The 60,948-nt window shown below is 39.1% G+C and overlaps 1 protein-coding gene across 2 annotated transcripts; it reads right to left on the bottom strand.

Moving 5' to 3' along the window:
• Positions 1,501–43,843, bottom strand: CLCA2 (chloride channel accessory 2). 2 transcript variants are annotated; one of them, XM_005678152.3, is made up of 14 exons: positions 43,494–43,842; positions 42,462–42,599; positions 38,537–38,687; positions 34,918–35,026; positions 33,504–33,663; positions 31,269–31,496; positions 27,894–28,124; positions 26,642–26,819; positions 25,715–25,821; positions 20,455–20,679; positions 17,697–17,967; positions 14,697–14,867; positions 10,569–10,802; positions 1,501–2,035 (listed from the first exon to the last, which is right to left on the bottom strand). In XM_005678152.3, exons 1-14 carry the CDS (start codon positions 43,677–43,679, stop codon positions 1,593–1,595), a joined length of 2,832 nt encoding a protein of 943 aa, XP_005678209.2. In that variant the 5' UTR covers positions 43,680–43,842; the 3' UTR covers positions 1,501–1,592. The 2 variants fall into 2 exon arrangements, with proteins under 2 accessions (XP_005678209.2, XP_017901181.1); XM_018045692.1 differs by lacking the exon at positions 14,697–14,867 and having other exon boundaries at positions 43,494–43,843.

Genomic DNA, 60,948 nt, shown 5'->3' with positions numbered 1-60,948 from the left:
TTTAGGCACCATGAGACTCAGCATGTGACAGGCCAGACCGGGGATGTCATACGAACTGCAAGGAGACAGCCTAGAGGTATTTGCTGGTCATTTTACTCCCCAGCACTGTTCTGGAGTCTCTTACTCAAGGTTTCATGCTCTTTGTCTCTTTGCATTCTTGGTCCAGCTCCTCATTATTCCCTCTCCACCTCCAAAGTGAAAGTGAAAGTGAAGTCGCTCAGTCGTGTCCTACTCTTTGAGACCCCATGGGCAGTAGCCTGCACCAGACTCCTCCGTCCATGGGATTTTCTACGCAAGAGTACTGGAGTGGGTTGCCATTTCCTTCTCCAGGGAATCTTCTCGACCCAGGGATCAAACCCAAGTCTCCCACATTGTAGACAGATGCTTTACCGTCTGAGCCACCAGGGAAGTCCATCTCTAAAACTCAATCTAACAGTCATTCTTAGTTGGTACTAGTAATGAAACAGTTCTATTCCACATTATTGTTTATATTTACCCAATAAAATTTTAAGTTCTATAATATGCAAAGCATGCAATTTTATTGCCCCATAATCTTAAAAAGATAAGAGTAAAATTAAATAAAAGATAACTTTTTATTTCCTTATGACCTGTGCTTGCCTCTCTATAGTCACCATCCACCCCTGTAGGTAAATACCTGTACGTAAATAATCTTTTATGGGGAAAAGATTCCTGAAGTCTTATTTAAACAGTAAAAAACAGAATTAGTCAATAATTTCCAAAGGTCAGTTTCTCCCCTGTGACTTCTTTGGTTGAAGTTGAATGAAATGATATAGCCTATATGTGTGTTAAAATAAGCTCAGAACTATGCACTTTTTTCTTTACTTAGTCTTATGAGAACTATAGCCATTTTCATTGAATAACACTCAAAGCAAATTACATGGAAAGCTTCTTTGATAAGAGTAGAACATTATAAGCAATACATTTAATATACCTCTGTTATAAAACCAGTGTCAGGGGACAAGGATAATACCTACATTTTAAGGTTAACTCTTACAGTGAACCAAATCTCTTTGAGCATTAGCAGTAGCATCTATCTGTAGTCTACTTAACCAAATGAAAGAAGAAAAGGACTTTACAATAGGTGCTTCATATATAAAATACAACTTGACCTTTAGTCATAAACAAACAACCTATTCTGAACAAATAAGGAGAAATGAAAAATTAATCATAGCAACTGAACAATTGCTCCATGTAGATAATTATACTGTATCATTCAGGCATAACTTCCTTCTCTTTACTTGAACCTAGTTTTCCTCTTCAACAGAGCAAGCTTTTGAATCTTTGATTCACTTTTGCTATTGCCTTTGCCTTTAAACATATTAACTTAGAGAATAAATTCCATTATTTTGTCTATAGCCAAAGCCTAAAGGTTTTCTAATTCCTCTCCCCCTCAATTAATGCTATAAAAAAGATTTTTTGTCTATTTACGGTGTAAAATTCTGATCTATATTGCATAGAAACTCAAGGCATTTTTAATAATTTGATTTTAATTTGACTTTATTAGTATGTTTTTGTAAAGTGAAAAAGCCATGGATCTTATATTTAAGAGGGAATGTACTCTGTACATTTGCTCATAGTAATTTTGTTTCATTCTCTTTCTTACCTGCTCTCTTTTTCCTGTTTAAAACACAGTGTGTTACAACTATAGTGAGGCAAATGATTCCTATAATACCTATCGCTGTCAGAACTCCTTTTAATATAAGATCATCTCTGTCAAGTACAGGAGAAGAATTTGGGAGAATCAACAGAGATGCCTGGGCAATGTTAGAGACAGCAGACTTTAAGGAGTTTCTGTCTACTGCTCGTATTGCCATATAAATTCTGTGGCTTTTTTGTGCTTCTCCATCAGGTTGATATTCAGGTCGGTTTGTGAAAAGCTCTGATGAGAATTTAAATATCTCCTTGGTGCCAGCTTGCTGAGGATTTAACTTCGATGTATTCACTAAAATGGCATTGTTAAAGTCATCTTGAATATTCTGCAGACTTTTACTCACTCTTATTTCATAGCTGTTAGCTGAAATTAAAAAAAAATACAGATGAGGAAGTTAAGTGATTTTGAATAAACTCTCTAGTTTATTAGAAATGGCTTAATGACAATAGCAACCAAAAATACCAAAATGCCTATGAATAAACAAGGAGAGAAATATGCATATGAACAAAACTTTTAAGACACTACATAAGAACTCATACTAAAACCTGAATAAGTGAAAAGTTTTATTATGTTTTCAATAGCAAGATTCAACACAATAAAAGATGTTGTTTTTTCCCTAAGTTGTTTTGTAAATTTTACATGATTTTATTAAAAGTACCTCTAGTTTCTGTTTTAAGAAGCTTATTGCAAGTTTAAACAGAAGCTAAATAATCAAAATTAACCATATAAATTTACAAAATAGCAAATTTATAGTGGAAGGACTGACTTTATCAGATGTAAAAACCCTGCAATGCTTCAATAGTTAAAAAACTGCAGTACAGGTGCATGAATAGATTCATATACAAAAATCAACCAAGACATATTCAGGAATTTAGTATATGATAAAGATAGAATCCAAGTTAATGGGGGAAGGTACAATTTCTTGATAATGATATTATAACAATTGGGCAAAAGCTGGAAAAAATATGATCCATACTGCAAACATGTTTTTCAGGATAAAAACTCCAAAGTAAATAAACAGTTTGATGTAAAAAAAAATTAAGTAGTAGGAAACAATGAATGAATTTCTTTATAAACTTGAAGTGGAAAAAGACCTTATAATTAGGACTCAAGATTCAGATGCCATAAACAAAAAATTCCATGAATTTATACACATAAAATAAAAATTTCTACATGGGATAAAGACTCCTAAGCAAAATATAAACATATATGCTAAGTGACAAAAATATTTGTAACTTAAATCAAAGATAAATGGTAATGGTTGAGTGGCTTCTATTGGACTAACTCACTAGCAGATAATAGATATAAATTCTGAAGAAAGAAAGGGGAAAGAAAAACTAGAATCCAATAAAAACAAATAAGAACCAAAGGAGTTACAACCTGTAAAAGAAGAAAACCAGATTGGGACTGATTTACATTTACACAACTTTTCCTTTGAAGGTACTTTCCACTTCAGTACAGATATCTAGAACTGATACACAAAGCTACTATCTTCTTGGTCTTAAAAATCAGAGGAGAAAGGGTGGGTTTGCCAGAGTGGTTGAAAATTAAGGGAGCTACAGAGGGATGAGCATCAAATCTGGGTATTAGCTTCTCTCACATCATTGGAAGACCTCTGAATTATACATGTGTGGGTGAAAAATCAAGGACTCAAGGGAAAAACCATAGCTAGATGGCTGATAAATGGAGTAGAGTCTTATGCCAGTGCCCATCACAGGGGAGATATAGAGTTTGGAGTGTGAGTCTTCTCACATTAAAGGAGCTTGGTAAATATCTTGACATGCCTAATAAAACACTATAAAAGCTGTGCCTTAGGAATAAAATTGTGTCCCAGGATTAAGGGATATGCTATACGATTAAGAGCAAAACTGAAATAGACAAACACTAGCCAAAAGTGAAACCAAGCATCCTAAAATTCCAAGTGATCCAAGGTATCTACTAGAAAATTTCAGAACTCTTCAGGGCAATACAATAAAGTCCAGGGTCTATAATTTACTACCATATGTCCAATATATAATAAAAATTACTAGATATGCAAAGAAAGAGAAAATGTGATATATAGTCAAGAAATATGTCAGCAAATCAAAGCAGTCACAAATGACAGATTTGAAATTAATAGATAAGAATCTTAAAATAACCATGGTGAATATGGTCTACACATAAGACAAGTTGGATATAGTGAATGAAGGCACAGGAAATTTGAAGAGAGATATGAAGACTTTAAAGAGGAAACAAATGGAAATTTTAGAAAAAAATACAGTGAAAAAAATCATTTGAGAGGAGTAGTAGCAGACTGGACACAATGGAAGAAAGAATTTGTAAGCTTGAAGACAGGTTCATTAAAGAAAAGGAACAAAAACTGAACAGAATCTCAGTGACCTTCAAGATCCACAGACATCCATTTAGTGCATATGAAAAGTTATGATATGATATATAATACCCACGAAGGAAAGAAGAGTAAATTAATGTAGATATTTTTTGAAGATTTATCAGCTGAAAAATATTCTAAATTTTATCAAAAGAGTGCTCCACAGACTTGGAGAGTTCAGTAATCCCCAACAGGGTGAGTGTAAGAAAACCACACTTGAGTCACATCATGGGCAATTTGCTAAACACCAAAGATAAAGGAAAATAATTTAAAGCTAACTTGTCAGAAAAAACTGGGGCCAGAAGATAATGAAACGATATATTTAAACTGCTGAAAGAAATACTTGTTGCCCTAGAATTCTACATCCTAGTGAAAAATGTCCTTTAAAAATTAAGGGACACATTTCAGAAAAGTTAATATGGAGAAAATTTGTTACTCAAAGACCTCAACTACAAAGGAAATTATAAAAATCTGATCTGCAGGAAGGAAAGAAGAAGACTAGAAATGGTGTTTATACTAGACAGGTAATTAAAAAGGATAAATTTTTTCTCTTTAAAATTTCTTTGAAAGATAATTGATTGTTTAAAACAAAAGCCATAATAATGCATTGTAGGGTTTATAACAAATGTAGAAGTAAAATCTATGACAGCAAGACCACAACAGATGACAGAGGGTAAACGGAAGTATACTTTTGAAAGATTCACACGTTACATATGTATGTGTATGTGTGTTAGTTGCTCAGTTGAATCTGACTTTACAAACCCATTGACTGTAGCCCACCAGGCTCTTTTGTCCATGGGATTCTCCACAAGAATATTGGAATTGGTTGTCATCTCTTTCTCCAAGGGATCTTCCCAACCCAGGGATCCAGCCCAGGTCTCCTGCATTGCAGGCAGATTCTTTACCATCTGAGCCACCCATGTCTCTTTCTATATGTGTAGTGGTATAATATTAATGCAAGGCAGATTCTGATAAATTAAGAAAAATGCAATTGATAGAACATAAAAATTTGAGTAAATGAGGGCAGAATTTTGTTTTGATTTTCCTCATATTGTTTTGACCTTTAAAACTGTGGTAAAATACCCATAACATAAACTTTACCATCTTTACCACTTTTTAAAGTGTATAGTTCAGCAATGTTAAGTACATTTATATTGTTATATTGCTATGACTTTCAAACTATATTCATGTATTATCAACTCAAAAACAAAATTATTGGTCAGAAATAATTGCAAAAGAAAGCCACCTGTAGTACTCACTCTAATATAGCATAATTCTTACCTAAAATGGTTAAAAATAGATTCAACAGTAAACAGAATTCAAGAAAGAACAATTTTATTCTCAGGAATAAAAACAACAGGACATTCTGAGTTTTAATTTAAAAAATAAAAATATTCTAGTGACTACGTTTTGAGCACTTTCTAAATCTATAATAACTTTTAATAATGAGACTATATATATTCCTGAGTTGTAATTAGAGTAAAGCACTGTTAAAGAAGGCTGGCAAAACAAAAATCACCTTCATATTCAAATTTATCAATCAGCCAATATTCTCTGAGTGAACCCACTTGAATTGCTTCCTACCGTGGATCAAACACAATTGTACAGATATGAATGAGAAACTAGGCTGACCATCGGATCTGCACTCACAATGGAACATGTTCATTTTTCCTATGCCCTTTGTTCTCTATGGAGAAAGCCCTCCCCATGCGGCTGTGCCAGAATCTTCTCTTAAATAATGAAACAAGTAATATTCCATAAGCCTTTGCATTTACATAGATTTTCCACATACCTAGCTCTCCCTGTGTGAAGTTGATCATCCCATTTTAAAATAAAAAAGACTGGGACTCAGAAGGTTAAATGTCATGCCTATAGTCAAGTTAGGGAGCTGTAGTATGGGAAATGAATTCATTTCTTCTAATTCCAAGCATCATATACTTTCAACAATGAGCAGCTATTAAAAATGATTCAGGACAACTGTGTAACTACAAAGGCTCAAAACTAATTCAGCTCATACATTCATAAAAGGTTTCTTTCTGTTTATAACAGTTGTCTCCGTGTGAGAAAGAAAATGGGTTGGTTCTGTATCTTTGACCTCTTAGGTGTATCTCTAGTTTTGGCCTCTACCTGTACATTCTCAAGTGACTTCCCTGGTGGCTCAGATGGTAAAGTGTCTGCCTACAGTGCGGGAGACCCGGGTTCAATCCCTAGGTCGGGAAGATCTCCTGGAGAAGGGAATGGCAACCCACTCTAGTATTCTTGCCTGGAAAATCCCATGGACAGAGGAGCCTGGTAAGCTACAGTCCATGGGGTTGCAAAGAGTCGGACATGACTGAGCAACTTCACTTTTTGTACATTCCCAGTATATATCAGCCTATGAAAGCAGCTCTCAAGGCCATGAGCAAGACACTTAACCTCTCAGGAACATTCCCTTGCATTTAAAACAAGGGGTCAGACTAGTTTATCTTTATGATCCTTTCAGGCTCCAAAATGTTATAACTGCTGCTATTTACTGAACATTTAGTATGGAGCAGACACTGTTTTGGGCTTCCCAGGTGGCACTAGTGGTAAAGAACCTGCCTGCCAAAGCAGGAGACATATGAGACACAGATTCAATCCCTGGGTTGGGAAGATCCTCTGGAGGAGGGCATGGCAACCAACTCCAGTATTATTGCCTGGATAATCCCCTGGATAGAGGAGCCTGGCAAGCTACAGTCCATGTGGTCACAAACAGTTGGACAAGACTGAAGCAACTTAGCGTGCGCACATGCACACACACACACACACACACACACACACACACACTGCTTTAATCCCTCTCTGTGCCTTTTCTCATTCAGTTCTCTCAACTAAGATGGGTACTCTTACTATCTGCTTTTTCATAGAAATCAAAAGTTTAGAGAAATCAAGTAACTTGCCTAAGGCTACACAGATAAAAGGTGGTCCGTCTGATTCCAGAGCTCAAAACCTTAACACTATGTTGTGCAACCTTCTGCTAGGCTACACTGTCCCCTATTACCTATTTCCCATTTCCCAATAAGCTACTTTTCCAGTTACCAAGGTTTACACTTTCATTAGCATCTTTGCCAATAAATTTTTAGTACATGGAGAATCAAAAACTTGACCCCATCTTCAGGGAGTTTACTCTTTGTCAGTGGGTACAGATCCCACTTCCTCTCTTCATTTGAATTCCAAACCATCCCTTAAGGATTACTTTATGTTTCTCCTACATTGGGCCTTCTTCCACCCAAGAAACGTAACTGAGGTTTGGGGGAAGTGGGAAAAAACCATTGTTACTGAAAAGCTTTTCAAAAGCAGCAAATTTTCAACAGTTTGTAAAGAGAATATATTCAATGACAGTTGTATAAGAACACAATGAAAAGATGTTAGAAGAAACAGTTTGAAAGTCAGGCTGTCAGACACATGGGAAGCTGCAAGGAAGGCAGTGCAAGTTTGGTGCTTTTGTGCTCTGTCACTACTCCAAAGACTCTGCTCAGGCCCCAGGCACTAGAAGCTGGCCTTTGATCTGCTTCCACTCACTCTACATCCTTTTAATACCTTTAGCTCCCAAAGCCTGAATTATACAAATGGCACCGTGTAATACATAAAATGGTTTCTTGACTATTTTATGTCTTTTCTCTCTTAACGTAGGATTATAAGTTCTTGGAGTGTAATACCATCTTAAATTACTTTTATATAATGTTTAGCCCTGTTTACAGGCTTCCCTGATAGCTCAGTTGGTAAAGAATCCACCTGCAATGCAGGAGACCCTGGTTCGATTCCTGGGTCAGGAAGATCTGCTGTAGAAGGGATAGGCTACCCACTCCAGTATCCTTGGGCTTTCCTTGTGGCTCAGCTGGTAAACAGTCTACCTGCAATGCGGGAGACCTGGGTTTGTTCCCTGGTTGAAAATATCCCCTGGAGAAGGAAAAGGCCACCCACTCCAGTATTCTGGCCTAGAGAATTCCATGGACTATGGGGTCGCAAAGAGTTGGACATGACTGAAAGACTTTCACTTTCACTTAGCACTGTACTGGGCACTTAATATTGCTTAGGTGGTGCTAGTGGTAATGAACCCACCTGCCAATGCAGGAGACATAAAATATGCAGGTTCAGTCCCTAGGTTGGGAAGATCCCCTGGAGAAGGGCAGGACAACCCACTCCAGTATTCTTGCCTGGAGAATCCCATGCACAGAGGAGCCTGGTGGGCTACAGTCTATGGGGTCACAAAGAATTGGACATACTGAAGCGACTTAGCACACAGTAAATAATAAAAACTCAGTTTTAACAGTTATTAACCCATACTCTTAATGAAGAGTTAAGGAAATAACCTATTTCCATAATACCTTGTCCACATATATTCCCATACATAATAACGATCTGATAATATTTTGCTTGTTTCATATACTTTGTCTTCTTTTTACAGTATATTGTATATGGTAAAGAGTTGGTACTGTATATACAGTGATATATATGAGTTGTTCATTTATTGCTAATAAGGTTGTTAAGAATAGTGAAATTTTTCATAATTGTAATGCCAGAGAAATACCCTGATTGTTTTTAACTCTGGTGATAGAAGTGAATATCACACCTTTCTAGACAACAATTTGTGAAAAAAAAAAAAGAGGGTGAAAGCACATGTTTATGAGTTAAACAGGCACCTACTTGTTAGTTGGTATACTCATCGCTAATTGAATTTTGCCATTGCTGGGTCATCAAATCAGTTATGACTGAGTGATCTCGGCAAGTCCATACACATCTAACCACTCCCTACGCCCCGATCTTCTGTGATCTGAGATTTCACATTGTAGCAGGGCTGATGTGCTTTAGTCACCCTGCTCTAGTCACCCTCCCCTTCCTGCAGGGCCATTTAAGTGAATGTGTGAAATCCTCTCTCCCTTTCTAAAGCCCTTTGTAATATCAGTTCTAAAGTCCCATTCAGTTGTGTTTCTTCTTTTCAAGCCATTCAAAATCACTGACACTGTACACCCATTTTCTTTGTGCTCTTAATTCAGTGGTATAGTTGAAACCACTGAGAACTGGGAACACAGTTACCAGTAGTCTGAGCTTGTCTCTTTTCACACTATTGTGCTTCTGAGGCAATGAGGAAAGAGGAAAAATACTAGATGGCTGGTATGACACTTACTTTTACATAAAGATGGGAGTGAGTGTGGGTGGCTACTTAATTCAAATAAGAAGCTACAGAACTCTAGCAACACAAATCAAGAGTCCAGGAAATTTACTGGGCCCTCATTCTCCTCCATTTTGTATTCTACATGTCACCTTAGTTCATATTTATAATACTTTGTGAAATAAATATTCTTAGTTCTATTTTTCACACATGCAACTGAGGCTAATAGAGTTTAAGCAAACTGCCAAAGATCCAACAGCTGGGCTTGTAGTCACAGTGGGGACTACTTTTTGGCTCTAATGTTAAGTTACAGCTGTTTCCATTATACAAGCGATACACCCATCCCACAGTTTCAATTAATTCATATTTCCAAACTTTAAATTAGGAGAATCCTTAAATTAGAATGTGAAATATTTCTCTTCTTTCTTCTCTAGCAAGAAGAGATAGACTGTGATAACAGATTTTTCAAGACAAAACTACAATATTGACTGTTTCTCAGCAGTGCAGAATTATTTGTAAGTAAGACACTTTCTGGAGAGAGTAGTAGAGAATTAGAAGCCAAAAAAAAAAAAAAAATCCAATTTGAAAGCAAGACTGGCAGAGGCCTAAGGTGGCCACTGTTATTCACTGATATTGACAAATTAGCTTTCAAGAGAGAAGGTTGGTTCCTACAGAAATCTCAATCAGAGGCTTTAGGAAATCAACTGTTTCATGTGTAACCAATGATAATCATGTTTTGGTAATGGCAAAGATGTTGGAACATTTATTCTTTCAGAAAATTTAGTCTGTTGAGTTGCTATCAAGAAATTGAGGTAGGTGGAAGCCTGGAGGCTGGCATAAAAGCATTAGAAAAGAGAGGGTAGAAGAGGGAACTCATCATGTCCAAGCAAGGGTTAGAAAGCCTCAAGTTGGAGAACAGGTCCGAGCCTCCCTAACAAAAAATGATGACCAGAAGTAGGAGAGGACAGTGTGCCAAGTACTTCATGACTTACAGGAATTATTCCCTTAAACCTGAATTGCAAATCCTTGAATTTACAACTTACCATTCAATCTTCAGAAGACTAATTGCCTCCAGTATTTAAAAGTCCATGCTCTGTCATGTAAAACCCATTTCTTTTGACTAGATCACTATTACATGTGATATTTATGTTTCCAACAGAGGTTTCTATATTAGTGTCATAAGTCTACCAGGACCTCTTCAATCCTGGGGGAGCTGATACATTCTCTTTCTGTACTCCAGGATACATGGCCTTATCAGCAACTCAAAACTTTTCATGACAACCATCTGCAACTTTGTCAGCTGTAAATCCCCAAAGCTATTTTTACCCAAGTGGCCCCTGGCAGTAACTGGAAATGCCGCTTTGTAGAAAAATAGATAATGAAAGCAAGAAACTTACCCTGGCCCTGGTCTAAGTCTTCTCCAGGTGCTGTCCAGGATAAAATCACCTCTTCTTCCTCTTTTACAGCTTCCAAGTCAATAATTTTGCATGGTGGAAACACATCAGGATGTGGGTCAGCCGGAACGCCCAGCACAGAAAAGGAGCCCCCTGAGCTTATTCGGCTAAAGCCCCACTTTTGCTCCTCCTCACTCCTGCCCACTGGTTTTCTTGGGGCATTCATCTGAATATTACCTGTGACATCAAAGAAAAGAATAGCCAAAACAACAAATTACAATCTCCCAGATAGCTTGTTTTTATAATTATTGACATTTTAAGACCTTATTTCCTTTGCTACATCTTTAGAATAAGTTTGTTTATTCAACAGTTCTTTCATTCATTCAACCATTCATTCATTCAATAAGTATTTTGAGGGCATATGCTGTGCCAGCAATCATAGACAAAACAGTGTCCTTCACAGAATTTATCACATGTTTTATAATTGTGGCAAATGTTGGAAGAAAAAAAAGGAAGGGTGCTTTGCCTGCCAATACAGGAGCCGCAAGTTCCGTCCCTGGGTCGGTAAGATGTCCTGGAGAAGGAAATGGCAGCCCACTCCAGTATTCCTGCCTGGGAAATCCCATGGACAGAGGAGCCAGGTGGGCTACAGTCCATGGGGTCATAAAGAATTAGACAGGACTTAGCAACTAAGCAACAACAAATAATTTAAAGTGGTATCAGGGAAGTAACATTTAAAGGTTTCCTATAGTATGAGTAGGAATCAGGGAGATAAAGAGTAGAGGTTAAGAACATTCCAGGCAGAGAGAACAAGCTGAGTAAAAACTCTTGAGGTATGGAAGAGTTTTGCACATTAGAAAAATTTAAATCTAGGAGGAAGATAGTTTGAGATGAGACAGGAGAGAGAAGTTCAGGCAGGACCTTGTGGGCCACTATAATAGTTTTATAGTTTAATCTTACATGCTGTGGGGAAGCAAAGCAGTGATGTGGTCACGTTGCTCTCTGACAGGTCACTCTGGCTGCTCTCAGTGGAGAATGGACTAGCATAGCGAGCAGTGAGGCTACTGCAACAGTCCAGATAGAAGAAGATGGTAGCTCGGGCTGGTAACAGCAGTGGAGGGGTGGCAGGCAGGCATTTTTAGATGTATTTTAGAGATAAAAATCAGCAAAATCTGGTTATGCATTTGAATATGGAATGGTAAAGGAGAGAAAGTTGAGGACCAAAAGAATAGCTCCCACTTTCCTAAAATGAGCAAATGGAAAGACAAACAGGCTAAGAGGAGAAGACAAATTTAAGTTTCAAGGTTTGTGGTCCCTGTAAATCACCTAACTGATGATGTCAAGGAGCCAGTTAGATTTTAAGTTCAAAGAAGAAGTTTTGCTACATTTAATAATTTTGAACCTCCAAATTTGGAAATGATCAGCATAAAGATGTTATTAAAGCCATATAGGTTAATGATATTGCCCAGTAAGAATTTCAGCTGTAAAAACAAATAGCATTTGCCAAGTGCTTGCTATATGTCAGGCACTTTTTAAAGTACCTTCCATGTAGCAACTATTTAACATTTTCAGCAATGCTATGAGGAGAGCACAATTACCCCCATGTTTTTAGATGATGAAGCTAAGTATACAGTCTAAGTGACTTGCCAAAAGTCACACAACTAGTAAATAGAGGAGCTAGATTTCAAACTCGGGCAGTGTGGCTCCAGATAGAAGACTGAGAAGGTTAAGACTAAGCTCTGATAATTGCCAACACTTAGAGGCTTAGAGGCTTGGTCAGAGAAGGCAATGGCAACCCACTCCAGTACTCTTGCTTGGAAAATCCCATGGACAGAGGAGCCTGGTAGGCTGCAGTCCATGAGGTCGCTAAGTGTCGGACACGACTGAGCATCTTTACTTTCACTTTTCACTTTCATGCATTGGAGAAGGAAATGGCAACCCACTCCAGTGTTCTTGCCTGGAGAATCTCAGGGATGAGGGAGCCTGGTGGGCTACCGTCTATGGGGTCACACAGAGTCGGACATGACTGAAGAGACTTAGCAGCAGCAGCAGCAGCAGCAGCAGAGGCTTGGTAGAAAAAGAGGAGGGGAAAAAGAGAATAAGATGTAATTCAGAGAGTGTGGTATCATAGAAACCAGGAAATGACAAAGGAGAAATCAATCACCTGTGTCAAGTAAAATGAGGACTGAAATGTGTCCTTTGGACTTAACAGCAGGTGGTCATTGGTAACTAGAACCAGAGCAGTTCCAGTGGAGTCATGGTCATGTGGCTGGAAGTCTGCTTGCAGTGAGCTGAATAGTAAACTGGGGGCAAGAAGGTCCAGACAGGTTTAATTTCAAGGAACTAGAGGACAGAGAGTAAAGAGGTGGATAGTAGCTTAAGGGGGACCAACAAAATTTCTTTTTAATATTCTTGAATGCTTTTCAGAGGGATCAGTAGTGTGGGAACATGCAAGGGAGAGCTCTCAAGCTCTGAATGAGCAGGCTGGGTGGGATCTACAGCAGATTCAGCAGAGGCCCTGGGGAGGAGAGGACGGGAGTAGTTGCTGCAGTGTCTGGAGATTTGGCTGTGTGAAAACAGAGCAGTTGTCATTTTGTACCATATTGTGCACGTTCAGGGTCATCACCTGAAAAAGCTAACAAATGTTATGTGAGCTAGGCATGCTTGCTGCTGCTGCTAAGTTGCTTCAGTCATGTCCAACTCTGTGTGACCCCATAGATGGCGGCCCACCAGGCTCCCCCGTCGCTAGAATCCTCCAGGCAAGAACACTGGAGTGGGTTGCCATTTCCTTCTCCAATGCATGGAAGTGAAAAGTGAAAGTGAAGTCGCTCAGTCGTGTTTGACTCCTAGCGACCCCATGGCCTGCAGCCTACCAGGCTCCTCCATCCATGGGATTTTCCAGGCAAGAGTACTGGAGTGGGGTAGGCATGCTTAGAGAAATCTGAATTTTTATTTCTGTGCTATCAAGGGCCTATATGAAGTACACAGATAGAAGCAGAGTTGAATATGACTCTTCTATTCTCAGTGTACTGTAGATACTGATATTTGAATCCTTTAAATTCACGGCTTTAGAAAAGATACCAGTCTGCAGTCTGCAAGCTCCTTGATAGGAATCAAGTCTTACTGATTTGATATCAATAAGTCCTGGTGTCCTAGGACTAAGCCTGTCACTTAGTAGGCTTTCAAAAATGTTGATGTTTAGTATAAAGGAGGAGATATCTATTTAGAAATGAAGTATTATATCTAGATACAAAATCACATCTTGGTAGTAAAGTTGAGTTACCTTGCGAATTGATTAATGTTGGTTTTGAAGTAATCCAGATTATTTTAAAGACAGGTGAGAGCAAGTTATATTCTAGCAACACAAAAAATATCAGGAGGTGCAAATCCACTGTAGCATCTTAATTGTTTTCTACTGAAAAGTACATATAGTAGAAAAATATAGAATCATGCTATTGTATAGTCCAAATGATCTGGTATAGCTGCTAAAATGCATATAAGTATTCTTAAAGATTCTGCTGTTTTGCAAATAAGAATGCTTCCAAACATTTTTTAAGATTATATTTAAAGACTACAGCATATTTCTGTTTGTTATCCTTTAACCACTGCTTCCTATCAGAAACTATTATAATAATGGTGTTTAAAAGAGATGTGTATCGTCCATATATTCGGCAATTTTATCTTGAAGGAAGGCAGAACATCTTCAGGAAGCCCTCACTTTCCCGTGATATCTACACTCATATTTTTCCAGGAACTCATTTCCTGTGTGGATTGTTTAGGCTGTTTGCTTCCTTCTTTAAACTGCTAACAACTTTTTGCTTCTTCCTTTTCCCTAAAGCTCTATAGAGAAACATAGGAGTTGGAACTGAGACAATTCAGTTAATCCCCTTGCCTGGTAGTAATTCTGATAAAACAGTCACAAAAAAAGGTCAAAATAATCCGTGGGAATTACCTACTGCCTTCCTGTTATCCACTACCTTAAATCACTAAGGATTGAAGAGATAATCAACAAATTATGCACTGACTTGCACGAGTTTTGAAATTCACCTCTAATACATTCACATACACACACTCACTAGAAATACACACACTAAATGATGTTATTCAAATCACAGTGTTTATGATTCTTACCATTTGTTATGTAACCTGGTGCGTACATAGCATGACTTCCTGGAATAGAGTGGGCTAGGGTGCGTTTGCTGGGAGAATGGTTGACATGCACTTTCAAGCTATATCTACCATTTACAGCAAAGGAGAAAAAATACCTTGAGTAAATTCCATCATTTTTTATAACATCGGCACCTGTTATATATATATAAAAAAAACTCAAGGTCAATACTTATTACAGTTGACTACTAACATTTAATTAAATCATTAAAATAAGATTTATTCTCCTTATTTTCCCAATTTTTAGCCTATGCTGGCATGCAAATAGCTACTTTTGACATTATCAAGTGGTTAAAAAATTTCATTGGCTCTGTAATTTCTCCTTGTGATTCATTAACCTCTGAAAATTTATTTTCTAAAGGTGAATGAGTTCTACCTGCTTTAGTGCTAGTAAAGCATTTAATCACCTTTAGAGTTCTCATTTCTATCACTGAAAATAGTACTAGGTTTTCACAGAAACCAAATACACTCTTAAGTTGCTTTATAGTCACAGACCCTTTTGAGGTAAAAGTTTTCTGACCCAGTGAGTAAATATATATGCACATAAACACACACTTTCATACAAATTCAAGATGTTTATGAATACCCCGAAGCCCTGATTAAAAAAAACAGCAACTTTGGTAGTTGATACAACAATGTGAAATTTTTAAATTTCCTCGCTAGAGGATACATGGAACTGTTGTTCTCAATTTGAAGAGGCTCACTGACTTGGAGTATGACAGGCTTTGGGATCTGCCTGCTTCAGGAGAATGTGCCTTATTTCTGGAGGCATTCTGAAAGCTTGCTATACTTTCTTCAATTTGTATTGCTCCTTAGCAGCTGCTGCTGCTGCTGCTAAGTCGCTTCAGTCGTGTCCAAGTCTGTGCGACCCCATAGACGGCAGCCCACCAAGCTCCAGAGCCATTCAATTCCAAATCAAGTATGTGACTGAATGGCAGCAAAGCCTGGAACCCAGGGCAGCCATAGAAGGTGTAGCTTAGGCCAGAGATCACATTCACTGTTCAAGTGCAGATGGTCACATGGGGCAAGCAGCTTGTCCTATTCTAGAGTCAGTTCGGTTCTCACACCACACACCCAAGCCCGGCACTGAAGGGCTCTAGAATCTCAACTAGGGAAGCAGGGCTGCTTCTTAACATGAGAAAAATGGGAGTATATTCTATTAAAACAAAAAACACTAAGCACTGTACGATCATAGTAGTTTTAGAAAACGTTTTTATGTACTGGAAAGAAGTCAGATCTTGATATTTATTGTTCTAATTATTTATAAAGGTCTATCTTTGTTGACAAATGATAAAGCCAAATCTCTTCCTGCCGTGGTTACCACTGTTACCTCTTTTAATTGCTGAGTCAGAAAGAAATGGGAAAGAACACTGACTTGGACCTCAAGGGACTTTTTTAAGGTCTGTATCTGCCACTTTGTAGCTGAGCCCTCTGAGCCTCAGTTTTCTCTCCTGTAAAATGGGCATAATATCTCATATGGTGATTGTGATGATTACTTGAGAGTATGCATAAGAAAGTACATTTTAAATTATGACATTTTATTAGTATAAATTTTATTATTGTTCATTTTATTAGCTGATAAATACTATTTCCATTATAAAAATAAGTATTAGAAAACTATATGCAAGTGTGTAAATACAGAGGGAAAATCAAAATTTACACTTTGATGTTTAAACAGCCTTTTCATTGTTGCTTTCATCTGGCTTAAATTTTGACATCAAATAAATAAAATGGTTCCAGGGAATAAATATAAATGGTTCCAGGGAAAAAATATAAAAGCCTATTGAGCATATTGAGCATAAGACAGCAGGATCTGTTCTTCAGGCCAGCCCAAGTGTTCTTTTGGACTATATACAAAAAGAGAAAGGTGTGGCCAGAGATAAGCATCAGAGTCTGAAAAGTTGTTTGGATCCATTCCAGTAGGCAAAACAAGAGAACTTCTCTAGTATTGTCTGAGGTGGACTTGAACTAAAATCCTTTAAATGAACGTTTGCTTCATAAATATCGAACAAGATTGCCATGGCAAGATACTAATGAGTTGTCAAACACGAGGCTCTTGAAAAAAATTTACCTTTGAAACAACAAAGGGAAGGAATATGATTTTACTGGTAGATCAAACACTGGGGCTGCCAACATAAACTTTGAGGTCTATTGTAATTCTGAAAATTTAGATTAGGAAAAGAACAGAACAGGAAAGATAAAACAATAAAGGAGTTTGTTTTTAAAAGTTAACACAAGTTAGTCAGAAAGAGCCCAGCTGCTGCTCTTTGCCCAGCTTGATACTGTGCTATGAGGTATGATGATGAAATTCTTAACTCTATGCAGAATGAGTGCTTTGAGGCAGAGTTTGGGTTTATTTGCTTTGCTTTTCCAGTGATGGAAAAATCTCTATCCTGATTCCTAGGCTTGCTGGCCTGGTCTTCTCATGACCAAATAACATGTAAAAGGCACTGGCTATTTTCTCTCGTCAACTGAGCTAGTTGACTAAAGAATAGTCTATGACATCTCATGACTCACAAGTTCAAGCATCTCCCTTTTGGGGTTTTCATTTACTATTTAATTGTCTAATCCAATTATTTCAGTGCATAGTAAAACTGGTGAATCCGAGAGGAATGTGGGCCTGCCTACTCCCAAGTGACCTTTCTGAATGTGCTCAGTGTCACAGGACAAGGGGAAGCCAAGACCCGAATGGTGGGAGACTTTCTCCCTCAATGCTGCTCACATACAGCCACGCTCAGGAGCCTCAAGGGGACTCTCTTTTCCCAAGTTCACTTTTTGCTTTTGCTGTGCAGATGGAAACCTGTCGCTACTTGGTATGCCAATGACTATGACAATTTGAGAATCTCATAAGATTAGGTGAGAAAAAATATAAATTTAGAGAATTTAAAAAATAACTTCATATTGATATTGCGGCATCAGAACAGCTCTTAAGAACGTGAAAAATGACATGGAATTCCTTGTTACCTGCTCCATCATCAAAAAGTTTCAACATAACTGGATCTGCAGTCTCTGGTTCAATTGTAGCAGTTACAGTGGCATTGAGAACGGGATAAAACCCTCTTCTCACAATTGCATAAATCATCAGAGGATGGGGAAAATGGGTGCTGTCTCTTTCCACAAAGGCTTCCACAGTGGCAGGGGGCATGGCTGAGCGGGAGGCACGAGAGGTCACTGTCACTTTCAAGGCTTGAGGAGAGTGGTGGGTATTGTTCAGTGTGTAAGTCCATAGCCCAGGCTGCAAAACAAAGACTTTGTTTGTCAAGAAGAAAATTAACCCTTATTTTAAAGTGCAAGCCTAACCTCCAAGGGTTTATTGTTCTTGTTTTGTTGATGCATATTCTAAAATAATACAAAAGAATGTCAGGAAGAGTAATACTGGTTAAGAGATAACTAAATTCAGTATTTACATGACTTTCACTGTACAACCCACTTTCTCTTTAGGGAATTAAACCCTGAATTTGTTTGTGGGGAAGGACACAATTTGATTCACATTTTTAGAGAATAATAATAAGTGTCCAGCTTCAAAGTACTTGGCAAACATTAATCTGAGCTCCTTCATCCAAAAGAAGGTTCAGTGTTTTCATTCCTTTTACATAATGGAAAAAATTATAGCAAATAAAGTGGACAATTATGATTTATGTGGATAACCTGGACTAAAAGGCAATAGTGTCCTTCCTTCCCTCTACTTCCTTCAATATTCCCAGACCCAGAAATCTCAAGCAACAAAATCCACATGCATTATAAGGGATCAAGAAAAGGAATACTATTTTTTAACAGATCAGGATTTTATAATGTCTATGTTCAATTATAGAAATATTGCTAGATGCCATTCTCTTCATCTGCCTGGGCTGCCTGAGGGAAACCTGCAAAAGAATATCTAGAAGAAAACACTTAAACTACAATGCGGCAGAAATTTGTTCTTTTGATAAAATTGTCCGTAAGTATTCCCTTTTTTCCTCATTCCTGCTGCTGCTCCTTCTTAAACCCTGGAAGTAGCAGAAGAAACCCTCGGTGAGAACGCCTTCTCTAGCGATCCGAGAGGGAGCCTTGGGGTACCGGACCCCCCAGCCGCCGCCCCTCCCGAGTGCAGCAGTGGCCACCGTGGCGAAGAGAGAACAATGGGTTAAGGTTTGACTATAACATTAAGATGCCCGAATGCCCTACCCAGGCCTCTTCATTGGGAAACAATGCTTTACCATTTTACAGTGAAGTCACAATTCAAGCAACAAGATTATCTTTTTTTTTTCTGGTTTTTTTTTTTTTTTTTGGCTTTTGTTCTCATAACATTAGTAACAGACACATGGTGGAAACTCCACATGGAAAACTTCTCTGTGGGCACAATCAGTGTTTTGATACAGGGCACCTAATCCAGACAAAGGGATCAGGCAAAAGCACCAAGAAGCAGGTAAAGTGTTCCGGTCCTTGTGTACAGGTGTGAAAAGAACATGATGAGTGTGGAGACAAGTAGGGACAGAGCATAAGGTATTTGAGAGAAAGATTAAGAGATAAGCCTGGGGTTGGGGAATGCGAGGTACAAATAGTATATAAGAGAGGCTCGGATATATTGTACAACCTGGGGAATATAGCCAATCTCTTGTAATAACTGTAAATGGAAAGTAGCCTTTAAAATTATATTAAAATTTTTAAATTAAAAAATAATTTTAAAAAAGAGATAAGTTTAGGCAGAAGCCAGAAAGTAATAGGCTTGGTATATAATAATAACCACATGTATTTTATTCTGAGACCATCAAAGAGTTTTGAGTAGGACACAGATTTGATAAGATTTGTGCTTCAGAATGATCACTCTAATAAAGGTGCTTGAAAGGAAGGATGCTGGTGCAGAGGCTGGAAGACCTAGCAGAGGCTATCAACAGTCACGTGAAGGGGAGGTAAAGGCCAACAGACCTGAAGAGGGACTGTATTCAGGCAGTGCAAGAGTGGATCTAACCAATTTACCACCCTGCTTACAACCTTTAGTGGTTCCCTTTAACTGTTCCTCTTACTGACTCCTGTATATCCATCTGGCCCCATCACGCCCTCCTCTTCTTCCCATAAATCTCCACTTTCTATGTTATTCTGTATTTCATCCACATCAGACTAGTCCTTACAGTTCTATGAAAAGCCGTATTCTTTTTCTATAAGCCTTTCTATGCGCTGTTTCCTCTGCCGAGAATGTCATTTACACCTCTTGCTCCTTAGTCCTCCATATTTCCATTTCCATGTCTTCACTTTCAGGAAGCATTCTCCTTCCCCTGCTGCCTGCACATGCCTGCACAAGCACCCTGTTCTTATTCCTATTATGGCATTTTATTGTAAAGCACCTAGAACAAGACCCTGCACATAGGAGGTGTTCCAAAACATATGTATTGCATGTGTTTATATTATAAATTCTAGGTAGAGGGGTTTTTTCTAAGTGTACAGGTAAGTATTCTATGTAGACTTTGTAAAGAAGGAAGTAAGCGAAAACTTATTTGCACTACATAAATCCTAATTTTCACTGCTGAACTGAGAGAAGGCTTTGGTATCCATTTTAAAGTTTTGAACATACCTTAGTCGCTCCTCTTAAATTTTGAACATTCACAAAATCCCCTCATAAATTTACAGTAGAATTTGGGTATATCAGAATTGATTTCCTTTACACAATGCATTTAGTTTTGCGATTCATTCCAAAGTCATGTGCTTGACTAAACGTTGTCATTATGAACAAGCTTACAACACCTACCTTAGCTGTTCCTGGAATCCGGAGGTGAGCAGTCCGAAAAGCTAGATTGATGATAAAATCATCCATGTTGTATTTTCTTCCATTAGGATCAAATAATACAAGCTCAGGGGGACCACTGGTCTGCCACGTAACTAGAAAGGTCGTGTCATTGCCCACACTGTCATCCACAGGAACAGTGTTTTTCAGCTGATGCTGCGGTTTAACATTTTCACCTGTACTTTCAAGCTGTTCAAAAGAGTATATAAGTGACAATTTCCAGCATATGCATAATCATTCCATATTTTCTTTGTCTTTATGACAAAACTGAATTGGCAGAAATAAAAACCATTTAATTCTAACATGTCCTAAGTATATATTTTTCGTATAAAAATATTTACTTCAGCAAAGTATTATAAGCACAGCAAATATAAAATATTTTTGTAGCTAGTACACATGTCACTTCATTAATTTTTATCAAGAGATTTTAGGTGTTCTCATATTTGCCTCTTATCCAAATCAACATTAGCTTCAGAGTAGCAGTTAAAACAAGCTTCTTTTTACTTTTGTTTGTGACTATGCTCTAATTAATTTGTATATAATCTGTCCAGATACCATTATGTATTTGGATAAGAAATCAGACATGGGATTCAGCTGGGTTTTGTACATTAAAAAAAAATAATTTAGTCATGCTTTAAGCTGTATGCATTTAAACTGTGTGTGCAATTGTGACGTGTGTATGTGTGTAACCTATGTAGACTGCATACCAATGGCAGGCACTGTGCTAAATGCTTTACACGATCCTTATGAAAGTCCTCTATTGTTGCTGTTCAGTCGCTAGTCCTGTCCAACTCTTTGCGACTACATGGACTGCAGAACGCCAGGCTTCCCTGTCGTTCACCATCTCCTGGAGCAAACTACGTCCATTGAGTCAGTGATGCCATCCAACCATCTCATCCTCTGTCCTCCCCTTCTCTTCCTGCGTTCAATCTTTCCCAGCATCAGAGTCTTCTCCAGTGAGGTGGTTCTTCATATCAGGTGGCCAAAGTACTGGAGCTTCAGCTTCAGCATCAGTCCTTCAGTGAATATTCAGGGTTGATTTCCTTTAGGACTAACTGGTTTGATCTCCTTGCCATCCAAGGGACTCTCAAGAGTCTTCAACACAACAATTCAAAAGCATCAGTTCTTCAGGACTCAGCTTTCTTTATGAACCAACACTTACATCCATACATGACTACTGGAAAAACTAGAGCTTTGACTAGACAGATCTAGTCAATGTCTCTGCTTTTTAATATGCTTTCTAGGTTTGTCATAGCTTTTCTCCCAAGGAGCAAGCATCTTTTAATTTCATGGTTGCAGTCAGCACCTGCAGTGATTTTGGAGCCCAAGAAAATAAAGTCTCTCACTGTTTCCATTGTTTCCCCATCTATTTGCCATGAAGTGATGGTACCAGATGCCATGATCTTAGTTTTCTGAATGTTGAGTTTTAACCCAGGTTTTTCACTGTCCTCTTTCACCTTCATTAAGGCTCTTTACTTTCTATTCGTTTTCACCATAAGGGTGGTATCATTTGCATATCTGGGGTTATTTATATTTCTCCCTGAAACCTTGATTGCAGCTTGTGTTCCATCTAGCCCAGAATTTCGCATGATGTACTCTGCATGTAAATTAAATAAACAGGATGGCAATATACAGCCTTGATGTACTGCTTTCTCAATGTGGAAACAGCTTGTTGTTCCATGTCCAGTTCTAACTGTTGCTTCCTGACCTGCATACAGATTTCTTAGGAGGCAGGTCAGGTGGTCTGGTATTCCCATCTCTTGAAGAATTTTCCAGTTTGTTGTGATCCACACAGTCAAAGGCTCTCTTGAAGAATTTTCCAGTTTGTTGTGATCCACACAGTCAAAGGCTTTCACGTAGTCAATAAAGTAGATGTTTTTCTGGAACACTCTGTGTGTGTGTGTGTGTGTGTGTGTGTGTGTGTATGTGTTTTCTGTGATTCAACAGATGTTGACAGTTTGATCTCTGATTCCTCTGCCCTTTCTAAATCCAGCTTAAACATCTGGAACTTCTTGGTTCACATACTGTTGAAGCCTAGGCTGGAGAATTTTGAGCATCACTTTGCTAGCATGTGAGATGAGTGCAACTGTGCGGTAGTTTGAGCATTCTTCGGCATTGCCTTTCTTTGGGATTGGAATGAAAACTGACTGACCTTTTCCAGTCCTGTGGCCACTGTGGAGTTTTCCATATTTGCTGGCACATTGCGCACAGCACTTCCACAGCACCATCTTTCAGGATTTGAAATAGCTCAGCAGGAATTTCATCACCTCCACTAGCTTTGTTCATAGTGATGCTTCCTAAGGCCCACTTGACTTCACATTCCAGGATGTCTGGCTCTAGGTGAGTGATTACACCATCGTGGTTATCTGAGTCATTAAGACCTTTTTTGCGTAGTTCTTCTGTGTATTGTTGCCACCTCTCCTTAATATCTTCTGCTTCTGTTAGGTCCATACCATTTCTGTCCTTTATTGTGCTCATCTTTGCATGAAATGTTCCTTTGGTGTCTCTAATTTTCTTGAAGAGATCTTTGTCTTCCCATTCTACTGTTTTAGTCTTTTGTCTTAGTCTTTCCCATTCTGTTGTTTTCCTCTATTTCTTTGCATTGATCACTGAGGAAGGCTTTCTTATCTCTCCTTGCTATTCTTTGGAACTCTGCTTTCAGATGGTTATATCTTTCCTTTTCTCCTTTGCCTTTTGCTTCTCTTCTTTTCTCAGCTGTTTGTAAGGCTTCTTCAGACAACCATTTTGCCTTTTTTCATTTCTTTTTTTGGGGATGGTTTTGATCACCGCCTCCTGTACAATGTCATGAAACTCCTTCCCTAGTTCTTCAGGCACTCTGTTTATAAGATCTAGTCCCTTAAATCTATTTCTCACTTCTACTGTATAAATGTAAGGGATTTGATTTAGGTCATACCTGAATGGTCTAGGTGTTTTCCCTACTTTCTTCAACTTCAGTATGAATTTGGCAATAAGGAATTCATGATCTGAGCCACAGTCAGCTCCCGGTATTGTTTTGCTCACTGTATAGAGCTTCTCCATCTTTGGCTGCAAAGAATATAATCAATCTGATTTCGGTGTCAACCATCTGGTGATGTCTATGTGTAGAGTTGTCTCTTGTGTTGTTGGAAGAGGGTGTTTGCTATGACCAGTGCATTCTCTTGGCAATACTCTGTTAGCCTTTGCCCTGCTTCATTTTTTTATTCCAAAGCCGAACTTGCTAGTTACTCCAGGTATCTCTTGACTTCCTACTTTTCCCTTCCAGTCCCCTATGATGAAAGGACATCTTTTTGGTGTTAGTTCTATAAGGTCTTATAGGTCCTCATAGAACAATTCAACTTCAGTTACTTAGGCATTAGTGGTTGGGCATAGACTTGGATTATTGTGATTTTAAATAGTTTACCTTGGAAATGAACAGAAATCATTCTGTCATTTTTGAGATTGCATACAAGTGCTTCATTTTGGACTCTTTTGTTGACTATGACAGGTACTTCATTTTTCCTAAGGGATTCTTGCCCACAGTAGTAGGTATAATGGTCAGCTGAGTTAAATTTGCCCATTCTGGTCTGTTTTAGTTCACTGGTTACTAAAATGTCAATGTTCACTCTTACCGTATCCTGTTTGACCACTTCCAATTTACCTTTATTCATGGACTTAACCTTCCAGGTTCATATGCAATATTGCTCTTTACAGCATTGGACTTTACTTCCATCACCAGTCACATCCACAGCTGGGAGTTGTTTCCACTTTGGCTCAGCACCTTCATTCCTTCTGGAGCTATTTCTCCACACTTCTCCAGTAGCACATTGGGCACCTACTGACCTGAGGAGTTCATCTTTCAGTGTCCTATCTTTTTGCCTTTTCACACTATTCACGCTTAGGTGGTTTGCCATTCCCTTCTCCAATGGACCACGTTTTGTCAGAACTCTCCACTATGACCCGTCTGTCTTGGGTGGCCCTACATGGATGGCTTATAGTTGCATTGAGTTAGACAAGGCTGTGGTCCATGTGATCAGTTTGGTTAGTTTTCTGTGATTGTGGTTTTCATTCTGTCTGCCTCTGATGTAGGAGGATAAGAGGCTCATTCTGAAAAAAAAATCTTCCTACCTTTGATTTTCCTGAAAAAAAACTTCCTACCTTTGATTTTCTCTTTAATAACATGAAATTTTAAAAATGTTAAAAAAAGTAAATGCAAAAATTTGACAAAACATTGTCCATGTGTTCATATTGTTCACATTGTCCTCAGAGGGCATAACAAAGCCATCTGAGGTGAGTGCCCTGGTCACTCAGATTTCACAGATGAAATCGTTGAGACTTAGGGAACGAAGCTGCCGCACAGCAAGGAGGTGAAATGGGTGTAGAGCCCAGGCTAGCTGACACCAGATCCTCTTCATTTAATTGCTGTGCATTCACAAGGGATATAAATCTACACATAACTTTGAAAAATTATTTATTAAATAAATACATTAGCAACACTGTAAAGTTGCTCAGACTTGTAAAGAACATATAATTTTATTGGTGAATAACAGCAAAGACACTGTGGGTTATTTGTCCAAACCAATTTCACAAGTGTTCCTGGTTGCTGACTACTGTGCCAAACACACTATGTGCTGCACTCTGTACTGTTGAAGGAGATTAGATATAGTTTCTGCCCATAGTGTAATGGGGCTAATGACATGTAAAGAATGAGGGAGAGGTGGCCAAGTCTAGAAACTAATTTGAGTCATATGAACAATGTTTTGTTAATTTTTTTCTTTTACTTTCTTGAATATTTGTTTTTATCTCATATTATTAAAGAGAAAATCAAAGGTAGAAATATTATTCAGGAGAGCAAATTGTACTCTAATCTAAAATATTGTCATTTAAAATTCATCTTTTTCCACATCTAATGATAGAATTCTGATCATTGCTTTTACTGTGTACACATAATCTTCATGTTAAATGTTTTCTTACAATATTTTACTGACTTCATTGCTCCCATCAAGCCATTAACTTGGGAGGTTCACTCACCATCTGTGAGATGACTCGTAGGTTGGAGAAGTATAGACATCAGATAAAGATGGAGCCTGGTTCTAGTGAGGTCAAGAAGCTCATTAAGAGCCTTCTTTTAATTTAACAAGGACTGTTACATATTCAAATAAGGTTAGTGAGGCAGTTAGTACAATTCATCTATTTTTCTTGCTCCTCTTTCACACATCTGTAAATAAAATACTGAGGAAATTCTGACCTGAATATGTTGTTGAAAAATGTCTCCGGTTCCTGAGGAAATTCTACTGAAAGCATCAATCATGCTATTGGAATTGGATTTATCTGGAACAAAGAACTTTAAACCTCCTGAAATACACAAGTGGGATGTTAGCTATTAAAATGTAAAGTAATACAAAAGATAAAATGATAGGCCTTTCCTAACAAACTTCCTTTGCTGAAGAGGGTGAGTTTGGGGAAAACAGGAGCTGTGCTTGGCTTTCTATACAAGGCATCCTATACAATCATGTGGTGAGTGGATGTCCGAGTCAGGTGGCTTTGTCTGTTCTATTAATGGCTGTAATTGTAGAATCTAGAGCTCTATCCAGTATGCAATAAAAACTCAATAAATATTTATCGAATTCAATAAATATTTAATGAATATAATTCCTAGACAATCTAGGTTAATTGCTACCTATTTATATCACTATGTGTTTACATTTACATTCTGAAAACATTATTGTCAAACATAATTCAATAAAACCTAGTTTTCAAGTTAGCATACTCCTTTTTTATTGAATATAAGATAAAATTATCTTATGCCTCATTTAAAACAAAAAGATGTATGTTTAATACTGCATGTGATCTTATCATAGAAGTTAGTGCATTTAAACATACTTTTAGCTCCTTGATTACACATACTCAGGTTGGTTTAACAAAGAAGGAGTAATAATATTTTCATTAGATGTATATAATTGGCACTTTCTAAGGAAAGTACAAAAAAGTCAGCAAATTTTTGTCAGAATTTAGCACTGAATTGTTGTGTTTTTTTTTTTCTAAGAAAACGCTTTATATGTTTTTCTTTCAATTAAGCCCTGTATTTTGCTCACATTATATGCGTTTCATGGCTGTTCTTGGAATATTCAAGTTGAAAGGAAATTCTCTGGAATGTTCCCAGGAATTTACTCACCCGTAAGATGTGACAGTTCCTCCAGGTTCTTGACCGTAGATGAGCCCAGGGCAATGGTATGGATAGTTGAGCCGCTGCTGAGAGCAGTGAGGAAGCAGTTGGTGATATGCTCATCATCTCCACTAGTCACTAATATCATCACAGAGCCAAAGGCTTTTCCATTCAGTTTTTCAACCACCTGAACACAGGGTATCAGTCATTTAGGAGGAGGTGTAATTCAGATTGCCTTACTAGGCAGAAGAATTTGCTTTCATTGCAAATTCCCCATAAGTAGGGCTTCTTCCTCTCCCAGGTCCCCTATAGGTCCCTGCACTCTCCATGCCCATCTGTGCTCAGTCCTTACCTCACCCCATCAGAGCACCTGCCACCCTACACACCATTGTCAGCTTACTCATGGATAGGGCTTCTTCCTGTTCAAATCACTATGAGATGCCCTAGTTTAGAACAGTGTCCATCGTAGAGGATATGGGAGAACATTATAGTGTGAGATCCTTGCTTCTGAGATCCAGTAAGTGGCCAATACAAGGACCTAGAGCAGTGGCTATACATTAGAATCAGATGAGAACTTTAAAATTTTTAATGGCCTGATCATACCCCAAATAAATTAAAACAGAATCTCTCAGAGTGAGACCGAGATATCAGAAGTTTCGTATCCCCAGGTGATTTTGATGGGCAGCCAAGGTTGAGAAACACTTACCCATGATCAGCAACAATTACAATTTTGTTCTGCTTGCTACTAGATGTTTAACAAATGGTTGTATCCTCAGTGTCAAATCCAGACTTATGCTGATTTAGATGAACTTCGTTATTCTTGAAACATACCTCTGACTTTAATTGATATTTATATGCTTAAATTCTAGTATGACTGTAGGCAGGAGCCAGACATGCTGATTTTGTTTGGAAAATCCAAGGATAACAATGGCCACAGTCCCAGAATGGATACGGACAGTGTTAGAAATTATTCAGATGATACTGATGTCCAACCCTGACCATTGTGTTCGTTTATTTACTCATTGCTTCAACAAATATTTCTGAAGCAACTATTTAATGTTATATGCCTTTTACTAGGTGCAGGGGATTCAGCAATGAGAAAGTTGTGGTTCCTGATCTTAAACTTAATCCATTATTATTTTCCTATATTTGACACTGTGACAACATTGCAACAGATTTCCCCAAATCAGAAGCAATATCAGATATGAAGTGAGAGAAAGGAAAGTGATGGTGATCCGAGTCTTAGGGAGCTCTACTGTACCTCAAATCCCTTCTTCAGCCCTGAGCAAACACTGGTTTCTGCTTCAGCTGACACGGTGACAGGCAGATATGAAACCAGCAACTTTCGGTCATCATCATTGTTAATTTGGTGTAGCTGGGCTCTGATCTCCCCTTTGCTATGGAAACTGGCAATGCCCACAAAGGTATGAATCTCAGCAATCTGCATCAAGTAAAATTCTGCTGCTTGTTGCAGTTGAAGGAGTCTGTCAGCCTATGTTTCAAAAAGGAAAAAAGAAAGATAATAACATTTGGTTGGTAGACAAAAGTATGACTTAGTAATTCAATTAGCAAATATCTCTGCTAATTTTTTAGAGATGTCAGATTATGATTTTTTGAGTTGTAAAGATTGATATGATGCTAGAATATTATTTGATATTGCAGGCTCAAAAATGAATGTTTTTCAGGGAGGGTGGTGTGATTTGGAACTCTGCCCCCAAGATGCTGTTCATACTTAACCATTCCCTGCTGCTGCTGCTGCTGCTAAGTCGCTTCAGTCGTGTCTGACTCTGTGTGACCCCATAGATGGCAGCCCACCAGGCTCCGCCATCCCTGGGATTCTCCAGGCAAGAACACTGGAGTGGGTTGCCATTTCCTTCTCCAATGCATGAAAGTGAAAAGTGAAAGTGAAGTTGCTCAGTCGTGTCTGACACTTAGCGACCTCATGGACTGCAGCCTACCAGGCTCCTCTGTCCATGGGATTTTCCAGGCAAGAGTACTGGAGTGGGGTGCCATTGCCACATATATCCACTGTTTCTCTCCTATCCGAATTCAAAGATCTGTAGAACCAATAGAGACTTGGTTTGTAATTTCTTCTTTGAAAATTCATCCTGAGTAAGAGGAAACATTGCAAAGACCTTACGGTAGAGAGGAACAGCAGTCAGGTATCTATTCTAGCACTACGCTCTGTTACCATGTTTATCTTAGACTGGGCATCCCATCTGTAAATTAGAGGAATTAATATTCTTTCCTACTTATTAAAATAGAATTACCATAAGGATCAACTAAGATATGTATATGACAATAGTTACACCTTGAAATACTAAGTATAAAGTAATACTAATATTACTGACTGCGTTTGGGCAGGTGACGCTAGTGATAAACTCATTAGGGTCACTTGTCTTGGAGGCTGCAGGAGCAACAAGCTGAGCTTCAGAGACCACCTGTTCAATTATGCTTCTGGTCTCTGTCTCCAAACTACACACCTCCCTTAACATCTGGACCTGCTTTTCACACTGCTTAGGAATACCACTAATTTAACATCCCATAAGTGTTTCAAAATACACACGTTGAATTCATTGCCCTCCTTCCCAAATATTGTTTCTTTCAATATTGAGAGGTAAACTGGTAGAGTGGATAAAACAAGGACTCCGAATATGCCTTCAACTTTTACTAATAGTGTGACCATAGAGAAATTACTTATCCTTTTTAGCTGCAGTTTCTCATCTGTGAAATGGATACATAGTAAGCATTCAGTAAATAATAGCTATTGCTAATATCATAGTCATGACCCCTACTTCTAACTAGTGAAGCCAGAAACTTGAAGCTCTCTTTTATTACTCTTGTGTTACCAGCCTCCATATCTGAGTGGGTATCCATTCCTTTCTCCAGGGGATCTTCCCAGCCCAGGGATCAAACCCAGATTTCCAAAACAACTGATCCAGAGAATGCAAGAGGATAAACTCTTCCTTAAAGTATTCAATACTATAATAAAATAACAGTTGCCACTTATAAACCAAAAACTTCATATCAACTATCTCATTATCCTCTCAACAATCCTATGAAGTAGTTAGCAGTGTTCTGGTAAATGCTATAAAATGGCTTTCTGGTCAAAAGAGAGAGGGGGGAAATCCTGGGTTTGTTGCAGTTTCTGTGGGGTAAAATATTCCCACTGTGACTGGTTTAAGTTGTCAACTTAATGTCACTGAGTGCACAGTTGGGAAGAGATATGCAGGAGCAGACATAGAGATAGGATAGACCAGAAAGAACCTCAAGAGCCTATATCTGGGATCAGCAGACATTTTTTATAGAGGATCTGATAGTAAACATTTTAGGCTGGGTGGGACATATATTCCCTTCAGCAACTACTCAACTCTGCTATTTAAACAAATGAGTGTTGCTGTCATCCAATAAAATTTTAGTATGGATGCTAAAATTTGAATTTCATATAATTTTCATGTGTCTACCTAATAAACCCATTCTTAATTTGTAGGCAATGCAAAGTGGTAGAAATAATAGAAATTAATTAGGAACTAATGAATTTTGAGCATTTATTATGCTTATTTCAATATTTTATTTAATTATAAGTCTACATAGTTTAATTTTTAATAATGGCTGCATTTACAACTTGCAAATTTCTTAAAAATTTAACAGTTGACTCCTATGAGTCAGTATGAACTGGCTCTGTCCCAAAAATGAAATAGGTATTATTGTCTCTGTTTTACCAGTTGAGAAAACTGAGCTTCCAGAGAGGTTATTTGCTCTTGATTACACAGACAGTAAGTGAAGGAGCCAGGACTCAAAGCACATCTGCCTGATTCCAGAGACAAAACCTCTAATGGGCTTCCCTGATAGCTCAGTTGGTAAAGAATCTGCCTGCAATGCAGGAGACCCCAGTTTGATTCCTGGGTCAGAAAGATTCACTGGAGAAGGGATAGGCTACCCATCCCAATATTCTTGGGCTTCCCTTGTGGCTTAGCTGGTAAAGAATTTGCCTGCAATGTGGGAACCCTGGGTACGATCCCTGGGTTGGGAAGTGCCCTGGAGAAAGGAAAGGTTACCCACTCCAGTATTCTGGCCTGGAGAATTCCATGGACTGTATAGTTCATGGGGCCGCAAAGAGTCAGACACAACTGAGCGACTTTCATTTTCAAATGTCTAATACTGCCTAGGAATTGTGGAGCTTTGGAGAGTGGGTTTCTGGAAGGCTGCTAGATTAGAGATGACTGAGATATGGTTCTCTGTACACAATGACATAGAAAATACACATGTAGTGGATATGCACATTTAACTGCAAACTCAGTCTATTGCCTCAGGAAGGGTGTTTACCAGTGAGTGGAATGTAGTCAAAAAGGAGCCTTCAGTATGTCAGAGTTTTGTAGAGGGTTTTTGTTGGAAAAGATTGCAATTAATAGCAAAAATAAGGGCTGGAAATTACTTGTGCATTTTATTTATCTGCAGTATCTCAATTTCTGGGCCACATCTGTTTCTCTCATGTGCAAGAAGAGATGATGCCCATAAATACTCCAAACGTTTGCCCTCACCTTTCCTTGCTCTTACCCTCTGAAAAGAAAAGAAATTAAAAACTGATAGAAAAAAGGGGATGAGTGGTTTATAATCATCTTGGTCCAGATGTTACCTCTGCCATCTTGCTGGACACATCCAGCACTAAACAGACCACTCTGTCCCCAGCCTGCACAAGAGAGAAAGTGGGAGGAGGTGGAAGCTCCGTCCCGTTCATGGGAAGACTGTTGCTAAAGTCGTCAGAGTCTGTGATTATATCCCAGACACTTCTGAGGCTGCACATTTGGTTCTGTTTGTTTGGAGCTTCTTGGTTGTGGGTACTTGCATTACAGAATTCAACCACCTAGAAAAAGAACAAAGTAAAAATACTTAGAAAATAAAAATACTCCTCTCATGCTAGGCATACTACTCATTCTCAGACAACTAAAAGTAAAAGGAAAGATGAGCTGAAACAAGAGAAATCAGAAGTGCTACAGCAATGTCCATCTTTACCTCAAGAATGCCATTTCAAAAATAAACCTTGACACCCTTTGCTTCAAACACTGGCACCCTCGAGGTATTGTGGTCAATCTCTATTAAATTTTATTTGCCCTTAGATAACAGAGAGTAGACCGTGTATAAATAACTTAGTCTTAAAAAAAATAAAACCCAATTCTCATTCCTTAGCATGATAATGTGTTAAAGAAAACACCCCAGGAGATGTTATCTTGGTCAGCTATTCCCTTGAAATCATATTTAATAACCACTGCACCTCTATCTATTGATCAGTAAACATATATCAAGTTAGTTCAAATACTGATCTATGTAAGAATAAGATAGGGAGAAAAGCAACTGAAATCTATTTCCTGATCTTCCCGTCATTTGGAGATATGGTCATAATTCATATAAAGATACTAAACCTATGGCAGCACCCCTTTTAAAGGCATGATTTGCATTCAAAAGTAATGTGTTATCTACTTCCCAGGGGCTATATTCCTATGAAGAGTAAATGCTTTCTGCTAAGAGAGCCATGGAAGCTTAGAGCTAAAATTAGAAATCTTACAGACTCTCTAATCTTGAGTCTAAGGTCTTAGAAAATAAGCTGAAGTTTCAAAAAGTTAACCATTGCATAAAGACACAAGTTTCTTAGTAGGATGGGAAGACAAGATAGAACCTGTTTGTTGTTTTTAACTCTTTATATTTCATGACTATGGTTAGGAGATGGTGAAACTTTTCTGATGATATTTATGAGTAGGGCTTTCAAATGATCACAAAGACAGTACTAGTCATAAACAATGTGGATTAAATAACATGGAATTAGCTTGGCTTGAGATATTGAACCTGTAAATTTAAAGCATAATGAATTGGATAAGAAATATGAAAAGTCACCTTAAAGTTACAGACTGACTCTTAGCCTTGGCTAAAATTGGACTGAAGGGAAAAAATGAATGTGTCAATCCAAGGAACACTGGGTCAGCCACAGAGACAGAACACCTCACCGGCACACTGCCCATAGTGTTCCCAGCCTGTGGGAGAGGAAGTGACCCGCAGAGATGATGAAGCTGGGAAGATGTATCAGGCTATGAAGGCTGATGGAACTAAATCTCGGAATCTCCTAACTCCCTCCTTTCTGATTTCACACTCTCAAAGCCAAAGCAGGCCTCTGGGTGGAATTTGGCTGTTCCATGATGGTCCCTTCAAATAGAAAATGAACTGGCTAGAAGACGCAAGTGTCAGATCTCCCTGGCAGAGTACTCTTTTTAAAGAATAATATTAAAAATGTGTTCTGGATTCCTACACAAGTTGCTTGTCAGTTAGCAGGGAATACTGACAAGACTGAGTTTTTGAACCTGTAAAGCTAAGGGTTAGTTGACTTCCCTTGGTAACAACAGACTTTTCTTTTTAAGTTCTAGAATATGCAAAATGAGGGAAAGAGAATTAGGGAATTCCATGTAAATAAAAATGGTTTTCTACCTCAAATGTGAAAAATATAATCATGAATTACATCTCTGTCATTAACCCCTGGTATACTTTCCCATAAAAGGATACAGGAGAAGCACAATACAAGAAATTTTTTGAAGACTCCTGGATTCTCCTTGTTAAACCATCTTCCTTGGAGAGTAAATAATCACTTTTAGAAAGGAATCTGTTTTTACTGATTACCTTGGACTGTGTGTGTGGGGTGAGGGGAATGCTGAGGTGTTTTTTTTTTTAATCTGTAAAGTAAAAACTAGATTAACTCTAAGGTTCCCCAAGATTTAAAATGTAGTGAATCTTAATTGCCTTTTTGTTTAAATACTTAAAACATATCAGTCTGTCTTGGGAAAAGGTGGGGTCTTGTAGGAGTTTGTTATTCTAAGATCATACTTACAGAAGATAAACTTTGCATGAACATAATCGATGAAGTTGCATTTTGAGTGCTATTGTATATAAACATGCATCCTTCTTGGAAAATCTTGCTAATAATACAATTTTCTTGGGGGCAGGGACCTTTCTCACATACAAAAATGCCTGCAATGTCAGATGAACACCTAAAGTAGTAAGAGAAATCGGTTTTATAAAAACTTATGTTTCTTTTTCATTGGTTCATAAAATAATTTGTTTTAAGGATTGTAGATTGCTAGATACACATAAAACATTTTTAAAACTATTAAGAAAGGTCATTAATTTATAAATGCACTCCACTTTATTTTCAAGCATTTGATTCTGATGAGAAGCTCTGTTTTGCCAAGGGCTTTCCCAGCTAAACAAGGTCAAAGCAAAAGCTACTAGGAAATCCCCATGAACTTTTGGAGGCCCTAGGAAAGCATGAGTGGTGATATCCTGAATCAGGGGCTTCTTTGAGCTCATTGCCATTGGACGTCAGAGGAAGAAGAGGGTGAACAGGTAATGATGATAAAGGATTCCTTCTTAATTTAACAGTCTCAATACTGTTGATGGGATGAAAAACCTATAACTTTCAGGAGAAGAATCAGTATCTACCAAAGTTACAACTAAAATTACCCTATGACCTGGTAATTGTTAGAAGCTGTTCAATAGATACACAGATCTGCCTGTATAAAATGGAAATAATATGTATAATATATGTATCATTATGACCTGTAGTAATAACAAATATTGTGAAGCGAAGTCGCTCAGTTGTGTCCAACTCTTTGCGACCCCACAGACAGTAACCGGCCAGGCTCCTCTGTCTATGGGATTTTCCAGGCAAGAATACTGGAATGGGTTGCCATTTCCTTCTCCAGAGGATCTTCCTGACCTGGTGGTTGAACCCAGGTCTCCTGCATTGCAGGTAGACTCTTTACCATCTGAGTCACCAGGGAAGGTCATATATATATGTATCATTACAACCTGTAGTAATAACAGACATTGTGAACAACTCATTTGTTTAACAATAAGGGCCTGGTTGAAAAATTGTGGTATATCATACAGTGGAACACTATGCAATTAAAAGAAAAAAGTGAAGAAAATATTATGTTAATATTTGTTATATTAGATTATATTATATTAGAAATATGTGTTAATATTTATTTCAATTTTCCTAAAAAAACACAAATAAGGTGGGTGACCTAGAGGGGATGAAAAGAGAATAGGGTGAAGAGAGTGGTGGGAACATGATATATAAGAGTATAACTTTTTATATTGTTTTGATATTTGACCACATAAATATTTACAAATTTTTAAAAATACACTAAAATTTCAAAATTGTTAAGTTTTAGCTGCCATTATAAACTAATTTAGAATCAAAAAATAAACAATTTTAAACATGTGAAAAAATCACTGACCTTGTTACTTCAATTTGACTTTGCCCATTTATGTAGAAGGGTTTCTCATTGTTATATTCATCAAACACACCCCAACGGAAATGGGCCCATTCATGAACAAACACTCTGCCTGTGGAAGAGAGAATTTTTCTTTTGAGTTCCTAAAATTTCAGCAATGGACCTTGCTAATCATTGACGATATAGCATCAGCTGACTATATATACTCATTCTGAATGGTTGAAGTGTAATTCTTCCTTCCACTTTCCTCTTCCCCACCCCATTCCCATCTCATGCTTTATTCCCACCACCACAAAAAAAGGAGCATAAAAATATATGCAGAGTACATCATGAGAAACGCTGGGCTGGAAGGAAGCACAAGCTGGAATCAAGATTGCCGGGAGAAATATCAATCACCTCAGATATGCAGATGACACCACCCTTATGGCAGAAAGTGAAGAAGAACTAAAAAGCCTCTTGATGAAAGTGAAAGAAGAGAGTGAAAAAGTTGCTTAAAGATCAACATTCAGAAAACGAAGATCATGGCATCCGGTCCCATCACTTCATGGGAAATAGATGGAGAAACAGTGGAAACAGTGTCAGACTTTATTTTTGGGGACTCCAAAATCACTGCAGATGGTGACTGCAGCCATGAAATTAAAAGATGCTTACTCCTTGGAAGAAAAGTTTTGCCCAACCTAGATAGCATATTGAAAAGCAGAGACATTACTTTGCCAACAAAGGTCCATCTAGTCAAGGCTATGGTTTTTCCAGTGGTCATGTATGGATGTGAGAGTTGGACTATAAAGAAAGCTGAGCGCCGAAGAATTGATGCTTTTGAACTGTGGTGTTGGAGGAGACTCTTGAGAGTCTCTTGGACTGCAAGGAGATCGAACCAGTCCATTCTAAAGGAGATCATCCCTGGGATTTCTTTGGAAGGAATGATGCTAAAGCTGAAACTCCAATACTTTGGCCACCTCATGCGAAGAGTTGACTCATTGGAAAAGACTCTGATGGTGGGAGGGATTGGGGGCAGGAGGAGAAGGGGATGACAGAGGATGAGATGGCTGGATGGCATCACGGACTTGATGGACGTGAGTTTGAGTGAACTCCGGGAGTTGGTGATGGACAGGGAGGCCTGGCGTGCTGCAATTCATGGGGTCGCAAAGAGTCGGACACGACTGAGTGACTGAACTGAACTGAAGTGAAAAATACTTTTAGTGTTGTAAGTGTAAACCAGTGATTTACCTGTTGCACACCTGTTAGAAAGTAGTGAGGAATCACATATCCTCTCATTTCCCTAATGAAGCTGCCTAACAGATTTCTGTTTAGCTCCATACATGCCTATAAGTTCAGGATTCTGGGAAAGGAAAAAAAAAAACAAACAAACATATGGACTGAATATGTTAATTCAATGGACTGAATTTTTATGTCCCTCCCAAATTCATATGTCAAAATCCTGACCCCAAATGTGAAAGTGTTAAAAGGTAAGGCCTTTGGGAGTAATTATTAGATCATTAGGTTGGAGCCCTAATAAATGGGATGAGTGCTCTTATCAAAAGACCCTAGAGAGTTCCCTTCTTTCTGCCATGAGAGGACACAGAAAGAAGATGCCTGTCTGTGAACCAGGAAGTGGGCCAGTTCTGCTGGTGCCTGGATCCTGGACTTCCAGTCTCCAGAACCGTGAGAAATTTCTGCTGTGAGTAAGCCTCTCAGTCTATGATATTTTGTTATAGCCAAACAAGCAAAATGGACTAAGACACCAAACAAGCAAATAAAGCTTTCCTGTTTTTCAGTCTGTTTTATCCAGGCATGTCTGCTGCTTTTTTTCCTATAGATAATTCTGTCTGGAGCAAAAATTAAAACCCTTCAGCCAGGGAGGGAGGAAGAAGCCAAAAGAATCATAGAACCTCCTCACCAGGTTGGATGGTCCTTTCTCTTTCATTATATCCCTGATTCTCCATGTTTATCTCCAACTCTTACTCATGAAAATCCTCATCGTCAGCATCAAGTCCTTTATAAGTTTCTCTCTACCTCTCTAAATCTTGCATTTCTTTCAATGTTCAGCAAAAAACTGACTTCTCTAGAATTTTCCAGATTAAGTCCCCTCCCAAAGTACACTTTCTTTACTGAATACTTTTAAGATCTGGGAAGGCAGGAAACGTTTGCTGAATTGACTCAGGTTGTGACCTATTGTGCAATTTTGGGACCTTGGGACAAACGAAGGGAGGGGAACAGTCTAAAGCTGAAAGTGTTAAGGAAGTTTCTGCCTACTCATGGAATTTAGAAGTGCTGGTGAAGTCATATATTTGTACAGAGATTATCAGTACCTCATAGTTACCAGGAAAAAAAGGCCTTTTTTAAATAAAGTGTTTTATAAAGTGTGTTTTACGGGGTGCGTGGCTCTACTTCCTGCTAGTTATACAGAGGATAATAAAATCTGTTTGGATTTAAGCGGGGGTAAAAGTGAAAACAACATTTGAACGGCACTACTGTACATCAATTAAACGCAAAATTTAAGAACTGAAAAGCTAGCCCTCGACTTGCTGAATTTTTTCTCACCACGGTTTCTTTCTCAGATCGCATCCACTAAACGCTGGTCTCCAGACCCACGACACTGACTTCTCTGTCACACTCCAGTCACCCTTCTCCAGCCACAGTCCAGGCCTTTCCAAGCACAGTCCTCCGTTCCTCACAGTCACCTAGATTCAGACTTGTGGATTTCCCCTTTAAACTGCCGTCTTTTACTTCTGACAAAAACCTAATGTATTCCTTAATGCTGCTGCCCACACACACACCCGTTGCCTTTCACTCTGGAGCAGTTCTGATCTCTGTTTCATATTTTTCCACTCTGTGGACTATCCTGACTTAGAGTTTTTAGGATTAAATAAAACAACACTTAAAAGGCAAATAGCCCAGCACTTGGCACAGAGAAAATTCTCTTGTTCTCATTACTATCTTCTTTGTCCTTGCCTTTTCACTGCTTCCAATCTTACTCAAGTCTCATGGCCTCATGCTTGGACTTCTAGTTATTCTCTCGATAATCCAGTGTCTTCTTCACTGATCAGAGGAATCCAGATTATCCACACAGCCACATTCAGCTTCTGAAAACACTGCTTGGATGGTTTCATTCCTATGCTTGTAAACCTTCAGTGGTGATTGCTTAATCTGGGCATTTGAGGCTCTCCATCACCTACGCCATGTGCATTTCAGCATTTTCTCCCACTATTCACTGCCCATGATCTCTGCACCATCAGTGGGGACTACTGCTTCTTTCTCTCAAATACGCCCTGGGTTCTTCTGCTGCCACAGCTTTATTCATATTCTTCCCACTCTTCTCTCCCTTCTTTCCATTCATAAAAATGATATTCAACCTTAAAGATCCTCTTGTGAGAGGATCTCTAGCTCAAAGGCTCAACACGCTTTCCCTCTTTGCTGAATTCTTAAACTGCTCCGTCTGGGCTACTAATCTGGTGCTTAACCCTTTCTGGCTCACTTTGATTCTCATCTTTTTTATGGGCATGTGGCCTATCTTCTCATCCAAATGGTAAGTCCCAGACAGGTCTCTGAATCCCTTTCAGCACTGAGCACAGTATTATAAATACTGCTGTCCATTGTCTGTTTCTTGATTGATCACACTTACCTCGTGATCCATAGCCAGCTGTTAAGCCATCATTTAGTAGAAATTCAGATGTAAAATGAATATACTTTCCCTCTTTTCCACATCCTCTATATTGCAAGGTGTATGGATCATCACCATGGGCCCCATACCAGTCAGTTACTATGACATTTGCCTAAATTAAAAGAAATGCCTTGTAATACCATGTATCTTGACTGTGATATTGGTGACACAAATATCTACATTTGTTAAAACACATTGAACTGTACATTTAAGATATGTGCATTTTTCCTGTGCGGTTTATATCCCAATTTAAAAACAGATTTTTTAAAACATATGCCTTTAGATGGAGTTTAGAATGAATTCACAACTAAATGTCAACACCAATATCTGTCACTTTCAAAAATGTGTACATTTTAAAAACTTAACAGATTTCCATGAAACTTCATTACTGTCATTTGATGTATTCATCTTCCAGATTAAAATTTTCTCAAAAGTCAACATGATAAAATTTGGATATTATATAACTGTAAAATGTAATTTAAATATTCAAAGAAATGTTAAGAGCGTTTATACATCATTTAGAGCTGTACTGTGAAATGTTATAGCCTTTTCTGAACAACTTTCTGTAGGTTGATCCCTTGTCCCTTTATTCCCTTAACCAATCAGATCAACAAAACAATTTTTCTGTTGAAGTTATATTTCATATTGTACCCTGACCATTTCAATTACTATTTATAAAACATATTATTTTAAGTTGGAAACAAAAATATCTATTCCAATAACCATCTAGAGAACACAGTTTTATATATAACATTGTTCATTTTTAGGGAGAAAGATAACACATTGTTTCAAGACTTGCTCTTAGAAGTTGTCTGGAGACTTGTTCTTAGAAGTTGAGTATCTGGTTAATTTCTTTAAAGCTGATTTTGGAACAATAGATTTAATATAATCCTATAAGTGTATGGGCTTCCTTTGTGGCTCAGCTGGTAAAGAATCCGCCTGCAATATGGGAGACCTGGGTTGGGAAGTACCCCTGGAGAAGGGAACGGCTACCCACCAGTATTCTGGACAGGAGAATTCCATGGACTGTATAGTCCATCGGGTGGCAAAGAGTCAGATACAACTGAGTGGCTTTCAGTTTCATAAATGTGTGTGTATATATATATATATATATATATATATATATATATATCTGTCTATATATATGTGTAATGATCACTATGAAAGTACTACATGTGTACTGGTGTGTGTGTGTGTGTGTGTGTGTGTGTCTATGTACACACCACTGAGGAATAATGGAAGGTAATATTTTCATTTTCCGTATTTCTACATTGTTTTTTTATTTTTTTGCAATAAGCATGAATTATTTTTATAATAATTAACATTTATTTTTAGAAAGGTAAGAATTCAGGCTGAGGACTTTTCAAAGCAATACCTGTGAAAGAGCTACAGTCTTGCCCTAGAAGAGTCTTCACAAAGATAAAACCTCATTTCTATGTCCGGAAAGTTGTCCTGAAGCAACAAGGAAAGAGTGCTCTGCATTGAATGGAATACTCAGGCTGTTTGGGGTTATATTCTACTTATAGGCCACAGTAAGTTTTTAGCTACTTTTCCTAACCCTCTCCCCGCCCTCTGCTTCCTACCTACACTAGACTGTGGATTCACAAGGACAGGAGCTATATTGCTTTTCCTTGTGTCCTCTGTCATGCCTCACATGGCTCCTGTATATAACGATTATTCACTAAGTGCTTGCTTGGTTAACATTAGGAGATTAAAAGAATTGGTATCTAGCAGATATATGATTCAGTGATTCTTTCCTTTAATCTTTCTGTTCAGTCATCTTTGCTTTAGTCATTTATTTGTTTTCTCCATTAGCATAAGAAGCACCACCTGATTTTGTTGCTGGTTAAAGCCAATACTTTTTTGTCCCACTAAAGGCCAAAGTGATTAACAACATCTGTGTAAGGTAACTGGTGACAACATGCTGCTGCTAAGTCGCTTCAGTCGTGTCTGACTCTGTGTGACCCCACAGATGGCAGCCCACCAGGCTCCCCCATCCCTGGGATTCTCCAGCCAAGACCACTGGAGTGGGTTGCCATTTCCTTCTCCAATGCATGAAAGTGAAAAGTGAAAGTGAAGTCACTGAGTCGTATCCAACTCTCAGCGACCGCATGGACTGCAGCCTACCAGGCTCCTCCGTCCATGGGATTTTCCAGGCATGAGTATTGGAGTGGGGCGCCATTTCCTTCTCCAGCATAGCTTAGAGCAAAAAGCATAGGTTTTGGAATCAAATAGGCATGAATTCAAATTGCTCCTTAATTTACCAGCTGTTTGACTTGGGATAAAATCCTTACTATATTTGGGCCCCGTTTTCCTAATTTTCGATAACAGCAACTAACAGCAACAATTTTAGGTGTGACTGAGAACCAAGCAATATATATATTATGTAATTAAGCAGTTATATGGAATATGTAGGAATGTATACTATATAATATTACACCAACAATATAATAATATGTTATATTGTAATAATTATACATATATGTATATATATATATAATGTCTGGCATTTGAAGTGAAGTAAAGTGAAAGTCACTTAGTCATGTCCGACTCTTTGTGATCCCATGGAATATACAGTCCATGGAATTCTCTAGGCCAGAATACTGGAGTGGGTGGCTGTCCTGTTCTCCAGGAGATCTTCCCAACCCAGGGATCGAACCCAGGTCTCCCACATTGCAGGTGGATTCTTTACCAACTGAGACACAATAATATAATAATACACCAAAATTTAATAATATGATATTAATATTGTAATAATTATATATGTATGTAGAATGTCTGGCATTTAATTGAAGTTTAATAAACAGTATCTCTCTTCTTAGTTTATCCCAGTGCCTCTGTCTCTCTTATCTCCATGGCCAAGCATCAAATGCTTTCATTTGGTTATAAATCAAATAATTTTAAGAGCCCCTTTAACTTTTTTAGGACACTGGAATGCCTATAAAGATTGCTATTAATATATTATTCGGTTACTGAGGAATAAATTTCAAAAAAGAGCTAAGAATTAAAACAGCCTTAGGAAAATTCATGCCAAGTGACACAATTAAGGAAAAGGGGAAATTACCGTAATCCAGCCCTTTTATTTGAGCTGTCATTACAGATTTTGAACCCACCCCATTGCTGACACCCTAAGCTGTGTCCTCAACGCCTCTGCTCCTGCCCTTTCTGGTCGCTGCTAGGACTCTTTTCACAGTAACCTCAAATAGTCATTTGCCAAATTTATTTAACATTTATTTGTAGCTTGTTCCCAGTATGCACCAGACATGACCATGGATGTTTATAATTTTCAGCTTACAAGAGTCCTTGAAGCTTAAGTTCTTTTTCTTTTTTTTGGTTAGGGAAGAAAAGGTAGCCATGCCTCCTACGCTGCTTTCTTTCTTGCTTCTCTCAACATACTTCTCGAAATCAGTGACCTGGACTTGGGCTAATGTGAAATTCTATGAATTTGCGCTCCTGTGGGATAGGAAATTCAAATTTTTATGTGTGAGTGGCTTAGGCTTCCGTGTGGACATGCATGCTTATTGCTCCTGACAGGGTGGGAAATGAGGATGCTCATAGTTGGAATTGTTCCCTTTCCATCTCATACTCAGAATAAAACTAGTTCTTGGTCCTTAACCAAGAATTTCAGAATGCAAGGACCCTGTAAGTTAAAAAGTGAAAGAGACCATCTGTGAGGCTGCTTGGGCAATGGCATTTTGCTTATTTTTTACTTCATAATTTTCACTTATTACATGTATGTATTTTCATACATTTTGTGCATAACAATCTTTTCAGTAGTATTATTTGTGTATTAATATCAATGATTTGTTATTGCCTAAAGTTTGAACTCATTATATTGTATTTTCTTCTTCAGTTGAATTCATTTAATGAAATCCTGAATTCTTACCTTTTCGTATGATTCTTGTTTTACTTTGCTGTAATTACCAGCTTTCCATGTGGCAGGTATTAAAATCTTTACATTTCTGAAAAACACTCTTCTCTTGGTAGCATTGAATAGGTAAAAAGAAGCTTCGGTTATCATTTCCTATAACCAAATAAAAGAAAAGCTTATATTATCACTGTGAATTCTTAATGTTTTGGTTTTCTAGTTATACTTGAATAAGTAGTAACAAAAATAATGAAAATATTTTGAAGGAACGCATTTCTTTTAGAGACAACATTAGATTTGGGGAAAACTTGGAAGCAAAATAAATAAACTTCAAATGCTTATCTGAGAATTTAGGACATTAACTGTGTGTCTCGGCTTGCCCATATAATTTTCCCAATTTTGTAAAAGAAAAGCTTTCACAAAGCTTTCTAAGCTTGCGCCAAACAAATCTTTCTCATGTCATACCTGTGGGCATGTCCAAGACCTCGCCTTATGACAATACTAATTTCATGAAAGCAATACCAAGGGAGACTCAGGTAATGGAGCTGTGAGCCTACCTTACCATACGAAGGTGAAAATAGTCACGTTACCTCACAGGACATTCAGGTGAAAAGAATTTTGCTCTTTGGCGCTCCATCCAGACTCTTTCTGTCTGAGAATTCCCACCCTCAGGATGGAATTCAGCAACATGATTTTAATAAGCGCAATCATGCTTCTTCATCAGCCAAGCATCTGGTCTTTGTTGCCACAATAGGTTATTTTTGGAGTTTCTGCCCCCAAAACGGTCAAGTCATTAAACACAAAAGCTAAAATTAGTCATAACCAACAATAGATAGAAGGGGGCTAGGTAAACAGTATGTAAGCTGAGACTACACAGAATTAGGTGAATGAGTTGGCTTGGCTGTAATTATAATTTTTGTTGCTATCTTTGAGAAACACCCCTTTCCTCTGCTGCTCAAATACAAACTAGGCAGGGTTGTTAATTCCGTAAAGAAGGCTAAAGGTCTATATGAATAAGATGATGGTTTCAGTTTCATATACAGCACTCACCTTAATGTTTGGGATGAGGTTCTGATCCTCGGATACCTGAGGATTGACTGCAACAAGTAATCCATCGTACCCATTGTCTCGAAGCTGCAGTCCAGCTCCCAGGAAGAGGAATTCTGGACTTAAGGCCACCAGAAGAGTCACAAATTTCAGGCTGCAAACAGGACCTTCACTGTCCCTGTGGGTCATGTTGAGAAAAACCTCCGATTCAGTCACACTGGTCCTGCCAGGTACATTGTGCCAAGTTGTTAATGGCGAAGCAGATAATTTCTTCCTGAACTTGGAAGGGCTTAGAGTCTGTGATGAAGGAGGTGCCTTCTTTGCAAAATCTAGGGTGGATCTAAATGAGACCTGTCTCTGCAAGTCCTTTTTCTCTAGGCGATGCCACACTTGCCTGTTCTGTGGCTGGGCTTCCTCCTGAATCATAGTTGGGCAAGAAATCTTCCACCCCTTACTTATTTTATGTCTTCTCAAAAGGAATAGGAAAATAAGGCAAAAGGAGCTTCAAAGAAGGAGGGCTGGCTGGCTGGGAATCAGAGAATCTGGGTTTTTCCATCCACTTTTACTAGACACACAGAGATCTGTTTTTCTCTCTTCATCTTTGAAAACCTCCTCCATCACTCAGAGCAACTACTTCCCTATGGCTCTCAGGTAATTTTTTGTTTGATGGAAGATTCCTTTGTCTGCTTATTTTGAAGACTCGAAAATCCATCCTGCAACCCTCTCCCTGAGGCCCTTAGGTCATTTGATGACTAGAGGGAAGGGATCGGGTATCCTCCAGGGAGAGCCAAGTGCCAGGAATCGCATGCCTGCGCAGGCCACAGAGGCCGTTCCTTCTGTCCTTGCTGCCTTTTCTCTCTGGATCAAGGAAAAGAATGGATTTCTGTTTTAGCAACTCTCTCCTGAGAGCAAGGTTGTGCCTCAGTCAACCTTCCATTTCTCCAATAGCTCTCACAGGATCTGGAGGATAGTAGGCCTCACAAATATTTTGTAAGTGATGAATGTTATCTGATAATTATATAATGCTTTAGAGTTTACAAGTAAGCCCACTTAAATTTCAGTTCCCTAGAATAGGTATTTTTACTACTATTTTTCAACAAAGACATCGGGTATCAGACAGATTATGAAAATTAGTCAATGGGGAAGGGAGCTAACTTTTATTGTGTGCTGGGTTTTATCATTTCTATTTTATTGGTAACAAAACTGAGGCTCAGAAAATCTCAGTAACTTGTTCAAAGCTGTGTGAGTATTATTACAGGGTTAGTATGAGACCAACTAACTCTAGGTTCCAGGGTTTTTCTACTGAACCATGTCTCTATGTTCTCAAGAAACTAGGAATGAAGTGTTAAGAGCTGAAATGTTGAGGGATATTGAAGGGAATTTGTCTCTTACTGTCCGTCTGTTTGTAAACTTCCCTCCCACTGCTTCTCGCCTGCTTTTCCTGCAAATTCCTTTACTGTCCTGGGAGCCTGAGCTGAGCTCTCTACCCCCTAAAATCCTCTCTTGCACTGTCAGTGCGTCCGGCACCTCCCCTCTGAAGCATGATCATGGCTACAGTGCCACATTCATGTTGTCTTTTCGGCTGCCTGCTTCCCGTTGAGGGGCTTATGACAGAGGGACCCTGCCTGTTTTTCTCACTACCACCTTCGTACCTAATTCGGTAAATACTCAATAAATATTGGTTGCATAAATGAATGAACAGAGTCAGAGAAGTAAAGCAAAAGCAGAATAAGAAGCAGCCTGGGATTATAGTGTGAAAATAATCTCCCCAATTTTGAAAGTATCTCTTCTAGAAGAGATCCTGCTCTTCTGCTCTGGAAACGTTTCCCTCTTGACTCCTCTTGAAAGAAGCTGCCTGGGTTTTGGTGCTCTCTCAGGGGTTCTGGAGAGCAAATGTCGCTGGTCGCCACGTGGCTACCAGAGTTGCTCATGCTGCAGCTCAGAGGTCAGTTTAGCTGCCTTGTCTTCTGGGGCTGATACACAGCCATGGTTCTTCCCTCTCACTCATGCTGTGTCTGAGTGGAAGCTACAAGTCATGGCAACTTGAAACGCTTTGCCTGGAACTGTGACTCATTGATTGCAACAATGCACTTTATTTTCAGCTCTCCTTGGCATTTAATTTTCTTCTACTAATCCCTTATGCTTTCAAGAAAGACATTATTCCCATCAGCAGAGCAATATACTAAAAAATTAAATGCGTAAGCCACATCGTGACAGTAGCTTTTTTGCCACAATTAGGGAAGTTTCTTCTTACCACTGTGCACACTTATGTAAGTTGTTCACTGGCTAAGGTGGGAGCTGAGGGCTGACATCCAGCTCTGTCTCTACTTGCTCAACAGTTACAATGGCTCCCTTAGAACGGAGGGGTGGAGAATGTTGGCTACAGAGTGCCTGCAACTTTATAAAGAACAATCATAAGTGAACAGTTTTATCCAACTTCACCTGGGTTAAAACCTGAAAAACACAGTCAGATTTTGCTCACCTTGGGCTGAGAGTCCAGGCATGACATCCACTCCTGTATATCTGCTTTTTGATTCCTTGGTTCTGGAACCTAATCCCTAGGTCTGGCCGCTTGGCAGGATTCCACTCTCATCACCTGCCTCTTCAGATTCCTGGTCCCTGGCCCCTGTTTTTTTTTTTTTTTTTTTAAACTGTGTCTTGGGAGTCATATTCACTCCTGAAAGCCCTTTCCCATAGCCTCTGTTCTGACCTACCTAAGAACACTTTCTGTTCTCAGCAACCAGACCTGGGGCCGGGCTGGCTGAGTATCTCTTCTTCCTACCTTCTCTTCTGACCGTGCTGACTCTACAGGAGACAAAACTGAAAAGCTGGCAAATCCTGACTTGACTAAGTGACTTAGAGTCATTCCTGAGCAGTGTCCACTTCTGATAAAGTGTGAGACCTTGTCAACAACAACAAAAACCCAGATTATACTTTCGTTCAAAAAAAAGTCTCTGCTCCTATAGATTTTTTTTTTTGCTCCTATAGATTTTATGATGTCTGAGAACTGAAACAAACCTAAAGTGAAGAAAAATGGGAATACAATGTTTAAGCATTTATTTCAATGTTATATAAATTTTAGGATTCTACTGTTTTTATCTGTTTTCAAGAAAATAAGAGTTATTCAGTTTCAGTAACTGAAGAATCTAAAGCTTATTTTTGTTCATTGTCTAAATCTACAGTTCAGGCTGATCCCAGAAGGCCTCTCTTTTTTTTCATGGAATCTTCAGGTAAAGACCCATAATCAAAGTAAGTTAAACATGCACTCAGGAGGTCTGACATCTTGAGGAGTCCCAAAAAGCTTTGAATAATTTTCTCTCAGGCTTTTGTTTCAGCTTGTCAGCAATCCCATTTAGAAGAGGAAAATATCATCTTTTGTGTGTCTTGACTACCAAGCTTATGGGCCACTTCAGTTTTGCAGTATTTTTGCAAAGAGTTGGACATAGCTGAGAAACTGAATAGCAGTAACTCCACCCTCACGGTGGCAATAATGAAGATGATTTTGTGCACAAGAACCCTCCAAAATTTGCCCAAATGAATGGAAACAAGAACTACTGTTAATGATAATCCAAGCTAGTGATAAAGAATCTGCTTGCCAATGCAAAAGACTAAAAGACGTGGGTTCGATCCCTGGGTTGGGAAGATCCCCTGGAGGAGGGCATGGCAACCCACTCCAGCATTCTTGCCTAGAGAATCTCATGGACAGAGGAGTGTGGCAGGCTATAGTCCATAGGTTCACGAAGAGTTGGTCACGACTGAGCAACTGAGCACACAGCACGGAAAATGTGAGAAAGGTATGGAATATTTCTCATTTGCAAAACATTCTATAAAGTTGCTTTCTATAAAATATTGTTCTATTATGTACCAGGTAGTGTATAGTATCATGCTATGTATAAGATATTACTATTATTTTTTTCAGAGAAGAAAAAAGAGAAAGAAAAAATGTAGGGGAAATTATTTTGAAAGATGAAAAATAACCAGAGAGACTCAAAACAAAAAGCAGAAGTAGAAGTATAAAATCTTGACTCTGTTCTTCCCTAGTTTCCCTTTCTATTTCCTTCCTGGTCTGATTCTATCCTCAATACCTCTGAGAAGCCCCGGGCTCTGCCAGACTCCTTGACTTCCCCATTCCCACCAACAGGGGGCAGCAGATTTTTCGGTTTCCCTTCTCTCCTGATGCTGCTGCTTCTACTCCATGTAACCCCACCAGACTGTCTGACAAAGAACAAGAATCAACTCTAACCAGATCTGGAAATGGGAGGATTAGGGCTCCCCCTTCTGTTTTTGGAGTATAGGTACGTGGGGCTCTGAATCCCCAGGCAAAACTCTCAGCAAACAAAATTAGCCTGCACAGACCTTCTAGAGTAGACCAAAAGATACTTGGCATAGTGCTTTCCAAATTTAAATATTCCTGAGAATTACCCGTTCAAATGCAGATTCCAAGTCTGGAGGTCAAGGTAAGGTCTATACTCTGCACTCTTATTCAGCTCCCAGGTGATGCTAAGGCTGCTGGTCCTTGGGCCACACTTCGTGATTACACTCCTCACACTAGAAGGAGGTAGTCTGTGTAGCCTTTCTATGTGTGTATATATATATATATACATATATATATCTATATATATATAATTATTTAATTCTTATGGGAAAGGCCTGTGTTTTCTTCAGAACTCAGGAAAAAAATATTGCATTAACTATGGATTTTTGAGGTAACACCATTGTTTATTCTTTGTAAAGAAATAACTACTAAGTACAAGGTTGAAAGTAACAACATCAACACAGATAGCTTGGTTTAATAGCTTATGCAGTGAATGGCGAATTGTGCCACCAGATTTGTGGTCTCCAAAGAAGAAGATTTAACTCCTGGACCAAAGACAGTCTCAGTCACTCAGAGCTTTGTGTAGATTTTATTTAAAGAGAAAGTGACAGAAAAAGCTTCTGATATAGACATCAGAAGGGGGGAGGAGAGTACCCACCTCACTAGTTTAAGCCAGGCCTCATATACTTCTCAACTCGATGTTGAAAATAGATAAAAAGAATACCTCAAGGTTGTAAGAAGTCCATCAAACCCTTTCCCAAGGCATACATCCTGAGATAACTTTGGCACAAGATTAGCCAAGGAGAGCAGTTCTGGGCAACTGACTCTGGGTGAGATATACTGTTGCTGGGTAATCAGGGGTACCTCTTGAGAAACAGGTTCCCAGGCAAGATGGTTAGAATTATAATCATTAACATAGAGCCTAAGAAAAGCATTTCTGTGAGTAAGACATTGTGCTGTGTGATCATTAGCTTCTAAAGAAAGGCCAGTTCTCGGGCAAGATACGTTATTGCACGAGGCATAAGGAAAGAATGAGGGAGAATGTTCATCTCCTCCTTAAAGGGCCTTGGACTGCCTTCCTACGCTTTAACTCTTTCATTCCTCCCGTTTTATTTTAGCAGAATATGGTTGCCAGGGAAAGGGGCAGAGAAAGCTTTCTGTAACTTCTTCCTGCTGGTAAGGGGCACAGACCCTAAGTTGTTGAGGCAACATATTCTCCTTACCCTCATATTGAGGATCTCTGATCCAGGGGCCTCAAGTAATAGTTGGAGGAGGCTGTGGCAATCGTAGGAGCTTGAACAACCATTTGTAACTTAAATGCCTCAAGCCATGTAGATACAAAATTCATTATACAGTTACACATATAAGGAGCAAACAGCAAGAATAAGATGATTACAATTATTACAGTCGAGATAGTTTTCCACCAAGGAGAGCTTGTAGATCAAAATTGTATCTGTGATGAGAGTTGAGCATCAGGGGAGTCCATTTTGAAGTGTGACCAGAAGTGCTTCATCACCTTTGCTTTGTCTGGGAAGCCCCAGTACCCTTTAGAAAGAACAGACTAGACAAGTAGATTAAAAAGGCAGAGACCAATAATCAGTAAAAGAATTATTGTAGTTAGCGGTCCAAGCAAGAGTAAGAATCAGGTCACATTTGGTAGTAACTTTGATCCTGGTCTAGATAGAGTCAACTCTTGGGCTGCCCTGTTTATAAGAATGGAGCCATCTGACATGTTCATACACATTTTGAATGTAGGTATAACAAACCCAGTTAGAAGTAGTTGAAAGAGTGACAACCTGAATCTTAACAAACAAAGTAAATCTTACCATTTCTTTTTAGAAGAATGAGTCTGAACCCCAATGTAGACGGCTGTTTTAGGGAGACTTATAGCCAGGTAGCCAGCTGTCTAAGTTTGTCCAGGTAGGCTTTAGCCTCTTATTGTGGTATTAACATATAAGCCAAAGTAGTTGCCACCATTAACAATTTCAGTGTTTTTCTAGGTATGAGAAGCTGCAAGAATTTGGGCTCAAGAAATCTTTACCTGAAAATATCTAACTATCTGAAGGCCTGTTTTGTCCATTTTTTTCAGAGCACAGAGTGAGTGTCTAATTTCTGATTTTCACCCTGAATTCCATTCAGGGGATGTTGAAAGTCAGCAGCTGTAGTGCCCATGATTTAATCTTTGTAGAGGCAGATGGCAAGTGCCAGTTTCCAGTCACAGGGCCCCTTTAAGGCCATGAGTTTGCCCGTGGTTCGGAGGGCATTTCATGACCATCTTGTCCCACGGTGCTGGGAAGGCTCATTCCCAGGTCTGTTGAAGATTTCGCTAACAGGTCACTAGGTGTGCTGTTACTCGGCTAGGCCCTGTGAGTAGCAAAAGTCTCTGGACCACACCTGTCTCACTAGTCTGTTGGTCCAGGAAAACATTCCCTCTTGTTGCTTCTTCTCATATACAGAGTCACAGCATTGTAATTATGAATTTCATACGGAACTGTACACCATCATTATATCAGTGGCCCAGTCACACACTTGATAGTGTAAAGGACAACACTTTTCAACAAGCAGTATAGAAAACAATTTAGTTAGTAGTAGTAGTCAAGGCTATGGTTTTTCCAGTGGTCATATATGGATGTGAGAGTTGGATTATAAAGAAAGCTGAGTGCAGAAAAATGGATGTTTTTGAACTATGGTCTTGGAGAAGACTCTTGAGAGTCCCTTGGACTGCAAGGAGATCCAACCAGTCCATCCTAAAGGAGATCAATCAGTCCTGGGTGTTCATTGGAAGGACTGATGTTGAAGCTGCAACTCCAGTACTTTGGCCACCTGATGCAAAGAGCTGACTCATTGGAAAAGACCTGATGCTGGGAAAGATTGAGGGCATGAGGAGAAGGGGATGACAGAGGATGAGATGGTTGGATGGCATCACTGACTCAATGAACATGGTTTTGGGTGGACTCCAGGAGTTGGTGATGGATAGGGAGGCCTGGTATGCTGCGGTTCATGGGGTTGCAAAGAGTCGGACATGACTGAGCAACTGAATTGAAGTGAACTGAATAGTAAAATCATAAGAGCTTAAGTCAAGAACTTCCATTAGGTATAGCCCAGTGACATCTCCAGGTCGTCTGAGTTAGTTTGTTAAATGACTCTGGCCAGTTGTTAATCTCCTGATTGTAGATCCTGGAGCATCTGCTGCTGCTGCTGCTGCTGCTGCTGCTGCTGCTGCATCACGTCAGTCATGTCAGACTCTGTGCAACCCCATAGATGACAGCCCACCAGGCTCCCCCATCCCTGTGATTCTCCAGGCAAGAACACTAGAGTGGGTTGCCATTTCCTTCTCCAGTGCATGAAAGTGAAAAGTGAAACTGAAGTTACTCAGTCGTGTCCGACTCTTTGCGACCCTATGGACTACAGCCCACCAGGCTCCTCTGTCCATGGGAGTTTCCAAGCAAGAGTATTGGAGTGGGTCGGCAGTGCCTTCTCTGAGCATCTGATCTTTATTCAAAGACTGGTTACTGAGATAAGCTTTAGAAAAAAACTCAGAATGCCTTTTTAAATAATTAAACCACTTGCCAATATAACATAACCATAAGGAACTGTCTCAGAAGTGAATCTTAGTATATACAGACCTTAATTAACAAAACTAGAACTTAATATTCATTGGAACACATAATGGCTGCCATAGGCCTGACATCAGTTGGGTGCATTTTTCTTTTAGAGCTCCCCAGTATATTTGGATGTTTATATCTGATAAGGCTCCAAGTTCTGGAGAGATGAGGCAGAGAGAAAAAAGTTATAATTTTACCAACTGGTATAAATCACTAAATTGTTTTAAACCATTAGTAACTTGAGGAGAAGAGTTTCTTTATACTGTAAACAAAGATTAGAAGCCAGTAGTATGTCAGACAAGAAGTTATGAAAATTGTAATCATATTTAGCAGTTTATTCAATCCCATGTAACTGATCCCTTTGTTCTGCCGTCCTTGCCTGATGATCGAGGATGCCAGTGAAAATAATAGTCTCCAAGAAGCTCGTAAAGTTCTTTATGCCAATGTCTGTATGACCTGTCGAGCAAAATGATTGTCTCAATCACTGGAAATTGCAGAAAACACATTTTAACCATTTTTTTCCTCTCTTGTGAGATATTAACCCTGAAGCCAGGAAAGGCTTTATCTTATCGAATAAAAGCGGGGCTTGTCAGGGAACTGGGAAAAGCCAAGCAGCTGTCTTGAACCTCCCATAGCCCTGACTGTTTGGTTTATACCCATTGTTTATCCATTTTAAATTCCCTGATGAGGGGTTAGAAGCAGAATGTAGAAGCAGAATGAGTTTTATCTATGTGTGCCATAGTCTCCATAGATCATTATGAAATAACACTCTTCATTTTATCAAAGTAACAAAAGATTTAAAAAGCAACTATGAGTCACTTGAAGACAAAGAAATTTATGGAGTCTGTTATCAAAAGCCATATTCCAAGAAGACTTTGTTCTTTTAAAGGGGAGAGAAAAACAAATTCTAGTTTGGTACCACTTTACATTCACTGTGAAACAATAGTTATTCAGAGTCAAAGTATTAATAAAAGGCAGTTTAATGACTTAAGAATGCTCAAACTACCACACAATTGTGCTCATCTCACACGCTAGTAAAGTAATGCTCAAAATTTTCCAAGCCAGGCTTCAGCAATACATGAACCATAAACTTTCAGATGTTCAAGCTGGTTTTACAAAAGGCAGAGGAACCAGAGATCAAATTGCCAACATCCGCTGGATCATCGAAAAAGCAAGATAGTTCCAGAAGAACACCTATTTCTGCGTTATTGACTATGCCAAAGCCTATGACTGTGTAGATATCAATAAACTGTGGAAAATTCTTTAAGAGATGGGAATACCAGACCACCTGACCTGCCTCTTGAGAAACCTATATGCAGGTCAGGAAGCAACAGTTAGAACTGGACATGGAACAACAGACTGGTTCCAAATAGGAAAAGGAATACATTAAGGCTGTATATTGTCACCCTGCTTATTTAATTTATATGCAGAGCACATCATGAGAAATGCTGGGCTGGAAGAAACACAAGCTGGAATCAAGATTGCTGGGAGAAATATCAATAACTTCAGATATGCAGATGACACCACCCTTATGGCAGAAAGTGAAGAACTAAAGGGCCTCTTGATACAAGTGAAAGAGGAGAGCGAAGAAGTTAGCTTAAAGCTCATCACTTCATGGGAAATAGATGGGGAAACAGTGTCAGACTTTATTTTTGGGGGTTCCAAAATCACTGCAGATGGTAATTGCAGCCATGAAATTAAAAGACGCTTACTCCTTGGAAGGAAAGTTATGACCAACCTAGACAGCATATTCAAAAGCAGAGACATTACTTTGCCAACAAAGGTCCATCTAGTCAAGGCTATGGTTTTTCCAGTGGTCATGTATGGATGTGAGAGTTGGACTGTGAAGAAAGCTGAGCACTGAAGAATTGATGCTTTTGAACTGTGGTGTTGGAGAAGACTCTTGAGAGTCCCTTAGACTGCAAGGAGATCCAACCAGTCCATCCTAAGGGAGATCCGTCCTGAATATTCATTGGAAGAAATGATGCTAAAGCTGAAACTCCAGTACTTTGGCCACCTCACGTGAAGAATTGACTCATTGGAAAAGACCTTGATGCTGGGAGGGATTGGGGGCAGGAGGAGAAGGGGACAACAGAGGATGAGATGGCTGGATGTCATCACTGACTCGATGGACGTGAGTTTGAGTGAACTCTGGGAGTTGGTGAATGGCAGGGAGACCTGGCGTGCTGCAGTTCATGGGGTCACAAAGAGTCGGACACGACTGAGCGACTGAACTGAACTGAATGACTTAAGAAATTTGTATCATGCACAAACTCTCTTCTACCTACCACAAACCTTTTTTATTTGTCACAAACCTTTTTATATTTTGTATTTGCCCACTCAGAGACCAGCCACCTATAAGTTCAGATTTACTTCCTTTTCCCTGAACAGAATGTAATTCTACTTGTTAGAACTTTTTATTGAAAACACACGTCCTACTTTCCTTCAGCAACCACAAACTGTACTTTTTATCATCATTCTGTAGATTGGTAAACATAAATCACCCAAAGCTATGTCAGTTACAAAAGTATTTTCGCAAAGTCAATAAATAAACATTAATATCAGGTATCAATTCAATTGTAAATGTGCCCCAGTTCACACAAGCCTGAAATTCATAATAGTAATTCATAGTATATTTTTCTTGAATTTAGAATTGTTTGATTTGTAAATGCTTCTCTTTAGGCCAATTAACCTTCAGCAATATTGCCCAAAGACGAAGACACACACTGAGGCACATATAAATCAAGAGACCTCACAGTTCTCTGCTTGAAATTTAAAATGTTTCTTTGCCCTCCACCCCACCCCCCAACCCCTGCCCCTTGGCTTGAAATTCTACTGATATGCTCATGGCTGGAATTCCAGACAGAGTGGGCTGTGAATCTCAAGGACATGATAAGAGTTAGCTTCAGGTTTTTTTCCCAGGCATGTTTTTCTCAGGCAGGAATAGAGCTCCAAAAATTATTTTAACAAGTCAGCTTTTTCCTAATTGCACATGCGAAAAGAAATACTCTTGCGATTTCAAAAAGATTTCATTTTAACCAGTTTTCTCCAGAGTCTAAAGAATATCATGGCCATTTAGTGTCAGAAATGCCATCTCTCCTTTTTGTAGTCATAGTTTCATAGCTAAAAGTTAAACCAGAGTGTGTTCAAGTTGGCTCTGATGACAGGGGTTGGTGGACTGACTGATAAGGTGTTGTCCCAGCAGGGATGGTCTCTCTGGGAAGGTAAGGTTCTCTCTTAAAGCAAAGGCAGCCTGTATGTAAGGGCCTTTTTAGGCTCTGGGGATCAAACATATCCTAGTGTTTCAACATACAATTCAAAGCGGGTGGCTCTGGGACTGCTAGCTCCCATCTGTAAGAGAGAAAAAAGTGGCACGGAGTGCGGTGGCTTTTTTCTACTGGAGGTGTCCCTCCCTGCTCTAGATGGGGGCTGCTGCTGCTGCTGCTGTGCTAGATGGGGGCAGGGACAGGCATTCTACCGAAGCTTCCTTCCCTGGCCGGAGTTAACCCGTCTCTTACCGATGCAGGTGTCCTACCGCCGTCCCTCCTCGATCTACCACCGAGGATGGGTAGTGGTGCCCCAGGGGTAGACCTGATGGCATCCCAGACTGATGTCCAGTTCCTCACCATTAAAACTTTGGCCTGATTTCCCCTTTTTCTCTGGTGCCACCTGGGGTGGAGCGCAGTAACCTTCCAGAATGTCTCCCAAGCTAAGACTGCTAGAGGGAAGCGTCCTTCTGTATGCCTGCGCACACTCCTGAGCATATCCCAGACCGCAGCGGAAGTGGTAAGTCATAAGGGGATGAACAAAAACCCAAGATGTCCCTTCTGAGTGTCATCACACCAGTCTATGTGATAACAAAGGAGGTGATGGAGAGCTGGCCCTAGAGGGAAAAAAATAATCTTTCATGTTCATGGTGTGTCAAGGCCAACATTTCTATTCCTGTCCAGTGGATTGTACAAAAAGAATATCTAAGGAATTGAGACAAGAGCCAACAGAGGGCTTTCTCTGGTCCTCTAAGAGCTAGCGCTACTAAGGGAAGAAGCCAGCTGCATTTCCAATCTGCCCAAATCTGGAGTTCCCCAAACCGTGTCTTTAGGAGTCTCATGCTTACCAGCAATGCCTCCGTCCATATAGTCTGGAGACACAGCCATGATAAGAACTTGCCTCTGGGTCTCTGGGGTCAGGATGATGATTTCCAGTCAGAGAGATGTGCCTGGAGCTAGAGCTCCAGATAGCCCCCTAATGTGTTCCTGCCTGCAGTGTCCTGTAAAACTTGGAATGGGGGTTTGGCTAGAAAAACACAATAACAGCATGGATTGCAAGTCCCCTGAAAGTCTACAGTCTGGCACACTAGGTTGGTAGCTTTAATTCCCCCAAGCAGCTGTGAAATGGTCAGAGAGACCAGAAAAAGCTGACCAGCAAAAGAAGTTTGGTCCATATGCTTCTGAGTTAGTAGAGACTTTACAGTAAAAGAGCAAAGGAGTCTCAGCTCTGAGTATTCTTACCTTGTCTTGAAGATCCTGGGGAAGCCCCCAAGATGATAGCTTATGCAGTAAGCAGTGGACGGTGCCACCAGATTCATGGCCTCCAAAGAAGATTTAACTCTAGGACCAAAGACAGTCTCAGTCACTCAGAGCCTTGTGTAGATTTCATTTAAAGTGAAAGTGACAGAAAAAGCTTCTGACACAGACATCAGAAGGGGGCAGGAGAGTAGCCACCTCACTAGTTTAAGTAGGACCTTATATACTTTCCAACTAGCTGCTGAGAATAGATAAAAAGAATACCTCAAGGCTGTAAGAATTCCACCAGACCTTTTCCCAAAGTATCGTCCTGAGATAACTGGCACAAGATTAACCAGGGAGAATGGGTTCCAGGCAAGGTCTCTGGGCAAGATAATACTGCTGCTGTGTAATCAGGGGTACAAGTCTTGAGAAACAGGTTCCCAGGCAAGATTTGTTACAATTATAATCATTAACATAGAGTCTAAGAAAAGTATTTCTGTAAGACATTGTACTGTGTGATCATTAGTTCCAGACCTAAGGAAAGGCCAGTTCTTGGGTGAGATATATTGTCATACAAGGCTTAAGGAAAGCATGAGTGAGAATGTTTACCTCTTCCTTAAAGTGCCTTGGACTGCCTGCCTAAGCTTTAACTCTTTCAGGTTTTAGATTTTCAAAAGCCACAATCATCTATTATTAAAGCTCTTGCCTCAAATTCAATCTGTTTTATTATTAATCATTATGTAAGCCATGATAAGATTGTTTTATTGATCTCTGTATGAAGCCTCAAGCAAGTAATTTCTAAGGATATACCTTATTTAAACAAGGAACTGCTTCTTTAATTTTTTCTTTTTTCACTTGCTTATTTATTCGTTCATTCATTTACTCACTCAAAAATAAAATTGTATCAAATGTACCTCAGTAAATCTTTTGGAAATTTGAAACTATGTTTCTGCTAGATGTCAGGCACTATTCTAAAGGTTGGATGTGAAATGAAATGGACCAAGTCTGTCCTCAGAGAGTTAACAGTAGTGGAGAGAGAGAGAGACTAAGGAAACACATATGATGGGATATCTTGTGAAAGTGATATGAGAGCATATGAGAGAGATTTGCTATTTTGTATCACGTGGTTGGGCAAGGCCTCACAGGTAAGACTGTCAGGACTGGGGGAAGGAACCATTTGACCACATGAGAGACAAGTGGTGTAGGCTGATAGAAGCGCAAGAGGGAAGACCCTGAGGTGGGGGAGTGCTTGGAGTGAAATGCACCCTGAAGAGAGCAGTGGGAGACGCTATGAACTGGAGGGAACTGTGTCTAGAACACAGATCACATAAAGCTTGCAGCTGTAAAATTTAATAAATAGAAAGCTCAATTAAATAAAGTTGGGAGACCAGAAATGGCTGGGGTTGGGCGAGGGGGTAACTCTCACACCCTGAGACAACAGCTGAGCCCAGCAGGAAAAAGAAGACTGCTTCTTTCTTGCCAAGGACTCAGCCAACAAAAAGCCATGGATTCTGGGTTTACTCTAGCCTTCCCAAATTTCTTTTCTTCTCTACAAATTCTCTCCTTACCCAACTGTGAGGGACTTGCACGTTATTCATCATCATTACAGATCCCAAATTGCAGTTTTCTGTCAATCCCAAATCAACCCATTTTTGCTGGAGAAATACCTGGCAATCTATTTGTTTTCATTCAGCCAAGCTTGTGGGAAAGACTAGAGTTTACCCACGAAATAGGAAATGGTGGATGTGGAGGAGTGACATGATCTGACTGTTAGACTTTTTGTGAGAATACAAAGGTGTAAGCAGGGGCCAGCAAAGGAGTTCTTGCTGAATGCAGTTGAAAAGGACAGAGCTCAGACAACAGTTTTGGCTGTCTTCTTTTAGCCTTTCCCCTCTCCATTGATTATTTTTGCTATGAAGATGAAATAAAAGCCTTTCAGTTGGTATGCTTATCAAGAGAGGAATCAAGGAATACTTCTTTGCCCAAAAGTGCCTAGCATGATGCTGACTGACAACAGAAGAGATTAACTGGGAAACAATGACATGTAAACAACCTGAGATCTGTAGTTACCTGTACTTAAATGACATAAAAATATACTCCATGTTTGTAACATAAGGCTGTGATTCTTTATGCCTTATCCATAAATGTGCTATAAATGGTAGCTATAGTTATTATTATCAATATAATTATCAGTTATTGTCAGCTGGAATTCTCTTGCTCTTAAGCGACCTACATGTAACTTGCTTTTATCTGTGAATTCAATGGCTTGTGGAAGACTAAGACTTCTGCAACTGCTTGGATACTTGGCTTGAAATTCCTTTTTCCTGGATCCACACATGTTGCTTCTGTTCTTCACATTGTTCAAATGTAGTGTTCTTGAGTTTCCAAAGAACTATGTACATACTGTGTTTGGGAGCAATTTAAATTTTATTGAAGAGTTCATAGGGGAAGCTAAGGAGGTATTTATGCCACAGAAAAAAAATAAAGCTTTTACATCTCTGAAGGAAGGCTTCAGCATTTTAAAAATAGTTTTCTACAACCATGGAGCAGCCTGCTGCCCAAGTTGCTTCAGCTTCTTTCTATTTTGAGGGATCTTCCTCTCTTGTCCTTTCTTTCTTTTCCTTACTTTCTAAAGGAAAACCAACCAATCAGCTACATCAAAAATCCCTGCCTGGCCTCATACAGAGCCATTGCCCTGCTCCTCTGAATCCTTGGCACCATTCAGAGACCAGGCATGGCGGAGGATTAGAAGGGCTCCTCTTCAACCACAGACATACATATTCTTCTCTCTATGAGGGATTCAGGCCAATGAGAGCTTTTAAACACCATTCTGGCTCAGGCACTTGTCTTTCTGGATGGTTTCAAAAGCCACTCCAAATCATCTCTCCATCTTCTCTAAATTCAAAGTAAAAGCATTTATTCTTTTACCATTACTTTTCCGGTGACATGTCATTTCTATTTCCTAAAGTTGCTCTATTCTCTTTAACTAGCTGGGCATAGCTAAGGTTTCAGAGTTCATCCCCCATCCCACAATTCCTAGCAACCTACCTTGAGCCAAGTTTTCTTGAACAACCTCCCATCATAATTATTTCAAGAGTTTGGGCTGCAGCTTGCTTGAAAATTCCAGTGAAGGCCCTGCTTAAACTGAGATCTCCTTTCTTTATTCCTTGAAGTGAAGTGTTAGTTGCTCAGTCATGTGTGACTCTTTGCAACCCCAGGGACTATAGCCTACCAGGCTCCTCTGTCCTTGGAATTTTCCAGGCAAGAATACTGGAATGGATTTCCATTTCCTTCTCCAAGAGACCTTCCCAACCCATGGATTGAACCTGGGTCTCCCGCATTGCGGGCAGATTCTTTACTGTCTGACCCACGAGGGAAGCTCCCTTTATTCCTTATTACTTATCAATTCTTTTTTTGGTCTCCATTATGACTATTTTCTTCTCTCCTTTTTTATGTTCTCCTAAAATGCTAGGGAGTAAATTTTTAAAAAGAATTATTAGTATGTATCTTTTATTACATAGCTGTTTTAATTTTTTTTCTATTAGAAAGTAATGGGGGTCTTTTGAGTAGGGATTCTTTAGAGTTATATAACTAGGAAAAAGGAAAAAATCAATAAGTTCTTTAATATGATCCTATAATTGGTTATTAAAACACAATAATTTTAAGGAGAAAATGTGTAATGAATGATACATTTTTAGCTAAGATGAAATTCTCATATTATAAAAATATTAAGAGCATTTTTAAAACAATGGTTATGAAAACCTGACAAATGTTTTAAAAGAAACTTTTCAGGAAGCACTTTATCTTCTTAACAAAGAATAAAGAATTTTTCCAGTGTCATAATTTATCTTAAATGTTATTATATCACATACATGTTTTATCTCCCTGAGGATGAATTATCATAATATCAACTACAGTGATGAGTCACACACTGTAGATTGCTTATTAAGCAGTGGATCAAGCCAAAATATTAAAATCCCAGAGTCTAAGGATATGTTGAAATTTTCTACCACTTCTGTTTTCAATTATAAATTTTTATTGGTATTTGTCTTTAATCCTGTACTATGTTAATTATGTAGAAGCAGTGGTTACATGGTTAAGTGATTGGGCTTTGAAGTTAGGCTTCCTGAACTGAAATCCCAGCTTTGCTTTCTACTGGCTGAATGGCCTTGTGTGTTAGTCACTCAGTTGTGTTTGATTTTTTTGTGACCCCATGGATTGTAGTCTGCCAGGCTTCTCTGCCCATGGTATTCTCTAGGCAAGGATACTGAAGTGGGTTGCATTTCCTTTGGTAAGCTATTAAACATCTCCATGCCTCAGTTTCTATATCTGTAAAATTTAAATTGTACAAGTAATGATTAAAACTGTGTCTAGGTCAGAGTAAGAGTTTAGTAAATATTAATCCATATTAATTATGGCCTTCCCCTGGTGTGTGGCAACTGCTTGGACACTATTAGTTGCCTATCCAATAGTCAGCCTCCTTCTCTTTCTTGCTGGCAGAACAGAAGTCAGAAATATCTGATGCTTCTTTGCCCAAGGCTCCCTCATACTGGGGCACTGTGTAACCTGGTCCCGGCCAATAATCTAAGGAGTAGTCTCTTAGCAGGAGAGAGATGAAGGAGAAGGAAGAGGTGGTGTTGGAATCCTTCACAGAAAAGATTTTCCTCCCTGAAAAAGAAGAGAAATGTCTACAAAAAGCCTACCCTTCTTTCCTGAAATGGACAGAGGCTGGGAAAGTCAGCCTCTGTGGTCATTAGGTGAAGAGGGCAGCCAAAAAGTGGAGTGTAGCAGAGCTGAAAGGTAGAAAGAGCCTATGTCACTGACGACACTGGTGACAGCTGAGCCAAGCAGGGAGTGCCAAACTCCAGACTTCTTACTGTGTAAAGTAAGCTCTGATTCTTCAAGCCATCATTAGTTAGGCATCCAACTACTTCCCACCAAAAATCTTGCAACTGATACATGTCCTCCAGAAAATAGCATTGTCATCATTCAGTCACTCAGCCGTGTTTGACTTTTTATGACCCCATGGTCTG

Source organism: Capra hircus, chromosome 3 (genome assembly GCF_001704415.2).
Source record: "Capra hircus breed San Clemente chromosome 3, ASM170441v1, whole genome shotgun sequence".
NCBI classification, from domain to species: Eukaryota; Metazoa; Chordata; class Mammalia; order Artiodactyla; family Bovidae; genus Capra; species Capra hircus.
This window is presented reverse-complemented; position numbering and strand designations above follow the sequence as displayed.

Excerpts from the sequence above, each read along its gene's own strand:
- CLCA2 (XM_005678152.3), bottom strand. The coding sequence starts at position 43,679 with ATGACCCACAGGGACAGTGAAGGTCCTGTTTGCAGCCTGAAATTTGTG. Across the intron at positions 28,125-31,268 it reads TGTCCAGCAAGATGGCAGAG|GCTGACAGACTCCTTCAACT; the intron begins GTAACATCTGGA and ends TTTGAAACATAG. Across the intron at positions 10,803-14,696 it reads ACCAGGTTACATAACAAATG|GTAATATTCAGATGAATGCC; the intron begins GTAAGAATCATA and ends TTGATGTCACAG.